This window comes from Hevea brasiliensis, chromosome 12 (genome assembly GCF_030052815.1).
Source record: "Hevea brasiliensis isolate MT/VB/25A 57/8 chromosome 12, ASM3005281v1, whole genome shotgun sequence".
NCBI lineage: Eukaryota > Viridiplantae > Streptophyta > Magnoliopsida > Malpighiales > Euphorbiaceae > Hevea > Hevea brasiliensis.
In genome coordinates, this window is record NC_079504.1 from 45,015,873 (window position 1) to 45,087,961 (window position 72,089).

Here is a 72,089-nt window from a genome sequence, read left to right on the forward strand (position 1 = left end):
AATAAGTCCATTTTTAATTTTTTTAATAACTTTCTATTTAAGTTTAAATAGACTTAATTTTAAGAAAAAAAAATTAAAATAATATATATTTTTAATTTTTAATAGTAAAAAATATTAATATATTTTGTGAAAAAATTATTATTATTATAAAATATTAAAATTAATTAGAAAAATTATTATTTTAATCTTTTGTCAAAAATTGAGTCTATTTAAATTTAAACCAAAAAAGTTATAGGTTGGTTAATTGAAATAAAAAATTAAAAATGGATTTATTCAGACAAAGTAAAAATTTAGGGGTAAAATTGAACTTTCCTTTTAGATGGCTTTGCATTTGAAATGATTAAGAATTTGAATTCGTGTTTAATGGAAAAATTATAAAACTTCAACATATTTAAATGCCTTAAATTGAAGCCTCGTAAATTCTATCAATATTGGTAAATTTATTATTTTGTTGAGCTTGTTTTGTGATAAATATCAATAGTCTATTGTCTTGCCAGCTTATTTCTATCAGTGTTATTAAATTCGGTCGGCTCGTGAGTCTATTTCTATCAGTGTTATTAAAATTGGTCCTACTTTATCAATTAATATACAAACAATAAATAATCCAATGGTCCTACTTTCACCTTGTATCTAGAATTTTTTCTTTTTCTTTTTTTTTTTTAAAAAAGAAATTCTAAATGGTAGTTGGGTTTTCTGAAGTTTCATCATGGAGTTGAACTTGATATCTACGAGGTCCTTCGTTGCTTCCTTTGTACACTTTTGTGGGCCCAGGAGCCAGGATTGTTGAGGTTACAATGCAAAGTAATGGCCCGACATCTCCAACTCTTAGCTTGAGCTTTTGCCTTTGCTAATAAATTAATGTTTGTTGTGATATTTGGTATAATATACCCTAAAATTTGAGATAATTTTTTATAAAAATTTTATATTATAGATTCGAATTCTCATAATTGGACATAGGATGTTTAACGATGTTCAAATAAGATAAGGATATTCGGATAAAATAAGTGTGTCCGAATAGAACGCAGAATGTTCGAGTAAGATGTATAGTTTTCGATTAGGATACAGGATGATCAGATAAGTCATGATGTTCAAGTAAAATAAATTATCTTAGAAGATAGGCACATGTTATTAGGATATGCTATATATATGTCGAAAATATAACTATATGATAGATAGCATATTCGTGATATATAAAAAAATTAATTGGGTATGAATTGGTAAAATCCCGATTGTGATGAAGAGGTGCCATCTCCAACTCTATAAATATGGCTCTCTCTTCAGTATTTATTCTTTTTTTTGGCATTTACTTATTTGAGTATTGAAGTGACTCTATTTAGAATACCGACCTCACATCTTTCATTGTTGCAAGAATTACTGAAATCGTTCATTAACCCAAGAACCTTAGGCCATAGTTATCAAAGACTCAAGGCGCACCAAGGCGCCAAGGTGTCTTGGAGCCTAGGCGCAAGGCGCAAGAGCGCGCCTGAGCTAGCCAAGGAGCAAAAAAAAAAATATATGTATTAAAAATTAAAAAAATTATAATTATGCTATCACACCTCAAGTAACATAAAACTACATAATAATAACTAATAAATATGATGCAAGTAATAATAAGTTTATAATCCAAAAGAGGTAACAATAAACTACTAAAAGTTAAAAATACTAATAAACTACTAAAAATTAAAGTTTAATAAACTAGTAAACTACTAAATGTTCAATCCACATCAATAGAAATATCAAAATCCTCTTCATCTTCTTCATCGTCTTCATTATCCTCCTCATACTCATCTTCCAAATCAACATCTTCATCATCATCATTTTCTTCCTCGTCGTTAAGAAGTGAAGAAGTACGAGTGGATGATGCTTTTCTTTTTTGTTGTGATGTAGATGCAACCTTTTTCCCTTTGCTTAATCTAGTATTGTAGGCATCCTCTTCAGCCCCAGTAGCTTCAGCAACCACATTCCATGTCAAATCATCATCTTCAAAAACAAGTTCATCTCTATCCATCTCTTCCTCCATTTGATCCATCGACCATTTATTACTATCATCAATGTCTTTCAATGAGATGGGGTCAATGCGGTCACGTGCATCATATCTATGCTTTAATGACCAATTGTACTTGACGAACACCAAATCATTCAAGCGATTTTGAGCTAGTCTATTTCCTTTTTTTACTGTGAATCTACAAAACATAACAATTTCAATAAGTATGATTTTTGAAAGAACAAATTAAAGGTATAATTCTAAAGAGAGATGTTTTGTCACTTACATGCTCAGAGATGCTCTAATTACGCTCACAACCAGATGCACTACAAGTGAGGCTAAGCACTTTGACAGAAAAATTTCTCAAATTTGGAGTTGCTGCTCCATAAGTTAGCCACCATGTAGCTAATGAAAAAGTAATGCATATTAATTATTATTCAAAAAGATTGCAATATGAGATTACATGCTTATGGATAAAATTATATTATCTGGAGATACTTTCTTTCGATTTCTAATTGCCATATCCATCCCAAAGATACCTTCAGCATTTTGATAAAAAGGTAATTGTGCCATTATTTTGTCTTGCTCTTCTTTGCTTGGAATCAACCTTGCTACAACTTGGTATAAACTGGTAACAACCTCAACATCTTCATTAATTTTATCATTTGAATAAAAAAATTCAGGATTCAAATAATATCCAGCTGCATGCAAAGGTCGATGGAGTTGGCTTTCCCATCGTTTATCAATAATCTCAAAAATTGTCCTGTATTTTTCTTCATTTTCATCAAATGACTTTGCAATTACTTCTTTAGCCCTATCCATTGCCTCATAAATATATCCCATTGCAGGCATTTTCTCATCATAAACTAATCTAAGCACACGAACTAATTGACCAAATATCTTTAATATATAAACAATATTAGTCCAAAAAGTAGGCATCATGACAATACTATATACTTTCTTACCAGATAGTTCTTTTGCCCACTTACTTTTGGTTCATTCCTCTGAGGTAAACATCTTTCTCAAATTTGCCTTGTGCTTATGCATACGTTGAAGGGTGAGAAAAGCAGTTGCAAATCTTGTGACAGCTGGTCTAATTAGCTCTCTTTCACCAGTAAAGTGCCACAACATGTTCACCACACCCGGATGAATGTAAATATATCCATTCAATGTCACAGCCCTTTTAATTGTGTTATGAATGTTGGGAGTTTTTCCAATATCTTCTAGCATCAAATCTATGCAATGAGTAGCACAAGGAGTCCAATAAGGGCGCTTTGTTTCTAACAACTTTCCTAAAAACAAAACAAATATGGTAGCAAGTAGCATAAATATTAAATATATTATTTACTTAAAATGAAATTAAACTATCTAATAATAGTAAGAATAAAAACTCTTAATTACCTGCAAGCACACAATTTCTAGCATTATCTATCACAACTTGAACCACATTAGCCTCTCCAACATGCTCTACAAATCTATTAAGCAGCTCATACATCTTATCACTAGTTTTTGAGTACTCTGAAGCATCAACAGATTCCATGAAAATAGTTTCCTTTGGAGAATTCACCAAGAAATTAATCAAAGTCCTTTGTTTTTTATCAATCCAACCATTTGCCATTATAGAATAACCATACTTTGCCCATTCTTCTTCATAGGACTTTAATGAATTCTTCACCTCAGCAACTTGTTCATTCAATAAGGGAACCCGCACATCATGAAAACTAGGTGCTTTCATACCAATCCCAAATTGTCCAATAGACTCCACCATAACTTGAAAACTTGGATAATTGATGGCATTAAAAGGAATTGTCGCATCATACATCCATCGAGCTATATCCTTACATGCTTTTTTTCGCAATTCCTTTTTACATGCCACATTAATAGTGGTTTGCTTCAGCTTTGAATTTTTTCTATCTTGCACCACCTTTGCAGCACTTTTGGCAAAATATAAATCTATTGGTCCCTTTGTCCTTGCCTTCTTTTGAACCTCACTACTTCCTTTTGAGCCTCCAAGAATTATTCCAACATCATCTTCATCTTCATCATCTCTAAGAGTTTCAACATCCTCATAATCAGGCAGTTTATCTAAGTTCTTTGCTGAAGCCTTTTGCTGCATATACTCTAGTAGCTCTTCACGCACATGCGTTGGACAATTCTTACACATTTTAGCATTTCGAAATCCTGCAACTAAATGCTGCTTAGCTCAGAATATCCCTCCTTTTGTAACTTTGCTACAAAAGTTATAAACAACATCATTTTTATTGTTTGGATTCACCAAATGGACATATTTTCATGCCGAATCTTTGTTGCTATTGTCAGTTTTATTAGCAGCAGTAGATGCTTCCGATTCCATCTTTGCAAAAATAAAATAAAATGATAAGAAAATTAATAATTTAATCAGTAACAACAAGCCAACTATAATATACATGCCAATTTATAGTACCATAATTCAATTATAATAATAGAAATTAATAATTTATGATAACACAAACTCAATTACAATATTACTAATAGTCTATAATAAGACCTAATAGCAATAAGTAATAAGAAAATAAAGTAATAAAACATTTTTAATCCAATAATAAAACTAAAAGCTAATAAGAGTAATTGAATTAGCATAATAGCATCTCAAGTAGTCAAGTCTCAACATACTTTTACATATTCACAATAAATAATATGTCAAAATCACAAATTTATACTAAAAAGAAAAGAAAAAGAAAAACATTGCAGGGTAAGGAGAGAGAATGGTAAAGAAAAGGAAAAAATGGAAAATTGTAGCTGCTGGAACAGTGTAGAAATAGAGAGAGCATGTCATTGGCAGCAAAAAAAAAAGATGCAGAAGAAGAAAGTGCAGTGCAAAAACAGTGCAGGAGGGGGAGAGAGAGAGAGATAGAGAGAGAGAGAGAGCATGGGAGCGCCCCAAAAAAAAAAAAAAAAAAAGATGCAGAAGAAAAAAGTGCAGTGCAGAAACAGTGCAAGAAAGAGAGAGTAAGAGAGAGAGAGAGAGAGAGAGCACGGCAGTCTCAAAAAAAAAAAAAAAAGAAGTAGAAAAAGAAAGTGTAGCATAGGAAAGGGAGAGAGAGAGCATGGCATTAACAGCAAAAAAAAAAAAAAAGAAATAGGAAGAAAAAAATGCAGCATAAGAAACAGGGGAAGAGAGCAGAGGAGGAGAAGAAGAAGAATAAGAAGAAGAAGAAAACAATAAGAAATTACTAAAATTAAAATATACATACCAGGTTTGTTTGATCTCTCCCTTTCCTCTTCTTTTTCTTCTTCTACTTTTCCTCTTCTTTTTTTTCTTTTTACTGGCTGCTGGTCTGGACAAGCTTAAAAAAAACCCTGGCTTATATATCCAACGCCTTGACTCATTGGGGGGCGCCTCAGTGCACCTTGGCACCCTTCTGTGAGGTGGTGAGCCTTGCCTGTCCTAGGGCGCCTGCGCTTAGTGTGCCTTGTGCCTGAGGCGCGCCTGATAACAGTGCCTTAGGCAACATCAATATTTGTACACTTTTTTTTTTTTAAATTCATTTCGTCTCAATTGTGATTTGACCTCATTTATAAAAATTTTTATCATTATTTTTTAAATTTAATCATTCTTTAACTTATAATTTGATTATTTTTTCCCTTTAATTGTATCCGGGACATAATGAACCTTTATGATGCGGTGTAAATGAAAAAAAGCACAATTTTAATTTATATCAAAGTACCTACATTTAATTTTAATAATATACATTCATTAAAATACAATTATTTTCTTATTAAAATATTTGTTGATATAATTTTTATATTTATTCGTGCATAGCGTAGATATTCAACTATTATAAATATAATTTAATAAATGCTGCAATTTTTATTTTAATTAAAAATTAATTAATTAATTAATTATATTAATAAATATTGTCTGATTAACTTTTTAGTGATTTATTAGCTTGAATTATTGATCTAAGAATTGAATCAATTACTAATCTATTCAATCCACACATCGAGTTAAGCCTCATATTGAATTTAACAACACTGATTTTTATAATGCAAGGTTCTCATTATTATTATTATTATTATTATTATTATTATTATTATAGAATGAGGGATGGATGAATGAGTTCGATTTATTTATCATTTTTCTTGTTAAAATGCTAGGTTAAATTAATCATTATTTTAATAATGTGTCCATTTAACTAAATATGTGCGTCTTTTAGTAATTAGTTTAATAATTTGTCGATTATATAAATCATTATTTTATTCATCATAAAGTGTGTAGATTAATCGAAATATAGTACATGGTGAATTGGTAGCAATTTTTTTTTTTCTTTTTAACTGAACAATATATAATTTTTTAGATAAATAGTTTTGATAGTTTTTAGATGAATAGTTTCGATAGGAGAGAGAAGCTAACAAAATCAATAGACCTACATGAATTAAAAAAAAAAATAATTATTGGCACTGGGTGGGGATAATTCAATGGGTCAGCATGCTGTCCAGATCCCTTCGGCCCATGGCGATTGGGCTGTTATGCTATAAGGAGTTGGGGTTACGCATCTGTTAACAGCTGAAGCTTTTGACATGGTGGTAAGCGCCCGATCCTATAATTAGTATTAGAGCCAAGGTTATAAGTTCGAATTCCTGGCAAATGCTAGGGGATGGGGGGATTATTGGCACTGGATAGAGATAACTCAGTGGGCCAGTATCCTGTTCAGATTCCTTTGACCCATGACACTTTGACTGTTACGCTATAAGAAGTTGGAGTTGCACTTCTACTAGCAGCTTAAACTTTTAGCACGATAGTAAACGCTTAATCCTACAATAATAATAAAGATTATTTGGTTATTTGATAATCATTATCCGCATTGATAATACTATACACAATTGAGAGGCTCGCAAGTGTTAACCATTAATGACTTGTTTGCTTTTTAAAATTGGATGGATGAAATAGTTATATGTGTTTAATGGATTTAATTTGTTGGTTTCTTTCTCCAGTGATATGGAAAAGTTTTCTTCTCATTGTTTTTTTTTTTTTTTTTTTTTTTTTTTTTTTTTTTGTTGGAGGTACCTAGGCCTTTACTCCATCATTTTAGTGGCTCCTTTTGCACTATTAAGATAGGGAAGCCTTTGTCTCTTATCCTAGAAGTGGGTTCTCCCTTTCTACCTCCAAGCTAAGTTGTGGTGTGCATAAATAATCTTGTTGGTTTTGCTGTAAATTTAAGGTGGTGAGTAGGGACGTACAAAAAAATAGCCAAATCTATCGACCCGACCAATCTGAATAAATTTAAACTGAAATTAATAGTTTTATATATTTAAATATTGTTTATGGTTTAAAAATAATTATAAACCGAATTTTCGGTTTGGGTTTCGAGTTGACACAAAAAAAAAAAAAATTATATATATATATAAGAGAAATACATGAATAATTTTATTTCATTTTTTATTTTTATTGAATAATACACCTTAAATTAATATTTTGTTATTTAAATAATATATGATAATATGTATATGAAAAATGTTTAACAAGAGTTGAATTATAAAAGCCTAAAAAATATTAAAATAAGTAAAAACTGCCCAAACCAAACTGAACCCACTTAATGTGAAAACCAAACATATATGGTTTTGTAATTTAATTTGTTGGTTTCGGTTTGAATACTATCAAAACACACTTGTTTGGTTTGGTATGGCAAAATACTTTGAACCCACCCAAATTGACCCATGTACACTCCTAATGGTGAGGGAATATTTAATCTGATAGCCAAATTTTTGGTCTTTAGTTTGCTTTATGTTTGGGCCTCTATGGCATTTGGGAAATTAAAGGAAGCTTGGTGTGGGTGTGGCAACTCATGGGGTTGAGGGACTTAGCCTAACTCAAAAGGCATGAGATAGATGCAAAGAGTCGGTCAACCTCTCACCCCTAGCTACCAGTGCTGATCTACAGGGTTCTAGTCATATCCATGCTACTGAGCTTTTCTTCTCTATTCTTGGGTCCTTTTGGCTCGCTCGACAACTGGAGAATGCGTATGTGGGGGACTTAGGCTTTGGCTAGTTTAGTTTATGTATGCTTCATTTTGTCTTCAATTGGATCTGAATGTGTGAGATTTGGACAACAATGTTGTCCTCTATTTCAAGTTTTCTTCCTTGCTCCGGGTCTTCCACATAGGTTGATCGCAAGATTAGGTTTTTTTATCTTTGGGTTGGAAAACCTTTAAGGTCTATTTTTACTCAGGCTGTTGTTTCTTGTATGGGCTTATAAGGTTTATTGCTATGTTTAAGCTTGATTTTTCTGCATTGATGTTATAATTTAGATACTAGTTGGTTTTTCTATATACTGACCTTAACCCTTTTCTAAAATAAAATATTAACTATTGGCAATTTTTTTTTAATTTCAAATTAAAATAGTAATGTTAATACATTAAATTATAAAATTTAAATTTAAAAATTGAATTAAACTGAATAAGCCATTTATTAATAAATATAATTTTTATCTATAGGTAACTTGTAAAAGTTCTGAGCTTGGGCACTAGAATTTTTTTCCTAATTATGATTCAATTGCTAATTTTAAAGTGAGTTGAGTTTAATTCTCTGATAAAAAAAATTGTTTATAAAAAAAATTAGAGAAAAGTATAAAAAAAATATCCTTAGTTTCGCGCTTTGACACATGATAAATTGTGTTTAATTTTTATTAATTTGATACAATATATATATTTTTTTAATAAATATGGTTCAAACAATTAGTTATTATTAAATGATGCTGACGTAGCGAACATGTTAGCAATTTTTAATACCATTATTTATTTTGTCACGTATGTGCAAAACATTGAAAAGCTCATGTCCCTAAATTGAAAAAAAAAAAAAAAAAAAACTCAAAGGTTGAAAGCATGGGTCCCAGAATTAAAAAAAAAAAAAACTCAGGCCCTAAATTAAAAAAAGAAACCCTCATGCCCTAAATTGAAAAAAATCTAAGTACAAAATGCAAAAATACAAATTACTTAACTAAATTGTTTGGAAAGAGGGGTTTTAAAGGTAAAGTAGAGTAAAGTAACTTTTTATGAGATTTTTAGGTTATTTGGAATGAGAGTATGTAGGGGGGGAGGGTTAAGATTTTTATATTCCTATATTATCCTTTTTTAATTTCTGCAAATATGAAATTACCCCATTCTTATTTCTATGTTTTTAATTGTTCTATAGAAGGGGTATATTTATAATATTCATATTTAGCCTTACTTTCCAATATCTTCCTTCCAAACAAAACAATATCATTAAATCTTCATTTGCTTTATTTAACCTTTCTCCCAAACATAAAACAAATTATTACCTTGCCTAACTATACTTTATCTTATCATACTTTATTTTACTAAACCTTCTTCACGCCCATCCAAACAAAGAAAGTGTACTTTTCCTTTTAATTTACAAATAAGTCTTTATATTTTGATAAATAAGTACTTAAATATTATAATTATTTCTAATCTCTTTGCCCATGTGCAAGGTTATCAAACTCGATTTTCTAATCTAAACTTGATGAAAGGACTCTAAAATCGTAAGATTTTACAACTTACTAAAACTACCTTTGAAAAAAAATATAATCATATTTATATAAATACATAAATAATTTTTCATGTACATTTAATTATAAGAAGTTATAAAAAAAGCTTTCTAATGCATTTTTAAGCTTTACATTCAAATTATTTTAATTTTAGATGAAATATTTTTTTCATTGAGTTATCAATATGAAAATAATTGGAATTACACACACACACATGTATATAAATTTCATATTTAAAAGTATAATTCAAGTTTTCAACTCTGAAATGTAAATAAAATAATAAAAATATTAGATAAATAATATATAGAAATTAGATCATACTTATGATAATTGAAATATAACAAAAGTTGTTCAAGAAATAATATAAAAATCACAATGTATACATAATAATTGTAATAATAAAAATAATAGTTATTATTTTCTTTAAAAACTTAAAAAATCTAGAAATGATGTTAAAATAAACAAATGATAATGATTTTGATGAATTAAAAGGAAATATTTTAAATTATAAATTTTTTAAATATATAAAATCATAAGTTCATAAAATCGTGTTAATTTTCATTCGATTTTACTATTTGAAATCACGATTTCAAATTGATTTTATTTAATTTTGATTTTTCATACATTTTGATTCATTTTGGTGATTCTAATTTGTAAAATACGTTTTGATTCATTTTGGTGATTCTAACTCGTAAAATCGTACGAGTTAACTCGTGATTTTAACAACTATGCCCCTATCTCTCCCTCTCTCTCAATCTCTGTCTCCCTCTATCCATCTCTCTCTCTCCTTTTTCTATCTCCTTATTTTTCATCTCTCTTTCTTATCATCTTTCTCTCTTTTGAAAATTTTCCCTTCTCCTTCCCCCTTTTCTTCTTCGATGATCCACGCTGTAATGCCCCAGCCTATAATACCGCCAACTGGTCTTCACCACTATCGAGCTCAAAAGTGTGCTATGCAATTATGTAAGCTATGTTCTTATGAAAACCCTTCATTTTCCCTTCCTTTTTGATATGAATGATTCATTTCTACTCCCTTCATCTAAAAGCCTATCAGTGGAGCCTTGAGAATCTTGCAACTTTTTTTGAATTTTAAAAACAAATTACAAAATATTAGTAAAAAAATTCTCCATGGGAAGCCATAATTGAGAATCATTAGCTTGACTGCAGATGGAGTTGTGTAAGTAACATTTGAGCAGGTTGGAGCGTTATAGTGTGGATCACTCGAAAAAGAAAAGGGAAATGGGGGAAGGGATAACTTTTGAAAGGGAAAAAGATGATAAGAAAATGATATGGAAACAAGGAAACAAAAAAGGGAAAAAGATGATAAGAAAATGATATGGAAACAAGGAAACAAAAAAGGGGAAGAAAGAGAGAGAGAGAGAGAGAGAGAGAGAGAGGGAGAGAGAGACAAAGAGAAAGGGAGAGATATGGGCACAAGAATTAGAAATAATATAATATTTAAGGATTTATTTGTAAGTCAAATAAGAATATACTTAAGTATCTTGTACTTTCACCGCTTAATTTTTTTATTTTTTTAATTTAAGGCTTGATTTTTTTTTTCAATTTAGGAACCTAGCTTTCAAGCTTTTGTACTTAGGCGATAAAAGAAATAAGGAAAAAAAGATGAAATAAGCTCCTGTACTTTTCGTTGATGCCAAATAAGTCCAAAATAACATTTTTGTACTAAATAAGCCTTAAGGCAAAATAATTCCTCAGAAAACTTTATCATTATCAATACTTTCATCCGTTTTTATTATTATTAATTTTTCAAATTTTCATTGATAATTTTAATCACTTAACTAATAGTTAAATTAATAAAAATAAATTTTTTAAAAATATAAAAAAATAAAAGGAGAAATAAACAAATAATAGAATTAAAATTTAAAAATATTTTTATTTATTTTAAAATATTTAAATATTAATTAAATATAATACTTAAGTAAAAAAAATTTATCGCAAATTAAATTTGACTCTTGAACCACAATTTTAAGTAGTTTAATTAAAAATAGAAAATAAATTTCTCATTAAATCTAACGTGTTGGACAGATTATTTATTATTTTAATCATATAAATTTATATGCATTTTATATTATATATTTTTATAATCATATTATAAAATTTTATTAATGAGAAATTTTTTAATTAATTATAATTTTATTTTAAGTGTGAATAAATAAATAAGTTGATTAATATATTATTTTTAAATTATGAATAGAAGTTAATTATGATATTTCTGCTTCTTAAATATTAAATGATTTCAAACTCTACATATTTTATAGTAACATATATTTTTTGATATATAATATATATTTTTGTATACAAATAAATGAGATTGGACAAATAATTTATCACTAATATCAAGACTTGAAAAAAAATTAAAAATATAATTATGTACAAAACAATTCAATTACTGAGAAATAAATTTATTTCTTAATATTAATAAATTTTATTAAACTTTAAAATTTAATAAATAATATATTATTTATATTTTTTAATTAGTTTATATATATTATCTAATTAAAAAATAAAATAAAATTAAAAATTTAATATTTTTTTAATTTACATTTGAAAATTTTAAAAAATATACTGACTTAAATAAATTTTAAATAATTATTAATTAATTAATATTCTTAAATTTTAAGTCAAGTGATTTTTCATCGATTAATACAAATCAGTAAAATATAATAATAAATAACATATTTTTAAATTAATTATTTAAATTAATAATATTTATTTATAAATAAATCAATATATTTATTGGTAAAATTTCAACTTTAATGTGTACACATTGATGCAAAGAGAAACTGAAATTGTGGAAGACATGGACAGGATAATTTTGTGGGGTCAAAACCTGTCCCCTGAGATGGTTGTTGAGCCACTTGTAAATGTCATCCATCTTCATCCTTCAATGCCGAGAGCGGGTGTTTCAGAGAAGTTATCCTTATCTAATTTTGTATTTCCGTCTTCTTTTTTCCTTTTTAATTTATTAATTAATGGAAATTTTCTGATATTTTTAGTAATTCTTCACAAGAAATAAGAAACTACAGTTTAACCAAGAATTCACATTTTGGGCATGATTCTTCATCTTCAAAACCTGTTCTGTTTGCAGTTACAGATCTTCAAACGTGATGTTTTCTCTTCTTTGATAAATTAGGATTTTTAATGTACAATAATATGTGTTCGTTTTAATGTTTACTACCCAAATCAATTATAATGTGGAGGAGATTCTGGTCAAGTGGAATTTTGAAGCACAGCTTGTCAGCGGCGGCTGTGGGGAGGAGCGCTCCTCCGCCGTCGCTGTTGTTGGGAATGGGATGGGCTCCAATTCAACAAAGCGGAAGGGCGAGGGAACTAGTGTTATTGAGCAAGAGAGTGTTAATGTCAACAACATCATCGTCGTCGCAGTTTTTCACTACTGATGCTGGTGATCACAGCAATAGCAGCAAGGAAGGAGGTGATGGTGGTGGTGGTGGTAGTACTACTGAGAATATTACTTGCGCGGAGGTGAAAAGATTGATGAGGCTGGTGAATGTGGAGGCATTGAAGATGAAGTTAGGGATGGAGGAGAAGGAGGTTATTTCTTATTCTGAGCTCTTGCAGGTTTGCAAGAGCATGGGTATTGCCAGATCTCAAGATGAGGCCATTGAATTTGCTCGTGCCTTTGATGATGCCGGCGTTGTCCTTCTCTTCCGGGACAAGGTCTATCTCCATCCTGACAAGGTACCCTTATCTTCTCTCTTTCTTTTCAGCCCAGGTATGTTTATTTTGCCTCCACTTCAGAGTGGAAGGTGTGGTCACAGTTTTGGAACACATCCCATTTTTGTTATTCCATTCCCTTCCACTTTCTGTTTCTTTTCCATTTTCACTTGATTTTATTGGGTGTCTATGGATACTCACGGGCCCTTGTCTCTACTGCTTTATTAAGGTTTGTCACGGGACTTTCAATAGCTTCCCTTTTATGTTATGCTCAGCCTTGCATTAACCAAGAGTAAAGTTAAACCAAGTTTAATAATTAGAATAATTATGATATCAATAAAGTATTTTTCTTTCCTTTTTTATACATAGATCTACCCATGAATTTACATTGTTGCTTAATGGGTAGTCTTTGCAATTTGAAATCTGTACCTCATAATATTATCTGTACTGTATTTGGCAAGGAATTAGGTATTTCCGTAATCTGGAAAAGGTTAAAACTTGAGCATCATCTGTTATATACATGCTTTCTTCATTAATTTCCAATTCATGTTGCCTGATCTTCTCATAAATGCTTCTGTCAAAATCTCTTTTTGTTAGAAATTTTCAAAACTATTTCCTTGTTGTATTGTTGGGAGGAATATGCTGTTCTTTTAGTAATATTTATTCATCCACTTGCTTCCCAAATCCTAACTGTGGACTAAACATAGCAACAACCTTTGGTTTGAGAATAACCCACACTGGCTATATTTTTCATGGTTTTGAATAGACCCACTACATGGCTCACAGATCTGACATTTGAAAAGAAGGTATATTCTTTCTTTGTTTAGTGGAATGAGAAACGGGGGACATAGCTTTAACGAATCCTGCTTCATTCTTTTTTTTAATTAATTTCGCCTTTTCTTTTGTTCTAGAATTGCCAGATATCATAAGACTGTTTAGTCCCTTGCTAATTTTGGAGAAGTTGATATTGTTGGCTTAAGAAACCTGGTTTATTTCTTTCTCTTTCTATTGTCTAGTTACTGAATAAGATTTCTTGTGAGGAAAAACTATTAAATTTATTATCAGCTTTGTGTTGTTGAATTTGAGGTTACTTGTGATTTAAGCAGGAAGCAATGACTGTGCTTGCATTTAGTTTGTTGAAGCTCTCAACAAACCTGCTTTAAACGGATGAATTTCACATATAGAACAAGTGTGGCTAATCTTGTCATTCATCAATAATTTTTATTTCTTTTTAAATCTCATTATATATCTGGATTCTTGTCATGTTACCATGCCCAACCATGTACTTTATTATGTTTTTGCAGTTTTCCATATTTTAGATGCAGAGACCCTCTCAAATTTATGTAAAACATATTGATGCAGTCAAGGAAATCAAGGAAGATTCAATTAAGCAATTATGTTGATTTAATTTTTCATTGTGAATTTAGGAACTTTAGGATTCTATTAATTAGGAGGTTTATATGTTTTAGGATTTTTGTTGTTCATTGTGGGCCAACAATTGTATCAATAGAATCAGAATTCCATCAGCATCTAAAGGAAACAAAAAATGCATCATTATATATTGGTTAAGTTTCACTCTCTACGGAGTACATTTGTTGTCTAATTGAATTGAGGAATGCACAACATATATAAATTTGCGTTGTTCATTAAAGATATGATGCTCTAAATAACCATGACAGTTGAAGGCTTTAGTTGATAATGTGCAGCCAGTTGTCATCAAGAAGAATAATATATTTTCCTTATGCCACTTAGTTTGTGATGGTATATTAATTATATTTTGCATCAAAGAGCCAATGTGTTGAAGGCTCGCTCGTGGCCTTACTCAGAAAATAATGCAATAATTAGGAAAAAGCATCCGGAATTAAACAACAAATACTAGTTTATGCAGAAAGGTTTGATCTGTCATTTGAAGTAATTATGTGAGGGTATCGTGTTAGGGATAATTACGAAAGATCCCCTAACAAGGGGACGAATTATCAATAATGAACTATCTAAATAATTCATTCCCTTGTCAGACCATTGGACTTGTGTTTTGTTGGCTGATATCAGCTATAATAAATCTATGCTTAGTTCAATGCATTATTCATGCCTCAGTATGTCATCATGCTTGAATTATTAGCCTTATATGTATAATTCATTTGCACGACTGACTCTGGTTGGTGCTAGCTATGGTTTGAGCTTTTCAGGCAAATTTTTGTTGGCTTTTATTTACTGCCAAGCAGATCAAAGAGCAACTGAGTGTTGTTACGTGAAGATAAAAAAAGCAATAACGAAATTGGATGTTGTTATATGTTGCTTATAAGTTTCTATACTTCCACTTGTATCAGCCTGAAGGCATAATCTGTAGCTTTGGGTTTCACTTGTACTGGCCATATAGTAGTTGTAGTTATCGGTTTGGAAAAGATATGTTTTTAGGGTTTGAATAAGACCCAAAACTTCTATACTTAGCTTGCTGCCTTCCTCTTCTCCATTCCTTTATTATTTTCTTCTATACATGGATTCCATGAATTATCGACCCTATTCGTTATGGTTGATTTTGCCTCATATATATTTATGTTTTCAGGTGGTAGAGCTGGTTAAAAGAGCAATGCCTCTTGCTTTGACTCATGAAGATGATCCTGTGAGGATTGAGCTAAAGACACTGCAGGAAAGGAAAGAAGAAATTGACATACTAGCACATAAGCAAGTTCGGCGCATCCTTTGGTGTGGGCTTGGACTAGGTCTGTTGCAGGTTGGACTATTCTTTCGACTAACATTCTGGGAATTCTCATGGGATGTAATGGAACCTATTGGATTTTTTGTCACTACCACTGGTATAATTATAGGCTATGCCTACTTCTTGTTCACTTCAAGAGATCCAACTTATCAAGACTTGATGAAGAGGCTATTTCTCTCTAGGCAGAGGAAATTGTTCAAGAAACAGAAATTTGATGTTGAGAGGTTCAAGGAATTGCAAAAGAAATGCAAGACACCTCTGGATGCCACTACCTCTCTTAAAAATCGTGGGTTGGAAGTGGAATTGGAGGATGCCATCCATAAGGACTAACTTTTCTTTCCCTGCTGTCATCTTCCCCGATCTTCGTCATCAGAATTTTACATGGTGACCATCTCAACTTCGCCTGTTTTCATGTAGGCCGAGGAAACGATTAATTCTTGCTGGCTCATATAATCTACCTTTCAATTTTTGGATACATGTATTCTTCCATCCCAACAAACTAGGACATATACCGGTATGGTGGACCTGCATGCATCGTGTTGTACTTTTTGTTGCTTTAACACCCTTCTAATTTTAACCATGAAATACTAAAATTACTTTCTGTCACTGGATTTCCTGGTGCAAGTTATGTAACCTTTGCTTGATGAACAATGATGAAAGGTGTGACGCTCAGAATTTGTGGCTAGCAGGTGGACAATTTTTTATTATTATTTATTTATTTATTTATTTTGCAAAGCTCAAACCATCCTAAGCCCCAACAGAATATTTAACAGAATATTTAGGGCCAAAAAAAAAACACAAGTAGGGCTTGGTGTGTCCAACCCGTCGAAGCTCAGGACGGAATCACCATACAAGGAATCACACGCATAGGAGCTACTCCACCTATGTCAAAAAAGCACAACCAAGGCCAGAGGGAGCCTTACAAATAGTCATTGCCCAAAGATCTCTACGCAGTCATAACAGGACATCGGCCTTACAGGCTCTACGAAGGAGGAGAGAGCCAGAGCTCTTGGCATGCTTCAAAGCCGCGGAGGTATTAGCCTTACAGGCTCTACGAGAAAGGAGAAACGAGAGCGGCAGCGCTCTTGGCATGCTTTAAAGCCACGGAGGAATTGAAAGCTACAGCAGCATTGATATCGTTCCTAGAGGACTTGCCTCCAAGGAACCCATAAAGTTGAAACTTGTTCCCAAAACACCATATGGCAAAAGAGATAGCACAACCACTGCCATCAGAAGACCCTCTCTTTTTACCTGCAAGGAACCACCCAACAAAATCTATTTACACCCAAGCCAAAGAGTGGGGAGGGTAAAACCTACAACACCGGGTCAAGACAGAACTACCCCCCGCCCAGTAGGGAAGCCTCAAGGAAAGCAAGAACTCCAGCTAAAAATCAGAAGAGAAGCTAAAAGGAGTGAAAAATCTCCTTTGAAGACTAGAGAAAGAAAACTGTCCTAATTGAAAAAGAACGGAGTTACTTTTAAATAAATAAATAAATAACAAAGTTCTTTTTAAAATAACAGAACGTTTAGACCAATACGTAGTCTCAAGTCTAGCTGAATATAACAGTTTAAAGTAAAATCCAAATGGCCTTCAATATTATAATTAACCCAAATTGCACAAGCACAATTATCATATAGGATCATCTTAATTTTACCTTTTTTGTAGTCAGGTGAGGGCCAACACTCCAGGACCCCTATGCACCTTAAATCAACTTGTGGTTTGCGCCTTTAATAATTATGCTACTCTACTATAGCATTTGTGTACCTAGAATTCTATAAAAAAATCAATCTAAATGTTCACTTGATGAAATGGTTCAGAAGGTGAGTGATGCACAACGTCATAAGCAGTAATTAACACTTTAATTACACGCCAAATTTCAGTCATTCAATCTCTTGTATGAACTTTGGAAAAAAAGAAATCTCTTGCATGAACTAAAATAAAACAAAACCACGCCTAGCAATCTAATGCAATTCCTAATCACAAAAGCCTGTACAGATCATTCTTTTTAAATATCATAAAGTCACCTTCAAGTGTACTCAGCAGATCAATCACAGATTCCCTTTTGGACCCATTGAAGTGCTCCAAAATATCAGACAACGAAACCTGCAACACAAATGCAATGCTACATAAATGAAAAAGGGACAATAGATTGAACCGAGCAAAGCTCTTTATACATCAATGCAGAGCCTTGGGCTCTTATTGCACTCACCCCTTCTTCATAGGTCTTAAGCCAGTTTAATATGGAATTCTCTGTTGCCTCCAACACAGTGGAACTTCCTTCAATTTCGTTTATTTTTTGACGCTTATCTGGGGAGTACAGATCTTCATCATGGATAGGATGTACCTCTCTTTCTTGAGTCCTTGTGACAGTACTAATATCAGACACTTGGTTCTGAAGCTCACCAACCTTTGACATACTCAGGTGGCTAGGTGGTACCACTTCTAGAGACATCCCACAGCTGTGCATTTGCAGACAAGTCTTGATGTGCGTATAACTTATCTGACATCATTAGCAAGACCTTACTCAGTTTTAGTTGTGATCCAACCCAACAATCAGCATAAATAGTGCACGCATGATGTTGTCAATCATGCAAACCAGCCGCCTCCCCCATTCCCCATAACAAAAACCCACAAAAGTTAAAATTAAGGAAAAACTTACGTTTTCAGGCAATTCATTTTTAATGGGCTTTAGCTTGTCTCTAGAGCCAACCTTGTTGATGGCAGCTTGAATATCTACGAAAATTTCCCTTGTCAGTCCAATCTCACAACAAAATCTGATCCAATCGATCTCAAAACCATCTTGGGCAGCATCCAGAAGATATTCACAGACAGTTTGTTCTTTTATAGGAGCTGATCTACCAGGGAAATTCTACAGATAAAAATCATAAGAATTCAAGAATGGTTAACATGCAGATAGCATGTTTTAAAAATTTATGAAGACGTACTGCAATTTTTTGAATTGATAGACCATCTTCATGCCACATTTTCCATGCTTCAAACTTAGCTGATGACAATTTTCTCTGTTGGTTGGGTATTGAAATTGGATGCACCTTTCTGGCATTAGCAGTCTGTAAACTTGCTTCACCATCCAAGGAAAGGTTTAATTTTTGTGAAAGATGCCTAACTGTTTGAAGAAGATGATCTCCATGCCTCGTGACAAGATGCTGCAACATTATCAAATTTCATATCTAGCCTTAAAAAGTACATGGTAAATCATGAAAGGAAAACCAAAGTTTCTTTCTTGCTTCCCCACACCACCACCCCCCCACACACCCACACCCCCGGCTTTCTCTCCCTGTCTCTCTCTTCTTTAATTTTCTTTTGAACTTGTGAGATTTGATTCTCTCAAATTCTTAACTAAAAGGGAAAAGAACATGTTCAGCATACAAACATTATAAAGACACAGCAATTATGTAGCCATTTTATGATAACATTCCTCATCAATGTGTCTAATTTTATGCTAGGAACAACTAATGACCAACATATAACACTGGCAGGTGCTTTATGGTAAGTTGTGTGAGCACACAACTGATATGCACCAATTAGTTGCATCCTATTACAGCATGGCCCATGAAATAACTCCTCTGCCCTTTTAAAAAGATTCCCCAACTCACTATTTTCCAACAATCATCCAATCCTTTGGAATCCAGCTGTTCAACGTATAATCTACTCTACATAATCAAGCATAAATTATTCAAATCTGAATTACAATTCACAAATGAAGGTAGATTGCAAATACAAAAGGAGAGACGGTGACAAATTCAATTCCATCTTGATTTTCAGAGAGTAGCAGGAGCAAATCACTACTCCAGAAAATGTCAATTAGCATTTCATGTATAAGCACTAATCCAGATAATTAACATATTCAGCAGTACTACGAGTTGAAAGATGAATCCCCCAAATACCAGTAAGAAAAGGTCATCAAATTTGTAAAGTAGAAATCATATTCTGGTAAATGCATGAGAGTAATGATATGGAATTCTGAGCTAGAGAGCAATGCTACATTGAGCAGATAAATCAAAAGTCCTAGGTAGCATAATATCAAAATGATTAAGCCATACCTGGTTGACACCATCAATGTTTGCTAACCTAGCTTTTGTTGATGGCCTTGTCAAGGCAATTTTTTTTATTGTTTGATCACCACATACAGCATATCTGCAAAAAGGAAGAATCAACAGGTGTACATGGTATATTATATGTTAACTAAACAACTTGTAGGAAGTGTATACATACGGAGCAGTCCCAATGATTCTAGCAAGCTTCATCCTCTCTTCCAAAAGCATGTGATAGAGTTGTACCTCAGCCTGTTGTAAACAATATATAGAAGTATGCAGTAGTACAACTCAGAACCTGCTGACTCAGGGAACAAAAAGGGGCTTTGTGAAACAAAATGCAACCTACTTTGTCATGCATCAGTTAGATTGTTTCAGGTTGAATTACTTAAGCCATAGTGCATTAAAATCTGATGAATAAAAATAACATTTGTATTACCAACCTCCGAAAAACCTTCAGATTCCAGAGTCACAAAATTCTTGAATTCTCCAACTCCACTTGTTGCACTTTGATATTCCTCATCATCAGCCATTTCACTAGTCAATGGCAAAACTAGTCGTGGTTGATAATCAGGTCTAGCAGAGCTAAGAAATTGCACTCCTTTCTTACCAACACTACCAATAAAGGAACAAAATCAGATCAGTCATTACAGAGAGCTTACAGATGACATTTCCCAAATCCCAACTAATTGCTTATGACACAAAATATAGATTACAACCGTCTCTTGGGTCTTTATTATTAACTTAAACTTTTAGGCTGAGTGGCTCTTTAATATGGTAACAAAGCTTCTGTTACTTATGGGTTCATCGTTCAAATAATGATATACTTTCATAATTCTATGTCAGCATGAGTTTCTAGCAATTAAAGTTTCAGCATAAGAGGTAGTGTGCCAGCCAACAATTGCAAGCCTGATGAACTTTTGCCTGATGCTGATTAAAAGATTAAAACCTATCCCGGCCCTTCCTAATAGCTTAAGCTTCTAGATTATGGTTCTTCAATAACATAAGATATATGAGTAGGGAAGGAGAAATAAAAGGGAAATACGAAAATCTTCTTATTGGTGAATTGCAATCTAGATTCAAGAAAATGAAAGAACAGTATACCTTACAAATTTGTACACATCCTCAATAGTCTCCACCAGAAAACCTGCATTAAGTCAACATTGAGCAAAAAGATTATCATTATAATTTTATCATACAAAAGATTTTTAACGGACAGCACAATTAATATCAATGTTGAAGCAAACATTACCAAAGAAAAATCAATTTCAAGTAGCTAACCAATAGTTTGCAATCATGAAATCAACATCTAACAATCACATTAAACAATTAATCTTCAACATTCTTTTTCATATTGATTATATCCTTTCATTGTTTACTTAGATATCCTCCATGTATCATCTCCAACCACAGTATCCAATATATATACCGACAATGATTGAATTTCCAGTTGAGTTCTATAAAGTGAATACATTCTGATAAGCTGACTTAGTCATTATCATGGTTTTAAATAGCAGCCACTATGTTACACAATAGCCGTTATTTATGAGTTTTTCAAGGGCCAGTATGCTTTACACAGTTATTTAAAGACAAGTTATGAGTTGTATTGGCAACAACCGTTACCATCGTCACTTAACGATAATAGCCATTATTTACCGTAAATGGAAAGTCAATCACTATATTATTTCTTTGCATATTTTGTATTCTGTATTCCTATTTAGGATTTCCTATTTAGGATTTCTTCCTAATTAGTAAAACACAATTATAGGAATCAATTGTATATATATACCCATGTACAGATTAATTGAAATTAAGGAGAATCATCTCTTTCTACATGGTATCAGAGCAGGTCATCTATCTAGGGTGACTATTTGTTCTCACCACCCAGCTCAGGAGAGACCTTGGCCGCCGACCGGCCGTTTCGACTCCAATCAACATCGCCGGCGTTGCCTCAACCCCCTCATTCCACCACTGTGTGCTGTTGCCTGATCCAGTATACCATTAAGGGACTTCTGAGGTTTGGCTCTCAAATCCTATTTCGGTATTTGCTTGATTTGTGATTTTGGGTTATTTTGCTGCTGTAAACACTTTGGATTAGCGTTTCGATTAGTTTTCTTTGTCTCAATAAACGGCAGACAATAAGAATGTTATTTCTGATGCGATTCCGGTGATAACTAAGATCACGGAATACAAACTTAATGGTTCGAATTACCTGGAGTGGAGTAAGATTGTTAGGGTCTATTTGCGTAGCATTGATAAGGATCATCACCTTACTAAAGATCCACCTACGGATGATACACGACAAACTTGACTAAGAGAGGATGCTCGGTTATTTTTGCAGCTTCGAAACTCGATTCACAGTGAGGTAATTAGTTTAATTAATCATTGTGAATTTGTTAAGGAATTGATGGATTACTTAGATTTTTTGTATTATGGTAAAGGGAATATCTCTCGTATTTATAATGTTTGTAAGGCATTCTACCGTGCTGAGAAAGAGGATAAGTCTCTCACGGCTTATTTTATGGATTTTAAACGAGTATATGAGGAACTTAATGTATTGTTGCCTTTCAATCCTGATGTGAAAGTTCAGCAGGCCCAACGGGAGCAACTGGCTGTTATGAGTTTTCTTACAGGTCTTCCTTCAGAGTATGAGACTGCTAAATCTCAGATTCTCTCCAGTTCTGAGATTTCCTCTTTGCATGAAACGTTTTCACGGGTCCTTCGTACAAAGAGTACCCAATCTTCACAGCCTGCCAGTAGTGCTCTTATTAGCCGTAATCCAAATGGACAACAGGGTAATAGAAGAGGAAGTAGAGGAGGAATTACAGGCAACAGAAGTAATCAGCGTAATGGAGAGGCTAGTTCTAATCAGGACTCAAGAGATTTGTTATTATTGCCATGAGCCTAGCCATACAAAATATAATTGTCTGCAACTTCAGAGGAAAAATCAGCGATCACAGATGACAAATATGGCAACAGAGGATTCTACAGTATCTTCCTCTGAGAAAACTATTTTGGTATCTGCAGAGGATTTTGCACAGTTTTCCCAGTATCAGGCATCTCTAAAGCCTACCAGTTCCCCTGTCACTGCGATTGCTGAGTCAGATAAATCCATTACATGCCTTGTGTCTTCCTCATCCAAATAGGTTATTGATTTTGGTGCGACAGATCACATGACAGGTAATTCTAGTCTTCTATCTGCTTTTCAGTCTAATCTCACTTCCTCTACTATTACTTTAGCTGATGGTTCTACTTCTTGTGTAATGGGTTCTGGAACTGTGAACCCGACTTCGTCAATTTCTTTGTCATTTGTTTTGTGTCTACCAAAATTCTCTTTTAATCTACTTTCTGTTAGTAAACTTACTCATACCTTAAATTGTTTTGTTTTCTTTTTTCTTGACCAGTGTTTGTTTCAGGATCTTACGACGAAGCAAATTATTAGTAGAGAACGTGAGTCAGGTGGTCTCTACATTTTGGAAAATCATGTACCACGGTCGCTTATTTGCTCCAGTACCTTAACACCTCTTGAAGCTCATTGTAGATTGGGCCATCCTTCTTTGTCTACCATGAAAAAGCTATGTCCTCAGTTTTAGTCTTTATCAGCACTAGAATGTGAGTCGTGTCAGTTTGCAAAACATCATCGTTTGCCTTCTGTGTCTAGAATCAATAAACGGGCTTCATTCCCTTTTGAGTTAATTCATTCTGATGTTTGGGGTCCTTGTTCTGTTATTTTTAAAACTGAATTTCGTTATTTTATTACTTTTGTTGATGATTATTCTCGTGTTACCTGGTTATATTTAATGAAAAATCGTTCCGGAGTTGTTTTATATCTTTTGTGCCTTTTGTAATGAAATCAAAACTCAATTTAATATTTCTGTGCGCATATTAAGAAGTGACAATGCCAAAGAATACTTTTCAGCACAATTTCAATCTTATATGACACAAAATGACATTCTTCATCAGTCTTCCTGTATGGATACACCATCCCAAAATGGCGTGGCCGAAAAAAAAAATTGGCATCTTCTTGAGGTAACTCGTGCTCTTCCTTTTCATATGAAAGTTCCTAAACACTTTTGGGCGGATGCAGTTTCTATGGCATGTTTTTTTATCAATCGTATGCCGTCTTCTGTCCTTAATGGGGATATTTCTTATACTGCTTTGTTTCCTACAAATCTTTGTTCCCTGTTGAACCCCGTATTTTTTGTTGTACCTATTTTGTGCGTGATGTTCGTCCACAGGTTACTATATTGGATCCAAAGTCTCTCAAATGTGTCTTCCTTGGGTACTCCCGGCTGCAAAAAGGGTACCATTGTTTCTCTCCTACTCTTAATCGTTATCTTGTTTCTGCAGATGTCACATTTTTTAAGTTCACTCCATTTTTTCCTCAATCATCTGTGTATGAGAGTCAGGGAGAGGAGGATGATCTTTTAATATATACTGTCCAACCAATGTCTAGTCCTCTCCCACAGCCTGTTCTTTCTGTCTCTAGACTTACTCGACCTCCCGTAGTACATGTTTATTCCAGGAAATTGGAGATTCCTGACTCAGATCCTCCACCAGCTATTTCGTTGGGAGATCCTGTACCTCATACTGATCATGATTCTGATATAGAGTTACCCATTGCTCTTCGTAAAGGTAAACGTTCATGTACTTACCCTATCTCTTCTTTTGTTTCTTATAATCAATTGTCTTCTTGTTCTCGGTGTTTTGTTACTTCTTTAGACTCTGTTCCTATCCCTAATACTGTTGATGAGACACTGTCTCATTCTTGCTGGTGTGCTGCTATGAAATAGAAAATGGAGGCTTTAGATGCTAATGGTACATGAGAACTGTTGCCTTTGCCCACTGGTAAGAAAGCTATTAGTTGCAAATGGGTATTTACAGTAAAGGTAAATCCTGTTGGTTCTGTGGCTAGGTTAAAAGCACGCCTTGTAGCAAAAGGATATGCTCAGACATATGGGGTTGATTACTCTGACACTTTTTCTCCTGTAGCTAAACTTACTTTTGTTCGCTTGTTTATCTCTTTAGCAGCTACATATGATTGGCCCCTGCACCAATTGGATATCAAGAATGCTTTTCTTCATGGTGATCTTCAGGAGGAGGTGTATATGGAGCAACCACCTGAGTTTGTTGCTCAGGGGGAGTTGGGTAAAGTTTGTAGGCTTCGAAAGTCTCTTTATGGCTTGAAACAAAGTCCTAGGGCCTGATTGGGGAGATTCAGTGAAACAGTATAGGAATTTAGTATGCAAAAGAGAAGTGTGATCACTCAGTATTTTATAGGCAATCTGAGGCTGGTCTAATTCTCCTGGTAGTCTATGTGGATGACATTGTCATCATTGAGAGTGACTCTGCAGATATTTCATCTCTTAAAACCTTCCTCCAAACCCAGTTTCAGACCACAGACTTGGGATTGTAAAAGTATTTCTTGGGTATTGAAGTTATAAGAAGTAAGAAGGGTATTTTCTTGTCTCAAAGAAAATATGTCCTCGATTTATTGACAGAGACAAGAAATTTAGGTGCTAAGCCTTAAAGTGCACTAATGACTTCAAATTTACAACTGTTAGCAGGGGATAGTGAGTTGTTTGAAGATCCAGAGAGATACAGGAGATAGGAAAATTGAACTACCTTACAGTCACTCTTCCTAACATTGCTTATGCCTGTAGTGTGGTAAGTCAGTTTATGTCTTCCCCAACTGTTGCTCATTGGGAAGCCTTAGGACAAATCTTGTGTTATCTGAAGAGCGCTCCAGGAAGAGGTTTGTTATATGGTAATCATGGGCATTTGAATGTTGAATGTTTTTCAAACGCTGATTGGGCTAGATCTAAGGTTGACAGGAAGTCAACTACTGGATATTGCGTTTTTGTTGGAGGAAATTTGGTGTCTTGGAGAAGCAAGAAGCAGAGTATAGTTTCTCGATCTAATGCTGAATTCGAATACAGAGCCATGGCACAATCAATATGTGAGGTAATGTGGATACTTCAATTACTAGATGAGACAGGTTTTAAGACCTCCCTGCCTGCGAAATTGTGGTGTGATAATCAAGCTGCTCTCCATATTGCTTCTAATCCAGTGTTTCATGAGCGGACCAAACATATTGAGATTGATTGTCACTTTGTTCGTGAAAAGATTCAATAACAGATCATCTCAACAGGGCACATCAAAACTGGAGAGCAGTTAGGAGATATTTTCACAAAAGCTCTGAATGGAGCTAGGATTGACTACATTTGTAACAAGTTGGGCATGATTAACATCTATGCTCCAACTTAAGGGGAAGTGTTATGGAAAGTTAATCACTATATTATTTCTTTGTATATTCTGTATTTTGTATTCCTATTTAGGATTTCTTATTTAGGATTTCTTCCTAATTAGTAGAACACAATTATAGGAATCAATTGTATATATATACCCATGTACAGATTAATTGAAATTAAGGAGAATCATCTCTTTCTACAGTAACAACTGTTACAGTAATAATTCAGTTGATAAAAAACACATGCAAGCAGCTTTTTTTTTTTTTTTGCTACTGTTTCTATTACATTTTTTTTTTTCAAAATTTCACCTAAACTTCTCCTTTCTACAAATCTCTCCCTTATTCTTTTTTAAGCTAAGATCATCATAAATATTTTTATTCTCCACAAATACTTGCAAAAAGTGAGTATTATTTATTGTTTTTTGCATATTTGTTGAAGAAAATTTTATTTGATGTTAGATTTGTTGTTAAATTTATAGTACAAAGCATTGGTTTGTTCAATCTATAGGTTAATGTGTTTTTTTTTTTTTCTAATTTGAATTATTTTTCAAAATTAATTTTACTAAAATATATTATTAATGATATTTAATTTGATGTGTTTATGCTTATTATATAATTGTGTATCTTAGTTTTACTTATATTTACCAATATCTATTCATTTTATGAATTTTGCAAAATTTTAAAAAAAGTTACGGCATGAAAAGATTCAATAATGAGATCATCTCAACGGGCACATCAAACCGAGAGCAGTTAGGAGATATTTTCACAAAAGCTCTGAATGGAGCTAGGATTGACTACATTTGTAACAAGTTGGGCATGATTAACATCTATGCTCCAACTTAAGGGGAAGTGTTATGGAAAGTTAATCACTATATTATTTCTTTGTATATTCTGTATTTTGTATTCCTATTTAGGATTTCTTATTTAGGATTTCTTCCTAATTAGTAGAACACAATTATAGGAATCAATTGTATATATATACCCATGTACAGATTAATTGAAATTAAGGAGAATCATCTCTTTCTACAGTAACAACTGTTACCGTAATAATTCAGTTGATAAAAAACACATGCAAGCAGCTTTTTTTTTTTTTTTTGCTACTGTTTCTATTACATTTTTTTTTTCAAAATTTCACCTAAACTTCTCCTTTCTACAAATCTCTCCCTTATTCTTTTTTAAGCTAAGATCATCATAAATATTTTTATTCTCCACAAATACTTGCAAAAAGTGAGTATTATTTATTGAAGAAAATTTTATTTGATGTTAGATTTGTTGTTAAATTTATAGTACAAAGCATTGGTTTGTTCAATCTATAGGTTAATGTGTTTTTTTTTTATTCTAATTTGAATTATTTTTCAAAATTAATTTTACTAAAATATATTATTAATGATATTTAATTTGATGTGTTTATGCTTATTATATAATTGTGTATCTTAGTTTTACTTATATTTACCAATATCTATTCATTTTATGAATTTTGCAAAATTTTAAAAAAAGTTACGGCATGAAAAGATTCAATAACAGATCATCTCAACAGGGCACATCAAAACTGGAGAGCAGTTAGGAGATATTTTCACAAAAGCTCTGAATGGAGCTAGGATTGACTACATTTGTAACAAGTTGGGCATGATTAACATCTATGCTCCAACTTAAGGGGAAGTGTTATGGAAAGTTAATCACTATATTATTTCTTTGTATATTCTGTATTTTGTATTCCTATTTAGGATTTCTTATTTAGGATTTCTTCCTAATTAGTAGAACACAATTATAGGAATCAATTGTATATATATACCCATGTACAGATTAATTGAAATTAAGGAGAATCATCTCTTTCTACAGTAACAACTGTTACCGTAATAATTCAGTTGATAAAAAACACATGCAAGCAGCTTTTTTTTTTTTTTTTGCTACTGTTTCTATTACATTTTTTTTTTCAAAATTTCACCTAAACTTCTCCTTTCTACAAATCTCTCCCTTATTCTTTTTTAAGCTAAGATCATCATAAATATTTTTATTCTCCACAAATACTTGCAAAAAGTGAGTATTATTTATTGAAGAAAATTTTATTTGATGTTAGATTTGTTGTTAAATTTATAGTACAAAGCATTGGTTTGTTCAATCTATAGGTTAATGTGTTTTTTTTTTATTCTAATTTGAATTATTTTTCAAAATTAATTTTACTAAAATATATTATTAATGATATTTAATTTGATGTGTTTATGCTTATTATATAATTGTGTATCTTAGTTTTACTTATATTTACCAATATCTATTCATTTTATGAATTTTGCAAAATTTTAAAAAAAGTTACGGCTGTTATATGCCTATTTCCGTTACTCATGACCACGACCACGGCTGTGATTTAAAACTATGGTCATTATTAATTTCCATGCTTTCTGTATCGTAAATTGTTGTCACAAACTAGTTGATTATTTTAGTCCATGATAGTAATTTATCATATTTTCTAAATATGCCAATTTAAGTTCTAAAACACCTCTCCATCTTTCAGAAAATCTATACATTGATATTTTGAGGTGCAACTAAAATAGTCATTCCAGCCAAAAAAATATTGAAATTTTCATACTTAATACTGTTATGGAAAGTCAATCACTATGTTATGTAAAGTCAATCACTATATTATTTCTCTGTATATTCTGTATTCTGTATTCTTATTTAGGATTTCTTATTTAGGATTTCTTCCTAATTAGTAGAACACAATTATAGGAATTAATTGTATATATATATCCAAGTACAGATTAATTGAAATCATAAGAATTATCTCTTTCTACATGGTATCAAAGCAGGTCATCAATCTAGGGTGACTATTTGTTCTCACTACCCAGCTCAGGAGAGACCTTGGCTGCCAATCGGCCGTTTCGATCCCGATCAACATCGTCAGCGTCGCCTCAACCCCCTCATTCCACCACGTGTCTTTGTTGCGATCCAAAGATACCATTAAAGGACTTCTGAAGTTTGGCTCTCAGATCCTATTTGGGTATTTGCTTGATTTGTGATTTTAGGCTATTTTGCTGCTATAAGCACTTTGGATTAGCGTTTCGGTTAGTTTTCTTTGTCTCAACAAATGGCAGACAATAAGAATGTTATTTCTGATGTGATTCCGGTGATGACTAAGATCACGGAACACAAACTTAATGGTTCGAATTACCTGGAGTGGAGTAAGACTGTTAGGGTCTATTTGCGTAGCATTGATAAGGATGATCACCTTACTAAAGATCCACCCACTGATGATACACGACAAACTTGGCTAAGGGAGGATGCTCGGTTGTTTTTGCAGCTTCGGAACTCAATTCATAGTGAGGTAATTAGTTTAATTAATCACTATGAATTTGTTAAGGAATTGATGAATTACTTAGATTTTCTGTATTCTGGTAAAGGGAATATCTCCCGTATTTATGATGTTTGTAAGGCATTCTACCGTGTTGAGAAAGAGGATAAGTCTCTCACGGCTTATTTTATGGATTTTAAACGGGTATATGAGGAACTTAATGTATTATTGCCTTTTAGTCCTGATGTGAAAGTTCAAGGCCCAACGGAGCAATCGGTCATTATGAGTTTTCTTGCGAGCCTTCCTTGAGTATGAGGCTGTTAAATCTCGATTCTCTCGTCCGAGATTTCCTCTTTGCATGAAATGTTCACACGGGTCCTTAAATGCAGAGTACTCAATCTTCACAGCCTGCCAGTAGTGCTTTTATTAGCCGTACTCCAAATGGACAACAGGCTAATAGAAGAAGAAGTAGAAGAGGAATTACAGGCAACAGAAATAATCAGCGTAATGGAGAGGCTAGTTCTAATCAGGACTCAAGAGGAGTCATTTGTTATTATTGCCATGCGCCTGGCCATACAAAATATAATTGTCCGCAACTTCAGAGGAAAAATCAACGATCACAGATGACAAATATGACAGAGAATTCTACTGATTCTTCCTTTGAGAAAACTATTTTGGTATCCGCAAAGGATTTTGCACAATTTTTCGAAGATCGTGCATCTCTAAAGCCTACCGGTTCCTCACATTGTGATCGCCGAGTGTAAATCCACTACATGCCTTGTGTCTTCTTCATCCAAATGGGTTATTGATTACGGTGTGACAGATCACATGACAGTAATTCTAGTCTTCTATCGCTTCAGTCTAATCTCACTTCCTCTGTTACTTTAGTGATGGTTCTCGCCTTGTGTCATGGGTTCGGAATTGCGAACCCGACCGTCAATTTCTTTGTCTTCTGCTTTGTGTCTACCAAAATTCTCTTTTAATCTACTTTCTATTAGTAAACTTACTCGCACCTTAAATTGCTTTGTTTTCTTTTTCTGACTAGTGTTTGTTTGAGATCTTACGACGCAGTTATTTGTAGAGGACGCGAGTCGTGGTCTCTACATTCTGAAAAATCATGTACCGCGATCGCTTGTTTACTTCAGTACCTTAACACCTCTTGAAGCTCATTGTAGATTGGGCCATCCTTCTTTGTCTACCATGAAGAAGCTGTGTCCTCAGTTTCAGTCTTTATCGACTAGAATGTGAGTCGTGTCAGTTTGCAAAAAATCATCGTTTGCCTTCAGTGTCTAGAGTCAATAAACGGGCTTCATACCCTTTTGAGGTAGTTCATTCTGATGTTTGGGGTCCTTGTTACATCTAAAGGATTTCGTTATTTTGTTACTTTTGTTGATGATTACTCTCGTTACACAGTTATATTTAATGAAGAATCGTTCTGAGTTGTTTTCTATCTTTTGTGCCTTTTGTAATGAAATCAAAACTCAATTTAATATTTCTGTGCGCATATTAAGAAGTGACAATGTCAAAGAATACTTTTCAGCACAATTTCAGCCTTATATGATACAAAATGTCATTCTTCATCAGTCTTCATGTGTGGATACCCCATCCCAAAATGGCGTGGCCGAAAGAAAAAATCGGCATCTTTTTGAGGTAACTCGTGCTCTTCTTTTTCATATAAAAGTACCTAAAAACTTTTGGGCGAATGCAATTTCTACGGCATGTTTTTTGATCAATCGCATGCCGTCTTTTGTCCTTAATGGGGATATTCCTTATACTGCTTTGTTTTCTACAAAATCTTTATTCCCTGTTGAACCCCGAATTTTTTGTTGTACCTGTTTTGTGCGTGATGTTCGTCCACAGGTTACTAAATTGGATCCAAAATCTCTCAAATGTGTCTTCCTTGGGTACTCCCGGCTCCAAAAAGGGTACCGTTGTTTCTCTCCTACTCTTAATTGTTATCTTGTTTTTGCAGATGTCACATTTTTTTAGTCCACTCCATTTTTCCTCCATCATCTGTGTATGAGAGTCAGGGGGAGGAGGATGATCTCTTAATATATACTGTCCAACCAATGTCTAGTCCTCTCCCACAGCCTGTTCCTTCTGTCTCTAGACCTACTCGACCTCCCGTTGTTCATGTTTATTCTAGGAGATTGGAGATTGGAGATTGGAGATTCCTGACTCAGATCCTCCACCAGCTACTTCGTTGGGAGATCCTGTACCTCATACTGATCATGATTCTGATCTAGACTTACCCATTGCTCTTCATAAAGGTAAACGTTCATGTACTTACCCTATCTCTTCTTTTGTTTCTTATAATCAATTGTCTTCTTGTTCTCGGTGTTTTGTTACTTCTTTAGACTCTGTTCTCATCCTGGCTGGTGTGATGCTATGAAAGAGAAAATGGAGGCTTTAGATGCTAATGGTACATGGGAACTATTGCCTTTGCCTACTGGTAAGAAAGCTATTGGTTGCAAATGGGTATTTACAGTAAAAGTAAATCCTGATGGTTCTGTGGCTAGGTTAAAAGCACGCCTTGTAGCAAAAGAATATGCTCAGACATATGGGGTTGATTACTCTGATACTTTTTCTCCTGTAGCTAAACTTACTTATATTCGCTTGTTTATCTCTTTAGCAGCTACATATGATTGGCCCCTGCATCAATTGGATATCAATAATGCTTTCCTTCATGGTGATCTTCAGGAGAAGGTGTATATGGAGCAACCACTTAGGTTTGTTGCTCAGGGGGAGTTGAGTAAAGTTTGTAGTCTTCGAAAGTCTCTTTATGGCTTGAAACAAAGTCCTAGGGCATGATTTGGGAGATTCAGTGAAGCAGTACAGAATTTGGTATGCAAAAGAGTAAGTGTGATCACTGGTATTTTATAGGCAATGAGGCTGGTCTAATTCTCTTGGTAATCTATGTGGACGACATTGTCATCACCGGGAGTGACTCTATTTCATCTCTTAAAACCTTCCTCCAAACTGGACCAAAGACTTGAGATTGTTAAAGTATTTCTTGGGTATCGAAGTTATGAGAAGTAAGAAGGGTATTTTTTGTCTCAAAGAAAATATGTCCTCGATCTATTGTGAGACAGGAAAATTAGGTGCTAAGCCTTGTAGCGCACCAATGACTCCAACTTTACAGGATAATGAGTTGTTTGAAGATCTAGAGAGGAGATTGGTAGGAAAAATTGAACTACCTTACGCCACTCGTCGACATTGCTTATGCCGTTAGTGTGGTAAGTCGGTTTATGTCTTCCCCAGTTGCTCATTGGGAAGCCTTGGAACAAATCTTGTGTTATCGAAGGCGCTCGGGAAGAGGTTTGCTATATGGTAATCATGGACATTTGAATGTTGAATGTTTTTCAAATGCGATCTAAGATTGTGGAGGTCAACTCTTGGATATTGCATTTTTATTGGAGTAAATTTGGTGTCTTGGAGAAGCAAGAAGCAGAGTGTAGTTTCTCGATCTAGTGCTGAATCCGAATACAAAGCCATGGCACAATCAGTATGTGAGGTAATGTGGATACTTCAATTACTAGATGAGACAGTTTTAAGACCTCCGAAATTGTGGTGTGATAATCAAGTGCTCTTCATATTGCTTCTAATCCGGTGTTTCATGAGCGGACCAAACATATTGAGATTGATTGTCACTTTATTTGTGAAAAGATTCAACAGATCATCTCAACAGGACACATCAAACGGAGAGCGATTAGGAGATATTTTCACAAAAGCTCAATGGAGCTAGGATTGACTACATTTGTAACAAGTTGGGCATGATTAACATCTATGCTCCAACTTGAGGGAAGTGTTATGGAAAGTCAATCACTATGTTATGGAAAGTCAATCACTATATTATTTCTCTGTATATTACGTATTCTTATTTAGGATTTCTTATTTAGGATTTCTTCCTAATTAGTAGAACACAATTATAGGAATTAATTGTATATATATACCCATGTCTGATTAATTGAAATCATAAGAATTATCTCTTTCTACAAATACAACTTAAAATTTTGAGGAAATTAACTTAAGACATGACTTCAAAACATGAGAGACCTTGGCTGCCGATCGGCGTTTCGATCCGATCAACATCGCCATGTCGCCTCAACCCCTCATTCCACCACTGTGTCTTGTTGCACGATCCGATACCATTAAAGGACTTCAAGTTTGGCTCTCGGATCCTATTTGGGTATTTGCTTGATTTGTGATTTTAGGCTATTTCTTTGCTATAAGCACTTTGGATTAGCGTTTGTTAGTTTTCTTTGTCTCAACAAATGGCGGACAATAAGAATGTTATTTACGATGTGATTAGGTGATGACTAAGATCACGGAACACAAACTTAATGGTTCGAATTACAGGAGTGGAGTAAGAAGTTAGGGTCTATTTGCGTAGCATTGATAAGGATGATCACCTTACTAAAGATCCACCCACTGATGATACACGACAAACTTGGCTAAGGGAGGATGCTCGGTTGTTTTTGCAGCTTCGGAACTCAATTCATAGTGAGATAATTAGTTTAATTAATCACTATGAATTTGTTAAGGAATTGATGAATTACTAAGATTTTCTGTATTCTGGTAGAGGGAATATCTCCCGTATTTATGATGTTTGTAAGGCATTCTACCGTGTTGAGAAAGAGGATAAGTCTCTCACGGCTTATTTTATGGATTTTAAACGGGTATATGAGGAACTTAATGTATTATTGCCTTTTAGTCCTGATGTGAAAGTTCAGCAGGCCCAACGGGAGCAAGGTCATTATGAGTTTTCTTGCAGGCCTTCCTTGAGTATGAGGCCATTAAATCTCAGATTCTCTCCAGTTCTGAGATTTCCTCTTTGCATGAAATGTTCACACGGGTCCTTCGTACAGAGAGTACTCAATCTTCACAGCCTGCCAGTAGTGCTCTTATTAGCCGTACTCCAAATGGACAACAGGCTAATAGAAGAGGAAGTAGAAGAGGAATTACAGGCAACAGAAATAATCAGCGTAATGGAGAGGCTAGTTCTAATCAGGACTCAAGAGGAGTCATTTGTTATTATTGCCATGCGCCTGGCCATACAAAATATAATTGTCCGCAACCGGAGGAAAAATCAACGATCACGGATGGCAAATATGACAGAGAATTCTCTGATATCTTCCTTTGAGAAAACTATTTTGGTATCTGCAAAGGATTTTGCACAATTTTTCCAGTATTAGGCATCTCTAAAGCCTACCAGTTCCCCTGTCACTGTGATCGCTGAGTCAGGTAAATCCACTACATGCCTTGTGTCTTCTTCATCCAAATGGGTTATTGATTCTGGTGTGACAGATCACATGACAGGTAATTCTAGTCTTCTATACTTTTGGTCTAATCTCACTTCCTCTTGTTACTTTGTTGATGGTTCTACTTCTTGTGTCATGGGGTCTGGAATTGCGAACCCGACTTCGTCAATTTCTTTGTCTTCTGTTTTGTGTCTACCAAAATTCTCTTTTAATCTACTTTCTATTAGTAAACTTACTCGTACCTTAAATTGCTTTGTTTTCTTTTTTCCTGACTAGTGTTTGTTTCAGGATCTTACGACGAAGCAGATTATTTGTAGAGGACGCGAGTCAGGTGGTCTCTACATTCTGAAAAATCATGTACCGCGATCGCTTGTTTACTCGGTACCTTAACACCTCTTGAAGCTCATTGTAGATTGGGTCATCCTTCTTTGTCTACCATGAAGAAAGCGTGTCCTCAATTTGATCTTTATCGATACTAGAATGTGAGTCGTATCGGTTGCAAAACATCATCGTTTGCCTTACGTGTCTAGAGTCAATAAACGGGCTTCATCCTTTTGAGGTAGTTCATTACGATGTTTGGGGTCCTTGTTACATTACATCTAAAACTGGATTTAGTTATTTTGTTACTTTTATTAATGATTACTCTCGTGTTACCTGGTTATATTTAATGAAGAATCGTTCTGAGTTGTTTTCTATCTTTTGTGCCTTTTGTAATGAAATCAAAACTCAATTTAATATTTCTGTGCGCATATTAAGAAGTGACAATATCAAAGAATACTTTTCAGCACAATTTCAGCCTTATATGATACAAAATGTCATTCTTCATCAGTCTTCATGTGTGGATACCCCATCCCAAAATGGCGTGGCCGAAAGAAAAAATCGGCATCTTTTTGAGGTAACTCGTACTCTTCTTTTTCATATAAAAGTACCTAAAAACTTTTGGACGAATGCAATTTCTACGGCATGTTTTTTGATCAATCGCATGCCGTCTTCTGTCCTTAATGGGGATATTCCTTATACTGCTTTGTTTTCTACAAAATCTTTATTCCCTGTTGAACCCCGAATTTTTGGTTGTACCTGTTTTGTGCGTGATGTTCGTCCACAGGTTATTAAATTGGATCCAAAATCTCTCAAATGTGTCTTCCTTGGGTACTCCCGGCTCCAAAAAGGGTACCGTTGTTTCTCTCCTACTCTTAATTGTTATCTTGTTTTTGCAGATGTCACATTTTTTTAGTCCACTCCATTTTTCCTCCATCATCTGTGTATGAGAGTCAGGGGGAGGAGGATGATCTCTTAATATATACTGTCCAACCAATGTCTAGTCCTCTCCCACAGCCTGTTCCTTCTGTCTCTAGACCTACTCGACCTCCCGTTGTTCATGTTTATTCTAGGAGATTGGAGATTGGAGATTGGAGATTCCTGACTCAGATCCTCCACCAGCTACTTCGTTGGGAGATCCTGTACCTCATACTGATCATGATTCTGATCTAGACTTACCCATTGCTCTTCATAAAGGTAAACGTTCATTTACTTACCCTATCTCTTCTTTTGTTTCTTATAATCAATTGTCTTCTTGTTCTCGGTGTTTTGTTACTTCTTTAGACTCTGTTCCCATCCCTAATACTGTTGGTGAGGCACTGTCTCATCCTGGCTGGTGTGATGCTATGAAAGAGAAAATGGAGGCTTTAGATGCTAATGGTACATGGGAACTATTGCCTTTGCCTACTGGTAAGAAAGCTATTGATTGCAAATAGGTATTCTGATAAAAGTAAATCCTGATGGTTCTGTGGCTAGGTTAAAAGCACGCCTTATAGCAAAAGGATATGCTCAGACATATGGGGTTGATTACTCTGATACTTTTTCTCCTGTAGCTAAACTTACTTATATTCGCTTGTTTATCTCTTTAGCAGCTACATATGATTGGCCCCTGCATCAATTGGATATCAATAATGCTTTCCTTCATGGTGATCTTCAGGAGAAGGTGTATATGGAGCAACCACTTAGGTTTGTTGCTCAGGGGGAGTTGAGTAAAGTTTGTAGGCTTCGAAAGTCTCTTTATGGCTTGAAACAAAGTCCTAGGGCATGATTTGGGAGATTCAGTGAAGCAGTACAGGAATTTGGTATGCAAAAGAGTAAGTGTGATCACTCAGTATTTTATAGGCAATCTGAGGCTGGTCTAATTCTCTTGGTAATCTATGTGGACGACATTGTCATCACTGGGAGTGACTCTGCAGGTATTTCATCTCTTAAAACCTTCCTCCAAACTCAGTTTCAGACCAAAGACTTGAGATTGTTAAAGTATTTCTTGGGTATCGAAGTTATGAGAAGTAAGAAGGGTATTTTTTTGTCTCAAAGAAAATATGTCCTCGATCTATTGACAGAGACAGGAAAATTAGGTGCTAAGCCTTGTAGCGCACCAATGACTCCAACTTTACAACTGTTAGCAGGGGATAATGAGTTGTTTGAAGATCCAGAGAGATACAGGAGATTGGTAGGAAAATTGAACTACCTTACAGTCACTCGTCCTGACATTGCTTATGCCGTTAGTGTGGTAAGTCAGTTTATGTCTTCCCCAACTGTTGCTCATTGGGAAGCCTTGGAACAAATCTTGTGTTATCTGAAGGGCGCTCCAGGAAGAGGTTTGCTATATGGTAATCATGGACATTTGAATGTTGAATGTTTTTCAAATGCCGACTGGACTGGATCTAAGATTGACAGGAGGTCAACTACTGGATATTGCATTTTTATTGGAGTAAATTTGGTGTCTTGGAGAAGCAAGAAGCAGAGTGTAGTTTCTCGATCTAGTGCTGAATCCGAATACAAAGCCATGGCACAATCAGTATGTGAGGTAATGTGGATACTTCAATTACTAGATGAGACAGGTTTTAAGACCTCCCTGCCTGCGAAATTGTGGTGTGATAATCAAGCTGCTCTTCATATTGCTTCTAATCCGGTGTTTCATGAGCGGACCAAACATATTGAGATTGATTGTCACTTTATTTGTGAAAAGATTCAACAACAGATCATCTCAACAGGACACATCAAAACTGGAGAGCAGTTAGGAGATATTTTCACAAAAGCTCTGAATGGAGCTAGGATTGACTACATTTGTAACAAGTTGGGCATGATTAACATCTATGCTCCAACTTGAGGGAGAGTGTTATGGAAAGTCAATCACTATGTTATGGAAAGTCAATCACTATATTATTTCTCTGTATATTCTGTATTCTTATTTAGGATTTCTTATTTAGGATTTCTTCCTAATTAGTAGAACACAATTATAGGAATCAATTGTATATATATACCCATGTACAGATTAATTGAAATCATAAGAATTATCTCTTTCTACAAATACAACTTAAAATTTTGAGGAAATTAACTTAAGACATGACTTCAAAAACATGAGAAAAATAGAAACATACAGAAGAAAATATTTCTCGATATTATGTACCACAATATAGTAACTTTAGTGTAACGGTAAAGTTACTCTGTTTGTGATTTAGAGGTCATGGGTCCGAGCCACAGAAACACCCTCTTTGCAAAGCAGGGGCAAGGTTGCATACATCAACCCTCCCCAATCCCACAAGTGTGGGATGCTCCATGCACCGAGTCACTCATCATGTATTACAACAAGGCTTCACAAAGTATAAGACCATGGAGTTGGTGAACCAAACCACAATTATTGGCTCAACAATTCATACAACCAATAATTCATAGCACCAGGCAACCATAAATGACATGCATGTAATTTAGAATGATTATAACTAAATTTTCAAATAAATCACTTAAGGTACCATGAGAGATCAATTGATAAGCCAATGATTTCCACCAATTTGAAGAGTAGCTTTTCCCAAGTCCATGAAGTGGAAGCTTGTCAAAATGCACATCAAGAATTTTTTTTGCCTACAATCCACATTGAAAGACAACATCCACAAACAACCATGTAAGAATGGGGAAGATAAATTAAAAATGAATGATGGCTTAAGCTAAAATTCAATAGATTCAAACAATATTTTGAATTCCACTCATTTATGAGCAAGTTAACAATTTTCTCTATAACAATTTACTGCTTCCCATATCACTAAGGCAAAAACTTTAATCTTCTCCATCCCCAGCCACCATCATGAAGAAGCAAAGTAGACAGGGTAATATTGGCCTTAGTAGAAATGTTTCTTTCTTAATTTTTCCTTGACCAGCCTGGAATTGAATGTAGGGAATAAAATAAATATATGTGCTACTTTTAAGCCATTTAATAAATTGAAAAAGGAAAAGAAAAGCATGCATTTAGTATCAACAATCAATTTCCTTATGATGAATAATCACAAAAAAGTACTAGCTATTTTCAATAAATAATAACTTACTCGAGACCCACGAAGAACGTCTATAGGCATATTGAGACCCCATTTACCCCTACATGATTGAATGCAAGCCATCAAAAGAAACGCTTCCCTTGACAGGTCGCGTTCCTTCTTTGAGAACCTACAATTATCACAATTTCCTGCAAAAACAATGCAAATAAACTAAATTGATAAGCATAACAAGGGGTAGAAAATTTTAAGCCAGTCTAGTAAAAATAACAAATTAAAGTATCCAAGTGAAAGCTAAACCACAATTGTCAGCTGAAACATGTTCTCCAAAGTAATCAAGCAAGAACTTTCTTCTACAAGTTGCCAATATGCAATACTTTTGTGCAATCATCAATGACTCCACAACAGCTTTTCTCTGATTTTCCTAGTGAATCGCAGTGTGAAATTAATTCCAAAAAGATAGGAAAGAAAAAAAAAAAAGGGAATTACTACAACTTTTTTTATGGAAGAACATGAACAACACAGAAATTCTCAAATGTTTGGTTAGATAATAAATTAGTGTAGTAATTTTGATAAGAAAAATCATTTTAATAAGCCAAAGCAAAAAAAATTCAACTAGTTTCTTAAGAGAAGAAGCAAATTCACTTACTGTTTTCAATTCTCCACAGTAGAAGTCAGCTTTCGTAAAGTCACTTCCTGTATAATAAAGCCAACAGACAGAAGCTATACCGTCTCTTCCGCATCGTCCACTCTCCTGATAATAGGACTCTAGACTCTTTGGGCAACCATAATGTATCACTTGCCTTATGTCCGGCTTATCAATGCCCATCCCAAAAGCAATAGTGGCAACCATGACATGTAGTTCATCTCTTATAAATGACCTTAAGAAGAAAAAAGCTCACTTAAGCATGTAAAGATCAATTCCTCATAAGATAACAATGGGAGAAAGAAGGTATAGGGTATAATATAACACTCAACAATTATTAATCACAAGGAAGACAACTAGAATCGCTACTCCAAAAATGCATAGTTTAGTGGTGAACACCTATGGGACTCCTCACGAGCTTTGCTGCTCATTTTGCCATGGTATATTCCAGTCTTAATTCCTATCTCCTGAAGTGACTTGAAAATCTGGAGAAAAATATATGATGACAAGAATATGTATCAAAGTTAGTCAAACAATGCACAATAATAAATTGGTAGCAATTTCTAAAAAGAATTCAAATGATGGTCACATCATACAGGAGGGAAAATAAAAACATTAAAAATAGGTCAAACTGTAAAAAAAGCTAAACCTTTACCGGAATTGTCAATTTTGGCCTTTTTTTTTTTGTCAATTTTGACTCAATTCAAAATTTAGTATTTATTTTGGCTAGACTTTAAAATTGGGGAATTCTAGTATTGATGTGGCAGTCTAGTTAGCATATTTTGTCATATTTAAATTGAAGAACCCACCTAGCTAATCATTGATAAACCCATGGCTAGTGGATTGAAGAAAAAACGTAGTCATTTTTTTATTTTTTATTTTTTCTTTCCATCCATTACCTAAATGATGCACTTTCAAGTTTCAATGGGCAACTAAGGCTATGTTAAACAACAACACTAAAATGGGTTCTCCCATCTTCTACTCTTTCCATTCCTCTAACTATAACAGAGACATCAATAAGCAATCCAGGTAATGCTAACCGCACCATTTGTATCTATGGTGGAGGAACTTCTTTTTACTAGCCTGAATTCTTTCTTATCGATTCTATTATACATGAGATTTCCCAGTCACTGATTAATATCTGAAAGCTTGACCAGGTACATCTCCTTAGTCCCATTTGGGATTGCAGGTAGATTGCTTATCCACAAGACTCCTTCCACCCTTCCTGCAACACTAGACTTATGCTCTGTTTTTTTGAAACAGGGTAGAACATAGTATAAAAAACATGTCAACCAGAAACCGTTTGGCAGAATCAAATCGACACAAAATCTTATAGACTTACTAATTACTAATATAGGATAAGATGGTAAAAAACTATTCCCTTTTCTTAATAGCCAGTACCAATCACCCAACCTAGAGTGAAGACAATTTCTATCCAATACAGATCCAATTTTAAGTTTTAACCAAATGCCACTCTCTGTTTCATTTGTGTTTTCCATGATATGAAGCTAAGGTTTGGGTGAAGCCTTGGCTTAATTTCAAAGAACTACAGAAGTTCAAACACGCCGGTGATGTTGACGATGGTGCAGCCTTGGCTTAATTTCAAAGCCTTGGTCCTACTATTTTAAACTATTTCTCTTTGATGATACGTATATGTCGTTGTCTGTGCTTTTATAATTTTTTTTTTTTAAAAAGCAATTAAATTGTTAAAGCAACATTTGAAATAAAGGTGGCTTTGGGATTCTACCTTTGAACTATTAATATAAAAATTAGTGTACTACTACTATACTTAAATAAATATTCAAGTAGAACTGATCAAATATACAAACCTCCTGTTTCATTGCCAATGCAACAATAGATGATAATGGAAAAGGTTTACAAGAAACTAAGTTCTAACATTCAGAACTTCTACCTCTGAACTATTAGCAATTCATGGCTCACAAAACTTGAAAGATTACCCTGTTAAGTGGATCACTAAATAAACTACAACATATAATATTGATATTTCACATGCTAGGATGAAGTTAGTGCAGCTTTCTAGAGAGTAATAGTATTTATACAAACCCACAACAAAAAGGAGTGAGAAAACGACTCCGTTATTCTTTCCTCCCAAAGCACCGTTCAGTCCACTAACCATGGGTTTATACATGGTTAGTTAGGTGGGTCCCACAATTTAAATATAATAAATTTTGCTGATAGAGCTGCCTCATTAGCACTAGAATTCCCCAATTTTGAAGGTTGGCCAAAATAAACACTCAAGTTTGAAATTAGGCCAAAATTGACTAAGAAAAAAAATTGGCCAAAATTGACAATTTGTGCAAAGGTTTGACTTTTTTTTACAGTTTGGCCTCAAAATAACGTGATGCAGTATTAGAAGAAGAATCAACTTAGGATACTTAGGAATTTTATTCATTGTTAAATTAGGAAGTTTAAGAGTTTTATTATTTAAGAATTCTATTATTAGGTTTATTATTATTTTTCTCATTTATTTTATTTAGGATTTCTAAATAGTATTTCATTTGGGTTACAAAAACTATACAAATAGGCATAGGTTTTCTATCATTTAATAGATTTGACTATTATGATATTATTGACAATTGAGAATTAATAAACTTGGACAATTTCTATCTTTAAAGAAATTCTTTGTTCTTGAGAATTTGTTTCTCTTGATCTTTGGTCTCCTTTTGTTCTACATGATTTTGGTATTAGAACTTGTTTTACATCACAATATCTCTTGGAACGATGTTCTTTTAAACTTGAAAATGGGCGTCAAGTTTTGAGTTTTTTGAAGATATGCATGCCGTTTCCTAAGCAAAGAAACTAACTTCAAATTAAGGAATACAAGATTTAATAATTAGAAGATGAAAAAGAAAAAAAAATGCACCTGTTCAACATCTTTTATTGTTGTGCAGTAAACAATAGTTGACCCACCATTCCCTGCAAATTTTGAAATTTCTTGAACAAGCTCGTTCATAAAAAGTGTACCACGATTGAAATGTTTGACACCATAGAAGAGATTTTTTCGGTCAAATGAGCCAACAGCCACATAAGGATCGTTCATTCTTAGGGAATTGATGATGTCGATTCTAACCCTGAACTCATGCATAAAGAATAGGCAAAATCAAAACTATTATTTCCAAATATATCTTACAAGAACTATTGAAGTCATATCAAAGTAATATGTTGACAACTATGGGTTACGTTAGGTGGATTCTTGTATTAGTGTCTACTTTATAGCTATTGTTCTTGTATAATTATTTTTTATTTTAAAATTATTGCACATGTAGGTAGAGGTGAGCAGAATTTGGTTCAAATCACAAAAAATGACCGAACCAATTTAATTAAGAAATTCTATTTGATTTTTAAATTTAAGAAATTCGATATGTTTGGTTCAGTTTTTTGAGAAAAATATAATAAAACTGAATCAACTAATTCGCTTTTTATATTAATTGTTATTAGGTCCAAAATTAGTGTTAAAAATAACTGAAATTAGATATGAAACGAGTCCAAAATAACCCCAAAAAGCCCAAGATGAAGCTCAAACCGACAAATCAAACTAAATCAAACCAAACTGAACCAGTTCAATTCGTTTCAATTTGGTTTTCTCCATAAGTTAGTTTGGTTCGGTTTGTTATACTATAAATTTTGATTTATTCGGTTTTTCAGATCAAACCGAACCAACCGATGCTCACCCATATACATAAGCAAGGCTGTAGATCACAGAGATGTATGAGTTATTTTTCTGTTCCCTTTCTTTCTCTCTATTATTTTTTTTTTCTTTTAATTTACATGATATTAGAACTTTTGCCCTAGATTGTTGCGAACTAAGGAGAAATTGATTCTCAAAGCCAATTACAGTCTATTGTCCCTTTAGGACATACTTTTGCTGCCTTTCTTTGGCCTCTAGAAAAAGTGTTATTTCTCTATTCTAATCAAAGATGGCGAAAGAGAAAAGCTCTCAGGCCACTACTAAAAGTAGTGGAGTTAAAGTTGGATTTCTGGACGACAATCCTTTGTGCGTATTAGTCCTATGAAGCTAGATGGAACCAATTACCTTGCTTGGTCAGGGTCATGTTTATTGTTCATTCAAGACACAGGTTTGTTGATTATGTTATAAGAGATAAGCCAAAAGAAGATTTTATTGATCCAACAATCAATCAATGGGAATCTAAAAACTATTTTATCATGTCATGACTTATCAACTCAATGCAACCACAAATTTCTCAAGGATATTTATTACTGAATATAACTCAAAAAACTTAAAGCTCAAACCTATTCCCAGATTGGTAATGATGCTGAGATTAATGAGCTACGAAATAAGGAGCATGAGACCAGACAAGAAGAGATGACTATAGTGCAACATTTTGTTGAATTGAAAGGTCTATGGCAAGAATTAGACTATTACTGAGATTTTCAAGCTACATGTTCTGAAGATGCTTCTAAATTCTAGAAATTGATAGAGGAGTGTGTTTATGATTTTCTTGCTATTTTAAATATGGAATGTGACTAGATTTGGTTCAGATACATTGCAAGGATCCTTTATCTTCCTCGAGACAAGCTCATTCTTATGTCCAACAGGAGGAAAGATGAAAAAGTGCAATGATACACACTGTCTCTGTATACAAAGTAGGGCCAGTCACTAACACCTTTCGTGAACAACCAATAGACAGTAACTAGGGTTCATCAAACAAAAATAACTTAAAATGTTATTATTGTAGTAAACCAAGGCATACTAGAGAGAATCATTGGAAGACACATGGCAGACCAATTAGGGGTTGTGAGTTAGCATATGCATGATCCTCAATATACCATACATACGCTGTAAGTATTGTGAGTCAGTGTGGTGTATGGTTTTGTGAGTCATGCTTATGTACAATGCATGGAAACATCAGGTAGGAGCGTTTCTCTATTCCAAAAATGTTTCCCTGCCGGAAATGTAAGGACACAACAAGGAAATGTCTCCAGGCCATGTCTATAATTTCAAGAAATCGAAAACGTGTTTCCAAATTAAAAAAAAAAAACCCTAAAATCAAATCGCATCATGTCATAAGGATGTGCAATACTTAGGTTAAAACAAAGCAAATTGCGCTGCAAGGAATAAGAAGAAGAAGAAGACGAGGAGGAGGAGTACCTACTGGATGGCAAGGCGGCGACAAGACAATTGGAGGAGTGATGATAGAGGGCAACTTGGTTCAAGTATGCATCGCGATGCTTTGCTCCTTCCCCATTGATACTTTGCTCGCTTCCCCATGTTCTGTTTCTTTTTTTTTCTTTCAAGAATCTTGTGATATATATGATATACAGATCGATACCCAAATTTCCTCCTATTTGAAGACTTTTTTTACATAAATAATTATTAATTTTATTTATTCAATTTTCACTATATTTTGAGAACTTTGACCCTTTGTACAACATCTCAAAATTAATTTTACTATTCTATATATTTGTTATTTCAATTATTTATAATCATAAATATATAAATAGTCTAATTAATTAAATTAAGTAATTAATTTAGATATGTATTAATTATTTTATATTGAAAAATATTCAAAAGCAAATTATTATTTTGTATTATTTAATTTAGACATAAGTTATGTATCAATTATTTTGTGTTAATTAATTTAGGCATGTATTAATTGTTAATTAATTTATTTAAAAATTGAATTGATTGTATAAAGTTGTAATTTTTTTTTCTTTTTGATAGGACAATATTTGGACTTTATTTATTGTCGAACATCTTTTATGATATATATATATATATATATATATATATATATATATATATTACCCATAAATAAAGTCCTCCTCCTTTCTTCTTCTTCTTCTTCTTCTTCTTCTTCTTCTTCTTCTTCTTCTTCTTCTTCCTTGCGGTGCGATTTGCCTTGTTTTAACCTAAGTATTGCACATCCTTACGACACAGCATGATTTGATTTTAGGTTTTTTTTTTTTTTTGTTGGAGAAGCGTTTCCTATTTCTTGAAATTACGGACACATCCTAGAGACGTTTCCGTGTCGTGTTCTCATGTTTTCGATAGGGAAACATTTTCGGAACGGGGAAATGCTCCCACCTAACGTTTCCGCGCATCATAGGTTAGAAGGGGGAATCAAACATTATATTGTGATAACAAGACTGCAATTAGCATTGCTCACAATCTATTTTAGCATTACAAAACAATGCACATTGATTGATCAACATTTCATCAAGGAAAAGATAAATTGTTAGATTCTGGATAATTCGTATAGGCTTTTAGAAAATCAGCTAGCTAATGTTTTAACTAAAGGACTTGGCAATAAGTCCTTTCATGTTTTGGTTGTAAGATGGGCATGCAAGATATCTATGCACCATCTTAAAGGGAAGTACTAACAGTTGTGGGATATGTTAGGTGCATTCCTATTTTAGGTGGATTCCTGTAGTATAGTCTATTTTGTAGCCTATTTTATAATTGTTATCCATGTATAGCTATTTTTCCTATTTTAGAATTCTTGTACATATAGGCAAGATTATAAATCACAGAGATGTATGTGAGAGTTATTTTTCTTTTCCCTTTCTTTCTCTACTTTTTTTCTTATTTACAACACAATATAAACATGAACAGTCACACATATGCCATAGGACTTGCCACTTCATCAATGGTGGGTATGTGCCTCATAACATGGATACAATCATTTATGCATTGGAAATTATCACACCTAGAACAAATATATAATGGAACATAAATAGTAAAATGAAAAAAAAAAAGATAAAGTAATGTAATAAAACTATAACATATGAGGTACTGCTTCTATCTTGTAACATTTACGACTAAGATGACATGATACACAAGTAATTTCCACAAAATTTTGATTAATATATAAGAAGATAAAAAGAGGTTTATTAATAATCCTGCAATGGGGACAAATGACAATAAAATAGGTGATAATAACAACAATTTCTTGCTCTCTATTGGATGTATCAAGTTATGCTTCTAAATGTATTAAGGGATTGAATCCAACTATATGCAAAAATAATATTGTCAAGGTAAGGTATCCATGCATACCAGATTTTTGTATATATTGAGGAGAGCAAGGGAGGAAGGGAATGAACATTTGTTACAACAATGAGCAGTCATTGCACCTTTCTTCGCATTACTATGCTCAAATTAGTCAAACATAGAAAGGTGGTCCAAAACAAGCTAATGTAAGTAATATAAAATAGGAAGTTCAGAATTTTATTTAAGAATTTTAATTATTCTAGAATTAAGAAATTTAAAAAGTTTTTATTGTTTAGGAATTTTATTATTATTAGGTCTATTATTTTCTAATTTATCTTATTTAGTATTCCTAATTAGAGTTGAATTAGGATTTCTATTCTTAATTTGATTAGAGTTGTAAGCTCTATAATAGAGCTAATTTTCTATTATTCAGCAACTTTGGATTATGATTATTAATGAGATTAAATAAAATTATTGAGAATTAGTTTTCTTTTTCAAGGATTGGTCCTTATTTTGTCCTTTGTTCTTAGCTGTTCCACATCAGTAAGTTTTGAAATTATGCTTTTCCATTTTCTGAATATCACCAAGATATTAAGAGTAGAGGGAGGGAGGGGGGGGGGGGGGGGGGGTTGTGGTTTGTGTGGTGGTTGAGGGTGTTGGTGGGAGCATTCAAGTCTTAAGGCCTAAAAGGAATGGAAATTTAGGGAATGCACTCCCTATGGCTACAAATCATGTTCATAAAAAACCACGATCAAAATCAAAGATGGCCATTTAGGAAAATAGTTTTCAAAGAAGCAAAGCACATAATGCTACAAAATGCAGTAAGGCCTAGGCTCAAGACAAAAGCGCACTTCTTAATGATGTGAGGTACACATTTATCACAATGTGTATAAATATATAAATAATTTTTTTAAAAAGCTTTTTAGTAAAAATTGAATGAAAACATATCCAAAATTTCTACAATAAAACACGAATACTACAAAGAAATTAACCACCAAAACTAGTTCAAGATGGGCTATATGGCAAAAAAATAATGGAAATACAAGCTACCATCAAACAAGTATAATGTTAAAGCCCAATGAATGGTCGAAAAAAAGGGGAAAAAATATAATCACCACTAAGCATTGTATAGTTCAATTTCAACAAATAAACATCAATGCATACAAGTGTACTAATTGAGCCAATCTTGCAATCAACATAAATCCATCTCTTCTAAATTAGTCTCATCTATAATTTCTAATGAAATATCCCCAAACCTAGAAACACTTTTGTTTGGCACTATTTTAGATTGTCAACATGATTAAAAAGGAGAAAGGCAACTTTGAATTTAAGATTAGAAGGCCGTATCATATTATTATATTTACATATTAAAGATTAGTTAATGCAATTGCACATATCTAATTGAATAACTAGTACCATCCAATGGTTAAAACTTAAAAAGCAACTCTAAAAGGCATAAATAAAAATAAGCAACATACCAATAAAACCAACCAAAAGCAAGTAAAATAAACAAATAAATAAACATAAAACTTCTCATGTGCAAGCCAACTAGCTAAGGTGCGTGACAGGTATGGAGCCTAACTACAGAACGCCTCAAGATAAATGACCTAGGGCTTGGGCAATTGAGGAACTTGAAGTGTGCCCTTTGAAAACTATGGTTAAGAATCAAGAGAATCATACATATCACAAATGCAATAAATTAGGGGGAAAAAAAGGGTCAAATGGCTACCTTCAATTCTCCCTTTCCCATACAGCCAAAGGCATAAAGAAGATGAATAATAAATGATAATCTCAATTTTCAAATAAATAAACAAATAAAAGAGGGGGATACTTTTCTGTTGCAGTTGCAGTTAAGCCAACGAATGGAACATCCAAGAGAATATTGCGTAACTTGTCTAATTGCTTGTATTCCACCCTGACAAACAAAAAGAAAATGGAGTTTTCCTCCAAAATCAGCAATTCAAACAAAAAGTACAAGAGCAATTGTTACAAGTACTAAAAATAAAATATATATCATTATGAATCTCTTCCCAAAAAAGCTTTTTAACTTCCATTTGAGAATATGGTTGAACACCAGTGCATTGAATGTTATGCTTATTTTGAGGCATTCAGGTCTTAATGTTTGTGCAACATGCTGATCACTGATTGAACTACAAGACTCATAAGAAAGGAGGTGACTGAAGGTTGACAAGTGATGCCAGGCAAACAATATTTTGGGCCTTCAAGGAATGTATTACTACTGTAGACAAGACATTGTAAAGGAACATGTTACTCTCAAAAGTAACGTATGTTATGCCATTTTTCCTTATAAAAGATTGGATAAAGTCATTTGGTAATCAATGTTGAACAAGTTTTGGAAGCTTGGTCAGGATTGTACAGGTTGATGGGACTTTGATTTCTTCCATCTTTTCAGCAAAAACTATTAAAATGGTAGCTAAGCTCAAAACGACAGCACATTAAACTCAAACGTAAGGTATGTTAGGCTGATATTCCCTATAAAAGATTGCATAGTCATTTAGTAATCCAGGTAGAGCAAGTTTTGGAGGCTTGGTACAGGATGGTACAGGTTGACTGTACTGTTGCTTCTCCATCTTTATGGAAAACAGCCAAAAACCACCAACATGGTAACTAACCTCAACATTGTTAAAAGAGGTTTAAGACTTGCATGGTAACTAGGATAATCCCATTCCGAGGAGGCTCTTCAACAGCTCAAAGTGCTTGTAGCAGCTCTAAAGCATATAAACTTAGAAGATATTTGGCAACTGCTTTGCTACTTGCATTGAATTGGCACCTCAAGCTATAGATCATTTGCTGAAGGAAACAAATATGCAGAATGCCAAGATGGGCTTGAGATCAGCATCTTTTGAGTTTGGCCAACTGACTTTAGAATGATTTAGCTAGACATTGCATGTCAGGGCTTGGGATATAGCCCCAACCCCCCAGCCCCCCATGCCCACCTTCCTTTTGTCTCCCCCTTTCTCTCTTTCCTTTGTCCAATTGCCCTAAACCCAAACATACATAGGACCATGCATACATAAATAATAAACTGGCACAAATGTTCAGTTTTCCCTTTAAAGGTTAGAACCTGCATAATTGGAAAATAGGACTACAATAACTTGTTTCAAAACAATATAGAAATAATGCATTTAATAACCTGAAATCATGGCCCCATTCTGATATACAATGTGCCTCGTCAACGGCAAGCAGACAAATTCCAACCTCTAGCAATTTTGACCAGAAGCTACAGAAATGAAATGAAAATGATAACAGCATTTCATCTCAAGATGATGGATGGAAAAGGGAGGCAAAGCATTGCGCAATCATTTTCAATTCAAAAGAAGTAGCAGAACATAAATAGGTCACCACTTTCCAGACATAGATATCACACAGTTCATACTATGTACAGTCATCTGCATTCATTAGACTTTCTCCATGGTGATGATAAATGTCATTATTTCAAGAAAAAAAAATATCAAACAAATAATCATAAGAAAGGCACAAAAAGGTACTTATAAATACTCAAGTAAACAATGTTTGTACCACAAAAAGAAAGAAAAAAGTTAAATTTTGTAGGACTTTTAAATTCATTAAGCCTATATGTTGCCACCCACAAAAGGAAGTTTATGAGGAGGAAATGAAAGGATGAAAGCAAAAATATTAACCGAGAAGAATCCAAAAAAAAAAAAAAATGCAATTTATAAATATTTGTAATTTATAAGATGCTAATAAATGCATCAAACATGAAATTGCATGCATGATAGTATCTTGCATCTCTATTTCAATAGGCACCATGTAAAAGCAACGGCTACAAATATGATACCTGACAGGAAGTAAACATGCCTTTTCAGGAGTCATGAATAATAAATGAAAATGACCACTTTGAGCTAAATTATGGACAGAGTGATCACTCTGACCAGTTCCAAGATATTCAGCTTTGATTCCCCTTTGTTTCAAAGCCATCACCTGGAAAAGCATTGGCAGGTCCCAACTCAAAATTTAAAATAATTAAACAAATGGAAGTAAATCACACACACATATAAACAGAATAGAAAGTACCTGGTCTTGCATCAAAGATACAAGAGGGCTTATGACTATGGCAGTCTTTCCCACAAGCAAAGGAGGAACCTGGTAGCTGTTAACAAAAACAAACATGTAACAGAAACAGAGGAAAGAGAGAGAAGGAAAAAAGCAAAATAGCTTTCTGGGAAACCAAACATAAAAACGAAAAAGGGATAAGTGGATTTTACCACAAAGACTTTCCACTGCCAGTGGCCATGACGACCAGACAATCCCTTCTCTCAAGAATTTTCTCGATCACCTCCTTCTGGTATGGCCGAAACCCAGAATACCCAAAAAATTTCTGCAATCAAAAAATTTAACCATCCATAAATACTATCATTTAGTTCAACAAAATCGTACGATTCGATTCAAACCTTGAGAGTGGATATCATTTCTTCGCTTGAGACGAGTCCCTACAAGTTACAACCGGCCCCTGTCCCAAAGGCAAGAGAAAGATATACAGACCCCAATCCCACCACAACCATTTCCCGCTCTTTTTCCTCTACCGGGCGCCATGGACCAAAGCCTATAGCCCCTTTACCTAAAGCCCAAATCTGGGGGCCAGCTTGAGGCCCGTCAATATTGAATCCATTTCTGTATCAATTCTCTCTCTCTCTCTCTCTCTCTCTCTCTCTCTGCGAGTAAATGCATAAACTAAGCATAATTATAATTTCTGTTATTCACTTTTTAAGTAGCTAAATACTTTTAAATTAAAAATAAAAATTAAATTTTAATTATTTTCGTACAATGTATAATTTTTAATATTATAAAAAATTATTAATAAGATATAAACAGTGAAATCACTTTTTAAATAATTTAACATAATTTTTTAAATTGATTTGATTCCAATTACGGTTTAAATTCAATATTTCACTCTTTGAAAATCAACCTCACATAATTTTAAAAAAAAAAAAATCAAAATAACTTCTTATATTTTTAATAGAGGGTCAAATAATTTCAAATTTAAATTTTGAGTTAAAAAAGTCCATATGCTTTCTAATAAAGCTAAATAAATCTAAAACTAAAATATATTTTTTATAACAAATATTATTTTTTCTTAATTTAAAATATTAAAATTTATTAGTTTTAATTATAATAAAATTAAAAAATAAAGAAATTGATAAACATGATGAATAAAAATTGTTTAATTAATTATTTTATTATTTAAAAACCAGAAAGATAATATTTTATTATTAAAAAAATAATATTTTATTCAATATAAATTTATTTAGTCTCAATTAAAAAGTACATGAGTTTATTTGATTTTAAATTTAATTTTGAACTTATTTGATTATTAATTAAAAATATATAATCTTATTTGATTTTTTTCCTAATTTTTAAGTGGAAAATTCTCTCTCCAAATTAGGTAAAAGCAGCATATCTTTTTTTTTTTTAATTTTTCGCACCATGAGATGTCCCATGCAAATAGAATTAATCCACACTAAAATCAAGGATGGGTAATAATATGTTTTTACACAACATATATAGAAAGCTCTTTTTAATAATCATCATCCGATTGGTAAAAGGAAAATTGAAAACAAATCAGTTATATTCTACAGAAAAGAAATAACAGAGGAAAAAAGAAATAATAGCATGATCCCAGAAGGGTATTGAATATTGATCATTGGATTCATATATATATATATATATATATATATATATATATATATATTACTCAAAACTTCATGATCGTAGAAACCACCCCAAAGTAACCAAATCAAAATTCATTGGTTATTCTTAAATATATTATATTTAATTTTAAATTAATTTTTAATATCAAATAAAAATTTTTAAATCAAAAAGTTCCCTACACGTTACATATAGAACGATACATACTTTAGAGTGAGTTGTTTTAGATAGCAAATTTTCTGAACCTAATCCGATTCGCCCTTAAATTTGATCAATTTTTCTTGTCCCAAATATTATGTGGGGTGGAAACAGAGAGATCTTCTCCCCATTCTGAATCTCCGTAGCTCGCCTCCCATAATGATATATTATTATCTTTTATTAAAAAATAATTTATTTCTACATAATATTTGGGAATAATAATTAAAAAATAATTATCCGTAGCTCGCCAAGCTTCTTGACGAAAGTCCCTTCCTAACCCCGAACTTCTATGAGGCGAGGGTGAGAGGAGCGATCCCGCCTTCGACCCTCGTCGTTGCCATTTCTATTGTATGCGTTTTGAATCTCACTTTTCTCTTAACATTTATCACTTTGTCACTTTCTTTCTCTCTTTCCTTAATAGGCCTCCCTCACATGAAGACGTTTTTGTTTTACTAAACTTTTGCCAACAACATATATTAATTCGGCTAAATTTCAAACATCATACTTGAATTTAAGGTGTGTAATAACATAGCCCTTTAATTTTAATTTACAATAGAAAAGCATTCAACATCATTGATTGAAGTAACAAGCAAATCTAAATCCTAAACCACACAAGTAATATATTGATTATCATCTAAGGTAAAATAATATAAAGGAAGATTGTTTTCTATATCCAAAAATTGATATCAAATCCAATGTGTTCCCCTTTTTTTTTTTTTTAAATCTTATGTCCTCATAAAGATAGTCCAATGCCATCTAATTATTTACCACCTAAGCAAATAGCAAAAAAATACCTAGAATTTGTACATGTAGTAACTGCATAGCCATTTAAATGTTCTAAGCTTATAAAGTGTCACCATCTCTTTTTATCTTTAGAGAGAGAGAGAGACTTCTCCCCCCTTTCCCTTTGGATTTTTTTTGAGACTAGGTATCTTCAACTGTTGTTATAGCAGCCTTCCCTTGCCCCATACAAGTAGGGGACAACTTCCTAACATTGCTCGAAGTATGGGTCTCCTCCTCCCCACTTTTGGGCAAGGTTGTACATGGTCTATTTTGGAGTTCTTATTTTATTTTATTTTATTTTTTAGGAGAGGAAGATCTTGAACCTACTTGTGATGCATGTGGTTTATCTAGGGGCTTTGCTGCTTGGCTTTGGGTGAGGGTTCTTTCTACTACGATGATGGTACCTCAACGGTCTGTAAGCTGACATTTGTCTAGTGATGGCTTGTAACGACCCAACTAAGGGCCATTACTGGTGCTTGGTCAACTTAAGGCTACCGAAACTTGTAGCAAGCCTAAAACCTGTTAATTATAAGCTCATTCCATATATATACTAAAACCTAAGCAACTCATAACTAATCACACTTTAACATTTACATTGGAACATAATTCATTTTCTTTTAAAATGGTTCATAATTTAAACCTTTTCATATCATACATAACTATTAAACTGTACCCCTGTCGCACATTCATGAAACGTTAATAAGTGTGCTTATAGATTAAGATAAATATACATGCATATCTTAACATAAACAATATAGTACAATTCTTTACAACTAAGCACAGTATCTAACCATTATAATTTACATGTCCATTCTATAAACTCAATACACATAAAACTTGTTAAAGCTTCTTTTATTGCAAGCTCTCCTCGAATATACCTCTATCCCTACAACTCTGCATCTAAGGTTAAGAGAATGGGGTAAGCTTTACAGAGCTCAATGAGTAAACTAACCAAACATAAACTATTCATTTCATACATATGCAATGCATCAATCACATGAGTTTTTCACATCACAAATATTTTACATAAGATAGACTTGTCACCAGTGATTTCCCATATCTAATGTGCTCAGCTCATACAAAGGCTCCTTAGAACTTTTGCTTAAAAATATAGTGAGTTAAGGGCTTATTAGGCCTCACCCAATCTTATCATATAATATCATATCATATCATGCATGATCATAAGCATTTAACATAAACCAGTGGGTCATCTAACATCCATTGACATCAACGGTAATTATGCATAAATATAATATCTTCGTATTCTAGATACATACATCCTAATAAATAATGAAATGATGCATGTGAATGATTTTGATTTCAATTAAATCAGTTTCATTAATTAGGATTAGTGTTACTAGGGATGGCAACGGGTCGTGTTCCTGTGAAAATCACCCTACCCGAACTCGAACCCGATTAATATTATCAAAACCCAAATCCATCCCAAACCTATTTAAAATTTATTCTTAACTACCCGAACCCGTCCCAAACCCAATTATTATTACAGGAAAAAACCCAAACCCTTTTAATTTTATATATTTTAATTAATATTTTGTATAAAAATTATTTTAATTAATAATTTATATTTTAAAATTTTAATAATTTCATAAAATATTTAAATTCTATTTTACATAAAATAAAATATATAAAAATTTATAAATATTATTATAAAAATATATATTTTATATTTAATTAAGTATTTATGTAAACGGGTTCGGGTAATGGATACCCAATATATAAAACACGAATCCGACCCAAACCGCTACGGGTATTATTTTTCAAATCCGAACACGTCCTGAACCTAATTATATAATACCCAAACCCATCCTATTAGGGTTCGATTGAATTGGGTACTTGTAAAAACCTGACTCGTTGTCATCCCTAAGTGTTACTCACCTCTTATAGCCTATTAACCACTTGATACAAACAGTAGCTATCCTTAGATCCTTAGCTTTCCGAGTCCCTTAAGTTCGATCCCACAAATGTTAGACCCTAAAAAGTTATTCGGAGCTCAAAAACTCTATATACATGCTAAACATCTTATTTTAGATCTTTTTGGATCATAAAAACAAGTTTTAGAGCCTCAAAACAAAAAGGGTAATAGGGCTAGTAGAATCAACTTCGGCTGCCAAAGCATGGGACTTCGATTGTGGCTGCCAAAGCATGGGACTTCGATTTAAGTCTTATACCTTAAATGCCCTATTTAGGCAGGGGCGACTGCGGCTGCCGAAGGAAGGAACTTCGACTACTAAAGTCCTAGCTTCTCTACTCTGGCTGCCGAAGGAAAGAACTTCGACTACTGAAGTCCTAACTTCTCTACTCCAGCTGCCGAAGTCCTAAACTAAGGAAAACTCCCAAGAAGCTTCAACTGCTCTAGTTGCAGAAACTATGATTTTTGGTAGTCAAACCTAGAAATTTTTAGAATTCCTAATTCGAATTCTATAGAATTCCCTTTGCCCAAACCTCACTCCAAACATAGTTCTCTTACTCCCAAAACCTCATATGACCCAACCAACTCAACACAAATACATGCAAACACTTAAATAATATCAAGGATGCTACATGTGCATCCATCAAACAACCATAAAAAAAAAAACCTCATTTCATTCAAAGAACATTATAAAGGGAAAACTTCCAAAAACTAACTCATTTATCTTTAATATAGTTAAAACAAAAAATCCATCATATATTAACACATCCTAAACTTATATTAAAACCCCAAACCCAACATGTATTAAAAGATTCTCAAAATCGCCAACATACAAAATCTTTCAAAAAAAAATCAAAATAGGTACAAAAGCTAAAACTACTCTTTTCTTACATGCAATCCATTCTTCTTAAACTCACTTATGAAAACATTCTCAAGAATCATTTTGATCATTTAAAAGAAATTGGAAAAGTGAGATACCTCTCTCCCTTGAAAATAAGATTGAGAGTAAGGGTAGAGAAAACTTCAATAATCTCTTGAATTCTTGAGCTCCCCCATGAAATCCAAACATCCAAGCATGAAATTTTCTAAGAAAACTCAATTCAAACATTTTTACGTGTAACAGTCAAAAGAGAGAAAGAGAATTAACTTTTTGAAGAAAAGAACTAAAATGGGCTATTTATACCTCTGCCGTCGAGAAACTTTTGGCTGCCGGAATCCATTCTGTCCAAAAAAATATTTGAATAGTAAAAAAGATTTCGACTGTCAAAAGTCTAACTTTCAGTTATCAAAGTTTCTTTTGCCTAAAAGCAACACTTAAAACCTTTTCACTCTTAAACACATCTTTAACACATCATATCATACATATAGAAGTTAGCACTATTTCTCTTATCCATGAAACCCTAAGTTTCACAAGAATTTTCCATCCACAACAAGAATTCCAATATCGAAAAGTAGTGAGTGTTACATGGCTGACCTTTTAGGGTATAGGAGATTGAGATGCCATAAGTCATGCTGTCATCACTTTTAATTTGGCTGTGATTGCTACTTATTGGGTTGTTTATTCAAAAGTCTTGCAATTTTTCTCAATTTGGACTCGATCTAAGGTGGTTACCTTGGAATGAATGACTTATGCTTAGTCTCTTTATGCTTCCATGATTGTGGATATGGCTACCACGGTGGTTAATTGGCCTAGAGTAGGATGATGCAACATCACCTGTCAAATGTGGTGTTCGGGTCTTTCATTTTCGGGTTAAGTGCCCAACTATCATAAGGTTACAGATTGTTAGGGCCTTAGGCTTGCTTTCTTTCTTTAGCTTAGGTACTGATTTTAATGTAATTTACCCCATTGGTTGTTGGGCTATAGCCTTGCATTTCCAATATAATCTAATGAATTCCTATCTTTGGTTTAAAAAAAAATGGCAACCAACACCATCACAAGTCTCAACTTTCAAGAACTTACGTCTTTTCTCTGTCTTTTGTCTCTTCTCAATAGGAGGACACAGTGAAAAGTAGCTCTCTCCCACTCATATACCCCTCCACACAAAGGCTTTCTTAAGAATAAATCATTTGCAAGAAAAGAATTCAATTGAATTCTCACATAATTATGCTTGACTTTTATTTCTTTTAAAATGAAATTCTTTTTGAGTTAAAATGAATGAAAAATTTTCATTCTAAACATGAGAATTGACAAAAAGAAATCAATTAAATTGAATTTTTATAAACTTCTAGTTACTAAACATTTGAAAAGAGTAATTGAATCTAGAGTTTCTAATTTAAAATCCCAAACAAATGAAGGGATTGGTCCTCAAGATATCAATGTAAAAGTAAAAACTGCAAGGAAATAGTTGTAGTGAACAAGTACTTTCTACAAATAGGCTTATGCCCGTGCATTGCACGGTATAATCATTATTGGTATATTATTTAATTGAATAAAGATACTACTATATAACTTTTCCTATATACTTATACTTAATTTATTTAAAATGTTTTAAGAATAGCTTGTAAAAAAATTGTGAAATATAAAGATAATAAATGCAAAGAATAAAAATAAATTGAAAATGAATATAAAGAATAAATAATAAGATATCAACAAAATGTATATAAATAAATTCTTATAAGATAAAGATTACCTTAATGATATTTGTGCAAATTGTTCATCATCTTCTTCTAATGCCTTGATTATTAAAATACTATTTAGTAAGTTTCAGGGAAAATCTTCATTGGATATTGTATCTTCTATTTGTATTAGGAGATGACTAATTTGATTTTTGATGTGTGATATTAGTTTATATAGTTTATAACTATAACTTATAGTTTTTCTAATATTAATTAAATTGTAACTATTGCCACAAATTTTTTTTATTATAAAGAATTAATGCATGATTTTATAATTATAGTGGAAAATAAAAAGTTTATTTGATTTGTATAATTTATAATTATGATCCCTAGTTTTCTTATTATTAATTAAATTGTAACTATTGTCATAATTTTTTTTTTATTAAATGCTTGTAGGTCTTTTAGTAGTTACATGTCATCAATTGATGTTGTAAAACTATTAGGGAAATGGGGGCAAAATGGACAAATAGGAACAAATTTAATAGAGCGCCGCTTGTCACGTTTTAGTGAAGTTCATTTTGATATCAGGTTTATTATATCTATATAGATAGATATAGATTATATTTATATAGATGTTTTCAATATAAACTTATGTACCACAAAAATTTTCATGCAAAGCCAAAAGCAATAAGGTTACGTTTGATATAACATAATGTAATGTAATGTAATCAATTACATAATGTAATCAAAGTTGTAATGTAATGTAAATGTCATTATATTTCTATGTTTGGTTGTAAAATAAAAATATAAGTAACATAATATAATAATTTTGATGTTAATATTTATTTTATTTATAGTGTTAATAATAAATGATAATAGTTATAGTAATTAGTGGTCGAATGGTTGTGGTAGCTAAGTGGCAGTGGCGGCGATGGTGACAACGGTGGTTGGGTGGTGATAGCAAGATGACGTAGTGCTAAAGGATAGTAGAGATGGTAGTAGCTAAGTTGTGATAACAGTGGTCAAGTGGTGATGGTGGTGATAATGATGGTGGTAACAGAATGGTGGTGGTGGTGGTGGTGATAAGGTAGGGGTAGTGGTTGTAGTAGTGGTGGTGGGCAGATAGTAATGGTGGTGATAGTGTTAACAATAAATACAAAAATTCAAATCAAACAATCATGATTACATCTATTTTTATATGTAATGATCATTAAATTAGTTTAAGTGTAATTAATTACATTACACAATTGTTATTTATTACATTATTTTTTTTGTGTTACCAAATAATGTAATTATCAACTAACTTATCTACTATTTACCTATAATATTTTATTGACTAAAATATTTAGTCGCTAATTATGGCTCCAAGTTGGCGTGCAAATGGTAACTGCTAATGTAAATAATTTACTGAAAAAATGTTTAGTCAGTAACTTATTAGGGAAAAAATAAATATTACATAAATAATTTGTTATCGACTATCCAATATTTAGTCGGTAATATGAAAATGTTACTTGGTAATTTACCAACTAAAAATTAAGGTAGTAGATAATTTAAGAAAGAATATTTTATTTTAGTAAAAGTACATATATAAATTTAAAAAATATTAGCTACTATTCCAAAAAATAGTAGGTAATATACCGACTAAATTTAAGTTAGTAGATAAGTTAATAAAGAATTTTATATTTTAGTAAGAATAAATATAATTTTGAAAAAACATATTAGTGACTATCTTTAGAATTATTAAGTAATGTATCGACTACTTTTAAGTCATTAGGTAATTTAAAAAAGAAAATTGTATTTTAGCAAAAGTAAATATAAATTAAAATATCTTAGCTACTATTCCGAAATTCAGTAGGTAATTTACCAACTAAATTTAAGTTAGTAGATAAGTTAATAAAGAATTTTATATTTGAGTAAAAATAAATATAATTTCAATAAAATATATTAGTGACTATCTTTTGGATTAGTAGGTAATTCACTAACTAGATTTATGTAAGTTGGTAATTTTAGAAAGAATATCATATATTAATAAAAACAAATATAAATTAAAAAAAATTAGCTACTATTCTGAATATGAGCAGGTAATTTACCTACTAAATTTAAGTTACTCAGTAAATTAATAAAGAATTTTATATTTTATTAAAAATAAATATAATTTCAATAAAATATATCAGCGACTATCATTTGAATTAGTAGGTAATTCAAGGATTACATTTATGTTAATAGGTATTTGATAAAAAAATTTTGTATCTTAGTAAAAGTAAATATAAATTGGACAAAATATGTTAGTGACTATTTTTTGTATTAGTAGGTATTTTACCAGCCAAGAATAAGTTAGTCGGTAATTTAAGAAAGAATTTTGTATTTCAATAGAAGAAAATATTAATTGAACAAAAAAATTAGCTACTTTTTGAGTAGTAGGTAAGCTACCAACTAATATAAATGTAGTAGCTATGTGAAGAAATATTATTGTATTTTAGTAGAAGTAAATATAATTTGAACAAAATACATTGCCGACTATTTTTTGCATTACTAGATATTTTACTAACTAAAAATAAGTTAATGAGTAATTTAAGAAAGTATTTTGCATTTTAGTAAAAAAATATATAAATTAGATAAAATATATGGCGATTATGTTTTATATTAATACGTACTTTAGCAACTAAATGTAAGTTAGTAGGTAACTTAAGAATGAATTTTATATTTTACTAAAAAGAAAATATAAATTGAATAAAAATATTAGTGACTATATTTCAAATTAGTAGGTAATTCACCAATTACATTTATGTTAATAGGTTATTTTGATAAAAAAAAATTTGTATTTTAATAAAAGTAAATATAAATTGGACAAAAAATATTAGCGACTTTTTTGTATTAGTAGGTAGTTTATCAATTAACAATAAGTTAGTAGGTAATTTGAGAGAGAATTTTATATTTTTAGTAAGAAAAATATAAATTGAACAAAAAAAATAGTTACTATTTTGAGACGTGGTAGGTAAGTTACCAACTAATATAAATATAATAGCTATTTTAAGAAAGATTGTTGTATTTTAGTAAAAATAAATATAATTTGAACAAAATATATTAGCGACTATCTTTACAATTAGCAGGTAATTCACTAACTACATTTAAGTTACTAGGTAATTTAATAAAATATTTTATATTTTAATAAAAGTAAATTTAAATGGGATAGAATATGTTAGCAATTATTGTTTGTATTAGTAGGTATTTTACTTACTAAATATAAGTTAGTAGATAATTTAAGAAAAAATTTTGTATTTTAGTTAAAAAAATATAAATTGATAAAAAAACAATTAGTGACTATACTTAAAGGTAATTCACTGATTATATTTAAGTTAGTAGGTAATTTAATAAAAAATTTTATATTTTAGTAGTAGTAAATATAAATTGGACAAAATATATTACAACTATTTTTTATTAGTAAGTATTTTGCCGACTAAACATAACTTAGTAGATAAGTTAAGAAAGAATTTTATATTTTAGTAAAAGAAAATATAAATTGAACAAAAAAAAATAGCTATTATTTTGAGACTTAATAGGTAAGTTACAAACTACATTTATGTTAGTAGGTAATTAGTAAAGAATCTTATATTTAAGTAAAAGTAAATATAATTTAAACAAAATATATAGCTACTATTTTATGGATTTGTAAGTTACCAATTAATATTAAGTTAGTAAATAATGTAAGAAAGAATATTGTATTATTGTATTTTGATAAAAATAATTGTATGGTAACAGAATATATTAGCGACAATTATAAAAAGTAGAAGATAATTTACCGAATAAGTGTTGTGTTAGTAAGTAATTTGCCGACTATTAAAATATATAGTTAGTAATATTATAAGGGTAAAAAGGATTTTTTTTTAAGTTTATTTTTTATACATGTATTAATTTTAGTGTTAATATTCTAATTGTATCTCATGTTTAATTTTTAGTGATTTTTCTTGCTTGATTCTGATAATAGATTTTATTAAATGTAACAAATTGTCTATATTTTGTTAAAAGTTTATTTTTATATATATTAATTAGAAAGCAAACTTTCATACATGTAACGAGGACCTTAAAAAACCTCCATAACATAAACCCATTTCAGTTACTTGGCAGAGAGAGATGGACGACAGGTTTCAAACGGCGTCTCTAGCCTAAGGGTTAATGACTATAAAGCATTGCCAGCAGAAGTACCCCCAAGATGCTTTATCCACAACGAATTTATCACCAGTAGGCACTGAAATACTATTTACATCTAACTAATAGTGGCGAGAGAAACCACTTACTGGGTTAGAAAGGGAAGGCCTTCCACTGCCTAGAGGGTCAGAGGAAGACTCTAATCGGTAGGCAAAGGCTAAGACAACCGAGCCTAGAGAGAAAAAATTCCAACAGAGAGAAAAAGAAGACTTGGACCATGTAACAAATTGTCCATATAACAATAAAGTTTTGAGTTAAAAGAATTAAATGATAAACAAATATAATGCAGTTTTATTTAATTATCTAGTTATAATAAATTAATTTTATTATGACAATAAAAAAATTTATTTTATGTTGATTTGTATAGTAATTATATTCCCTTTATAGCTTATGAGATTAAATATTAAGTGTGGTAAAATATTTCTAAACATATGAGCATAGTGGTTAAACCTGGACAGGATCTGCCAGTCAGACTGGATTAACCAGAAACCAAATCAGAATTCAGTTCAATTTAACATTTAAACCAAAATCCATTGTGATCTGATGTGAACCGGTCGAGCAACCGGCGAACCGAAAACCCAAACAGGTTTGAAATGAAAAATCCGGGTTATTAAAAAAAAAAATACACACATGAGACGTTGACAAGGGGAATCACTTTATGTGATAACCAATTTACAATACTCCTATGCAATTATGTTATGATAAATTATATATGTCACATCAATTAAAACTTTTTCACAAAATTATCCCTCTTATTAACTTTAATTATATTATATTAATATAAAATAATTATTAATTATTAATTTACAACTACTGTCAAGAATAATTCATAATTTCACCTAATGTCAATTTAACAATTAATAGTGCTAATAATTCTTTTTATTAGTATATTAACTTGAACTTTAAATTACTTTTCTATTTTATTATATTACAATAAAAAGCACATAAAAAGTTTTCTTTTTACTATGTTATATAATTTGAGTATATTAACATTTATTTTTCATTGATATGACTAAATTTATTATTATAAAAAGTTTAATATCATGTATTTCTTTATTATGTATAATTAAATATTATTATTTAAAATTTTAAATAAAATTCTAATTATTTTTTAAAAATATTCACATATTAAAATTCAACTATAATAGAGCATTATTATTAATATTGTAATATTTATTTAATAATATAACGGTTAAACTTTGGTTTGATCTGGGTTGAATCTTAAACCCTTAACCTTCTGTCTTCATCCGTTTAATGATTGAGCCGGGTTTGAAAATCTCACATTGGAGAGAATTAATTCTATGATAATTAATTTATTTTCTAAGCAAAAAAATTTCTCCTATGAAGGAAATAACAAAGCAATGATAATTAATTTATTTTCTAAGCCAAAAAAATTTTTCTATGAAAGAAATAAAAAAGTAATTTCTCTCTCTCTCTCTCTCTCTCTCTCTCTTGCGCGCGCGTTGTGGCTCTATTATGCTTTGTCTCTCTGCCACTCTGTCTCTCTCTCTCACTGTCTCTCTCTCTCCCTCTCACTCATTCACAATCCATTTATCTATGGCTTTCTCACTCACATTCATTGCCTGATTCCATCACTTGCATTCTAGATTTGGTTATACTTGAAATGTTTTAAGGTATGGGCATGGGTGATTCTTACAAAGTTTGTGAGTGTTAATTTAATCACAGGTTTAGGGTTTTGGTGATTTAGGAATGCGTTTGGTTTTATGGGTGAATCACACACCATTCTTGCATATAAGAATTCTAGAATCACACACCATTGTTGCACTAGATTTTAACACGAAAGGCCCATGTGGATACAAATGATCTAAATATAGATAAATATGCTTGCCATTTCTAATTCTGTGAAAATGTGAAGTTTTATTTTCTCTTAATTATCAAAATTCTTATATAAGCCCATATTAATTCACCTTGCTTTGAGAGAAACCTATATGAAATCCAATATACCATTTGGGATCTTTTTTTAATATTTTCTTTTTGTTATAAAATTTTAATGGATTCATTTTGATTTTTTTGACTTTTAGTGTATCTTTATATTGCAACTGCTAGGGATTAAACTTTTGGCTACTGTAGTTGTTAGGGATTAAAATTTTGGCTATCTATATAAGATATGGGACAATGCTTATGCGTTGATGAGGTAAGTGTTTTGGGCTAATGCATGCTAAAATTCTAATTCTCCCTTGATTTATTTGATTCTAAGTGTATATATCTTGTTATTTAAAATTAAAATATAACAGATGGGGAATCTCTTGAATGTTAATTGCCAAATTGCTAAATAAGCTAGAGTCATACGTAATCCTTAAATCTATTAGCATGTGGATTTGTTAGTGACTTCCATGTGCTTGGTTAAAAGTATGAAAACAAATACTATATATGATTATCCCAATTAATGATATAGAAGTGATGTGTTTCTAGAAAATTACCTTTTAAGGCATTACATGTCCTATTTTATTTTCCGTTAACTAAGTGATGCATTGATCCTGTCAACTCTAAGGTTTGCTACTCGGTCCTGTAAACTTATGAATTGATAAGCAAAAAAGTTTTTTTTTTATCTGTTCTGCAAAATATTTTCGTTATTTTTCAGTAGATTGCATAGATTTGCTTCTAGGTTCCCTTGACTTGGAGATTATCGTGGATACTGGATTCTAGTTGTAAATAAGCATTCTTTAGAATGACATACATATATAGAATAAATGTAAAATAGGAATCTTGCTGCCCTCATTTCCTAAACTAAACAAATGAAAGTTGGAGGATTAATAAGAAATCAAAGACTAATAGAGTGACAATCTAAGAAAAATTTCACACATAAATAAATTTCTATTGATAGAGAAAGAACATTTAAATTGTATTCCTGAACTTTCTTCATAATGCATTCAGGTTAGTTCCCTTACCATTATGGTTCTCCTTAGGAACACATTTATGCAAATCATGAAAACGAAGAAAAAGAATAGAGAGAGAGAGAGAGAGAGAGAGAGAGAATTTCCACATAGGCAGAGTGTAATACATTGCTTCTTTGCAATGATAATAGAGTGAGGATTAAGAAGTTGTTAAAAACATTCTAGCAGCCTATTGTGCGAAACATTTTAATATCTTTGATAATTTCTTATTGAAACGTGAATAATTTATTTCATCTATGAGTTTTTTTCCCTTATGATGAGATACGAAATATCCATTACAGTGGTGGAGTATTGTGCACTGTTAATACCTATTTCCATGAACCTACAAGGTTAAAGCACACAAACCAATTAAGTTTGGAGTCACATAGAGTTGTGTTAACCAAATCACCTTATATGATCAGTCACATATGCATGGAGAAGCCTTATTTGTTTTTATCGGTACTAATACTTGGACTGCAAAATCACAAGTAATGATTAGATGTCTATGAAACCCCTAATTGCTAAACTAACTTGGTTGTGGGAAGTGGGGGTGTAAACATATAATGTATGTAATAAGCAAATTTTCCAAATGACGGCTACTTTGATGTGGACAATTAGTGATTTTTCTACATATTCAATTTTGTCCGGGTGGAGCACTGCAAGGAGATTAGCATGTCCTTATTGTATGGATCATTTAGATGCATATTCACTAAGTCAGGGAGGGAAAATTAGTTGGTTTGACTGTAATACTCACCATTTTTTAATATCAAAATATCTGTCATTGACGGAATATTCTTGTGAAAATAGAAACTTCACTAATAAGGGAATGGTGGTAGGATGTGATAATCTATGTATATTTATATTTATATGTGTTTAAGGTGGTGCATATGGTTGTGTACATGCGCATATAGGTCTTGGGGGGACTCAAGTTCATGTTTGAGAGGAAGTGAGAACTCAAGTCTCTCTTTTGTATAGTAAGACTTTTGACAGCCAAAAGCATGCTTTTAGCAGCTGAAAGTCCCTCGACAGTGAGGGTATAAAAAGGGACCAAGGTTTGTTTTTTGTCAAAAGAACTTGTTTCTTCCTCTTTCCTTTATCTCTCAACTACTAGAGCATGTAAGGAGGTTTTTGAGGAGATTTTCTTGACATTTTCAAAATTTGAAGGTGGATTCTTCCATTTATAAGCATGGTGGAGCGAATTCAAGCCTTGGGTCTTTGGTTCTCTCACTTTCAAGCTCTAAGAAAATTGATAACTTTCTTTTCTTCTTGATCTAATAGGAAGATCCAAGCATGTTGAATAGGAATTTGGTTTTCATAACTTAAATTTCATGTGAAGTTGTGTGTGAGATGAGTTTTAGGAAGTTTATACATATTAAGGTTAGGGTTTTATGATTTTATGTTGAAATTGCATGTTTTATTTTAGTTTAGTCATGTTTAACTATTATGGGCCTTAAATGGTTAGTTTCCCTTAATGGATTTGAGGGAATCCTTGTTTATGTTGTGTTAGTTTTGGGGAAACATAGATTTTGTGTTCTTGGACGATGTATGTCAGAATTGTGTGTAACTGCAAGTAGTTTTAGGCCCTAGAGACATATTTATTTGTTGGTTTGGGTTTTGAAACCTTGAAGTGAGTTTGGGTGTTGATGGGAGGAGGATTCTATAGGCTTTCGACTTAAAAATTCTAAAAATTCCTAGGTTTGACAGTCAAAAGTTATAGTTTCGACTGTTGAAGCATGCAATTTCTTGGGAAAATTTGAAAAATTTTTAGGTTCGGCAATCGAAGTCAAAGACTTTGGCAGTCACAGTCGGTACTAGACTAAAAGGCCATCCAAAGCTTGAGTTTTCAGCAGCTAAAGTCTAAGGCAGTCGTAGTGGGTTCTACCAGGCCTATTCTCCCTTCTCTTCCAAGATTTCAAGAAATGATTTTATGGTTCCCAAAGGCCTAGAATAACATGTTTATTATGTATATAGAGTTTTAGAACCTTGTATAACTTCTTAGGGTCTGATGTTATAGGATTGGACTTAAGAAACTCAGAAAGTTAAGGATCTGAGGATAGCTACCGTTCAAGTTAGGTGGTTGATAGGCTTCAAGAGGTGAGCAACTCTAACTTTAATTAATATAAACACTTTAAATTTAATTTATGATTATACTCATGCATCATGTCATTATTATTTAGGGTGTATGTATCTATAACATGAATATGTTGCGTTTTTTGCATAAATATTGTTGGTGTATGATACATGTTAGATGACCCACTGGTTCCCCCTTTTGTTATGTTTTATGATACGTTTATGTTATGATCATGCATGATCTGTGGTGGTAAGACCAAGTGAGGCCTAACAAGCCTTTGGTGCATGATAAGTGTATAATTTATTAATTTTACTCTCATCACATTTAGTGTTTCTATTATGTTTTTATGCCTAATTCAGTTGATTAAAGTATAATTATCATTTAGGCATATTTTTAGATAGTTATTGGAATAATTGTGTTAAATGGAGAAATTTTCAGCATGTGCATTAATTTGACCTTTGCTGTATTTTTCAGGTGTTTCTCAAGTTGTGGGTCTCGGAATTGAGTGCTGTTTAATTCATTGAAAAACTAAGTCAGAGCACTACAAATGACAAAGAGGGACTAAAGCCCAAATCAATCTCCAAGGTTGACAAAATAAGTTATGGATCTATTGCAAAAACCCAGACTTGATGTGTCACGACTAATTTCAGTATTTATTCTGTATCTAGAGCTCCAGAGGTCCAAATGAAGCAAACCCAAGCCCAATTGAACCTTTAGAGCCACCTATACAATTTCTATGAAGGGCTGGAAGTAAGATAAGGCCATTTTAATTGTCAAAAATGGCAATGAAGTCGTCATTATGGGCTAGATATTCTGTCAGAACTAGTCTCAGTTTTTGGGCCATATCATGGGCTGCAGACTTCGGATTTGGGCAAATGAGTACTCATTGGAAAGCTAAGAAATAGGGTTACAACTTTCCTGAAGAAGGTAGAGGTAGATTCGAAAGGGAAGTGGCTGAAAAACTACCGTGATTGCAGAGCAGAAAATTTGTCTTTTGAATTTCAAAACTTTTCCAAGTTTGGCTCTCATCTTTGGGATTAGGTTTTTGATTATAAAGACCATCTTTGGGCAGCAACCGACATATATCCATTCAGACCTTCGAACACCATAGAAGACCTTCATTCTTCATTCTCTTTTTAGATTTTTTTCTTTATTTTTCTTTAATTTTCTGTAAGCCATGAACATGAGCGGCTAAGTTCTAAATTTAGTTCAAGGGATTCTAGTTCTATTGTATGGTTTGTGAGACCAGGTTCTTAATTTAAATTATGTCTTTTTGAATATCTATTTGTTTCCCGATTTAATTGTTTTTTTTTATCTATTTAATGATTTGCTAAAAAGGCCTATTAGTTAATTGTTTGATTTGATCAATTGCTAGTTCATTGATAAGTGCATAATTTATTAATTTTACTCTTATTACATTTAGTGTTTCTAGTGTATTTTTATGCCTAATTCAATTGATTAAAGTATAATTATCATTTAGGCATATTTTTAGATAGTTATTAGAATAATTGTGTTAAATGGAGAAATTTTCAGTATATGCATTAATTTGACCTTTGCTGTATTTTTTAAGTGTTTCTAAAGTTGTGGGTCTCCGAATTGAGTGCTGTTTAATTCATTGAAAAGCTAAGTCAGGGCACTACAAATGACAAAGAGGGACCAAAGCCCAAATCAGTTTCCAAGGTTGACAAAATGAGCTATGGATCTATTACAAAAGCCCAGACTTGATGTGTCACGATCAGTTTTAGTATTTATTCTGTATCTAGAGCTCCAGAAGTCCAAATGAAGCAAACCCAAGCCCAATTGAACCTTAAGAGCCACCTCTACAATTTTTATGAATGGCTAGAAGTAAGATAAGGCCATTTTAATTGTAAAAAATGGCAATGAATTCATCATTATGGGCTGGATACTCTGTCAGAATCAGTCTCGGTTTTTGAGCTATAACTTAGGCTGTAGACCTCGGATTTGGGCAAACGAGTACCTATTGGAAAGCTAAAAAATAGGGCTACAACTTTCTTGGAGAAGGTAGAGGCAGATTCGAAAGGGAAGTAGCTGAAAAACTGTCGTGATTGCAAAGCAGAAAATCTGTCTTTTGAATTTTAAAACTTTTCCAAGTTTGACTCTCATCTTTGGGATTAGGTTTTTGATTATAAAGACCATCTTTGGACAACAGCCGACACACATTGACCAGACCTTCAAACACTATAGAAGACATTTATTCTCCATTCTCTTTTTAGATTTCTTCTTTATTTTTCTTCAATTTTCTGTAAGCCATGAACATGAGTGGCTAAGTTTCTAGATTCAGTTCAAGGGATTCTAGTTCTATTGCATGATTTGTGAGACTAAGTTCTTAATTTAATTTATGCCTTTTTGAATATCTATTATTTCTTGATTTAATTATTTTTAATCTATTGAATGATTTGCTAAAAATGCTTATTAGTTAATTGTTTGATGTGATCAATTGCTAGTTCATCTTCATAATCCATAATTGTTGTGTAAGATTGAATGTGAGTAGCAATTAGGTTTTATTGATTATGATCCAAGTTTTCGATAATAACATAAGGAAACAATAGGATGAATTAAATGGTTTATGCTTTATAAATCGTTGTTCAGCTTAACTACTTCCTGTTCTTAAAACAGTTATTAATTTGATGAGGATTGCTTAATACCAATTCAGCTAATAATTAGAGTCAACAAGAGTGCTGGGCTCGAATTGATAAGTATAGGGAAATTAGGGGTTTTACCTCGCTGTTTGGTAAATCTACGTTAAGTATTCAATAAGAGATAATTGTATTTCTTTTATCTATGATCGAGTCATGCATTGGAATGCGAATTACCTTGGACTGAAGTTTGTTTAAATTGAGAGTTTCATAATTTAGTCTTTAATTTCTAAACGTGATTTCTTTCTTCTGATTCAGTGTTACACCCCCCCCCCACCTTTTCTTTTCCTGTTATACAAGTGCACGAAAATTAATAATTCAGTCTCTAGGATTCGACCTGAATTACCACTTGCTGCAAAAAATATTTCATTATTAGTAATTTAAGTTAATTTAATTTTTGGTGGATTTGACAACCATCATTCATCTTCATAATCCATAATTGTTGTGTAAGATTGAATGTGAGTAGCAATTATGTTTTATTGATTATGATCCAAGCTTTCAATAATAACCTAAGGAAACAATAGGGTGAATTAAATAGTTTATACTTTATAAATCGTTGTTTATCTTAACTACTTCCTGTTCTTAAAGCAGTTATTAATTTGATGAGTATTGCTTAATACCAATTCAGTTAATAATTAGAGTCATCAAGAGTGCTGGGCTCGAATTGATGAGTATAGGGAATTAAGGGGTTTTACCTCACTGTTTGGTAAATCTACGTTAAGTATTCAATAAGAGATAATTGTATTTCTTTTGTTTATGATTGAGTCATGCATTGGAATATGAATTAACTTGAACTGAAGTTTATTCAAATTGAGAGTTTCATATTTTTAGTTTTTTAATTTTTGAATTTGATTTCTTCTGATTCAGTGTTACAAACCCCCCTCACCCCAACCTTTTCTTTTCCTGTTACACAAGTGCACGGAATTTAGTAACACAGTCTCTAGGGTTCGACCTGGATTACCACTTGCTGTAGAAAATATCTCATTACTAGTAATTTCAGTTAATTTAATTTTTGCTGGATTCGATAACCATAAAGAATTTTGGCACCGTTGCCGGGGACTGAAAGTTTATTGGATTTTGCATTTTTAGTGTTAGGATATTCTATTATTAATCTTGTTGTGAAGTGTTACTGTTTTCAGGTTTTCGATAAAAATTACAGTGTTACTATTCATCAACAGATTTTTGGTTGAATTAGGAGGGCGCTCCATACTTTTTCTGAAGGAAACGACGTTCTGATCTTCATTGGCCCCACCCTCTTGAGGCCAAATTCCATTGTTTTCTAGGGTTTTGAGGCATTTTTCTGTTTTTACTTTGTTTTTTTTTTTTTTATAACAAGAACTTCTCAATCTGGTGAGTTAATCTTTAATCCAGAAGTAGAAAAAATAGTTAAATAGTTGAGAAAATTGGCTAAGGAGGCTAGGCTGATTCCGAGTACATCTGAAGGAGTCCAATCTCCAAGGGAATTAAGTTCAGATTCGGATTCGCATTCAGATTCCGAAAATGAAATCATGGTTGCTAGAACTTTGAAAGAGTTTACTGCTCCTGATCTAAACCAACAGCCTCTGTGTATTCAATATCCTGCTTTAAATGTTACTTTTGAGTTAAAATCTAGACTAATCCATTTGTTGCCTAAGTTTCATGGTCTTTCAGGTGAGGATCCATATAAGCATTTAAAGGAATTTCATGTTGTTTATTTCAGTATGAAACCGCAAGCAGTTTCAAAGGACCAGATTAAGCTTCGAGCTTTCCCTTTCTCACTGGAAGGCGCAGCTAAGGATTGGTTGTATTACCTTTCCTTCGGATCTGTCAACTAATGGAATAAGATGAAGTAGATATTTCTAGAGAAGTATTTTCCTGCTTCCAGTGCTGCCAACATAAGAAAAAAAATTTATGGCATCCAGCAGTACAATGGAGGGAGTTTGTATGAGTATTGGGAGAGATTTAAGAAGTTGTGTGCAAGTTGTCCCCATCATCAAATAAGTGAGCAGCTTTTGATTCAGTATTTCTATGAGGGACTTCTACCAATGGACCACAGTATGATAGATGCTGCTAGTGGAGGAGCTTTCGTTGACAAGACACCAAAAGAGGCAAGGAGGCTGATTGCTAACATGGCAGTAAACTCTCAACAGTTTGGAATGAGAATGGATCACACACCTAAGAAGGTTAATGAGGTAAGTACATATAACTTTGAGAAATAGATTTTTTATTTAACTTCTTTGGTGAGGCAGTTGGCTGTAGGGAATATGCAAACTGTTAAGGTATGTGAGATTTGTTTGGGTTCAGGTCATGCTACTGACATGTGTCCTGCATTATAAGAGGATGAATCAATGCAACATGCTAATACAGTAGGAAATTATGGACAACCACAACGCAGGTATGATCCCTTTTCTAATGCTTATAATCTAGGATGGC

At 32.6% G+C, this 72,089-nt stretch overlaps 3 protein-coding genes and 1 non-coding gene across 4 annotated transcripts; 1 reads left to right on the forward strand and 3 right to left on the reverse strand.

The window, feature by feature from the left end:
- Window positions 1-1,714: 1,714 nt before the first annotated feature.
- Window positions 1,715-4,148, reverse strand: LOC110658706 (uncharacterized). The gene is made up of 5 exons (XM_058130696.1): window positions 3,386-4,148; window positions 3,034-3,276; window positions 2,524-2,868; window positions 2,294-2,389; window positions 1,715-2,175 (listed from the first exon to the last, which is right to left on the reverse strand). The coding sequence occupies exons 1-5, from the start codon at window positions 4,146-4,148 to the stop codon at window positions 1,715-1,717; spliced, it is 1,908 nt and encodes a 635-aa protein (XP_057986679.1).
- An 8,164-nt stretch (window positions 4,149-12,312) lies between these two features.
- Window positions 12,313-16,527, forward strand: LOC110631874 (calcium uniporter protein 6, mitochondrial). Its single transcript, XM_021779870.2, has 2 exons — window positions 12,313-13,229; window positions 15,769-16,527. Exons 1-2 carry the CDS (start codon window positions 12,723-12,725, stop codon window positions 16,249-16,251), a joined length of 990 nt encoding a protein of 329 aa, XP_021635562.2. The 5' UTR covers window positions 12,313-12,722; the 3' UTR covers window positions 16,252-16,527.
- A 1,235-nt stretch (window positions 16,528-17,762) lies between these two features.
- On the reverse strand, window positions 17,763-51,243 carry LOC110631873 (uncharacterized). The gene is made up of 20 exons (XM_021779869.2): window positions 51,128-51,243; window positions 50,942-51,054; window positions 50,751-50,826; window positions 50,515-50,657; window positions 49,849-49,935; window positions 48,526-48,609; window positions 42,609-42,816; window positions 40,124-40,209; window positions 39,728-39,959; window positions 39,379-39,502; window positions 39,133-39,269; window positions 38,566-38,674; window positions 21,079-21,121; window positions 20,418-20,589; window positions 20,156-20,226; window positions 19,984-20,077; window positions 18,868-19,086; window positions 18,582-18,791; window positions 18,132-18,422; window positions 17,763-18,025 (listed from the first exon to the last, which is right to left on the reverse strand). Exons 1-20 carry the CDS (start codon window positions 51,143-51,145, stop codon window positions 17,900-17,902), a joined length of 2,643 nt encoding a protein of 880 aa, XP_021635561.2. The 5' UTR covers window positions 51,146-51,243; the 3' UTR covers window positions 17,763-17,899.
- Window positions 51,244-71,548: 20,305 nt separating this feature from the next.
- On the reverse strand, window positions 71,549-71,655 carry LOC131171512 (small nucleolar RNA R71). Its single transcript, XR_009142172.1, has one exon. It is a non-coding gene; the product is annotated as a small nucleolar RNA R71 (small nucleolar RNA).
- Window positions 71,656-72,089: the final 434 nt, after the last annotated feature.

Coding starts and splice junctions, on each gene's coding strand:
- LOC110631873 (XM_021779869.2), bottom strand. Junction 38,675..39,132: donor ACGTTCTTCGTGGGTCTCGA/GTAAGTTATTAT, acceptor TGTGGATTGTAG/GCAAAAAAAATTCTTGATGT. Junction 20,590..21,078: donor GATGTGTACAAATTTGTAAG/GTATACTGTTCT, acceptor CTTTATTGGTAG/TGTTGGTAAGAAAGGAGTGC.
- LOC110658706 (XM_058130696.1), bottom strand. CDS start 4,148: ATGTGTAAGAATTGTCCAACGCATGTGCGTGAAGAGCTACTAGAGTAT. Junction 3,277..3,385: donor TAGAAATTGTGTGCTTGCAG/GTAATTAAGAGT, acceptor TTTTGTTTTTAG/GAAAGTTGTTAGAAACAAAG. Junction 2,869..3,033: donor TGCTTTTCTCACCCTTCAAC/GTATGCATAAGC, acceptor TTGGTCAATTAG/TTCGTGTGCTTAGATTAGTT.
- LOC110631874 (XM_021779870.2), top strand. CDS start 12,723: ATGTGGAGGAGATTCTGGTCAAGTGGAATTTTGAAGCACAGCTTGTCA. Junction 13,230..15,768: donor TCTATCTCCATCCTGACAAG/GTACCCTTATCT, acceptor TTATGTTTTCAG/GTGGTAGAGCTGGTTAAAAG.